The 72,089-nt window shown below is 35.8% G+C and overlaps 6 protein-coding genes across 7 annotated transcripts in view; 5 read left to right on the forward strand and 1 right to left on the reverse strand.

Annotated features, from left to right (window-relative positions):
* Nucleotides 1-646: 646 nt before the first annotated feature.
* On the forward strand, nt 647-20,634 carry LOC132104114 (nudC domain-containing protein 1). Of its 2 annotated transcripts, none has more exons than XM_059509342.1 (10): nt 647-924; nt 1,280-1,434; nt 3,370-3,558; nt 3,698-3,887; nt 4,638-4,826; nt 10,291-10,498; nt 13,980-14,124; nt 14,417-14,542; nt 19,687-19,846; nt 20,043-20,634. In XM_059509342.1, the coding sequence occupies exons 1-10, from the start codon at nt 810-812 to the stop codon at nt 20,327-20,329; spliced, it is 1,764 nt and encodes a 587-aa protein (XP_059365325.1). In that variant the 5' UTR covers nt 647-809; the 3' UTR covers nt 20,330-20,634. The 2 variants fall into 2 exon arrangements, with proteins under 2 accessions (XP_059365325.1, XP_059365326.1); XM_059509343.1 differs by having other exon boundaries at nt 3,698-3,881.
* A 7,420-nt stretch (nt 20,635-28,054) lies between these two features.
* LOC132104664 (thyrotropin-releasing hormone receptor-like) lies at nt 28,055-30,467 on the reverse strand. The gene is made up of 2 exons (XM_059510229.1): nt 29,646-30,467; nt 28,055-28,944 (listed from the first exon to the last, which is right to left on the reverse strand). The coding sequence occupies exons 1-2, from the start codon at nt 30,417-30,419 to the stop codon at nt 28,519-28,521; spliced, it is 1,200 nt and encodes a 399-aa protein (XP_059366212.1). The 5' UTR covers nt 30,420-30,467; the 3' UTR covers nt 28,055-28,518.
* A 6,791-nt stretch (nt 30,468-37,258) lies between these two features.
* Nucleotides 37,259-39,573, forward strand: LOC132104665 (transmembrane protein 74-like). The gene is made up of 2 exons (XM_059510230.1): nt 37,259-37,443; nt 38,249-39,573. Exon 2 carries the CDS (start codon nt 38,299-38,301, stop codon nt 39,157-39,159), a length of 861 nt encoding a protein of 286 aa, XP_059366213.1. The 5' UTR covers nt 37,259-37,443; nt 38,249-38,298; the 3' UTR covers nt 39,160-39,573.
* A 12,658-nt stretch (nt 39,574-52,231) lies between these two features.
* Nucleotides 52,232-61,289, forward strand: LOC132104115 (eukaryotic translation initiation factor 3 subunit E-B-like). The gene is made up of 13 exons (XM_059509344.1): nt 52,232-52,368; nt 53,017-53,134; nt 53,279-53,396; nt 53,516-53,558; nt 53,687-53,791; nt 54,396-54,521; nt 54,931-55,055; nt 55,740-55,866; nt 56,506-56,607; nt 57,699-57,808; nt 58,689-58,791; nt 60,425-60,559; nt 60,959-61,289. The coding sequence occupies exons 1-13, from the start codon at nt 52,279-52,281 to the stop codon at nt 60,995-60,997; spliced, it is 1,341 nt and encodes a 446-aa protein (XP_059365327.1). The 5' UTR covers nt 52,232-52,278; the 3' UTR covers nt 60,998-61,289.
* Nucleotides 61,290-63,402: 2,113 nt separating this feature from the next.
* LOC132104867 (probable serine/threonine-protein kinase irlF) lies at nt 63,403-70,145 on the forward strand. Its single transcript, XM_059510391.1, has 4 exons — nt 63,403-63,778; nt 64,617-64,654; nt 66,397-66,684; nt 70,113-70,145. Exons 1-4 carry the CDS (start codon nt 63,622-63,624, stop codon nt 70,143-70,145), a joined length of 516 nt encoding a protein of 171 aa, XP_059366374.1. The 5' UTR covers nt 63,403-63,621.
* A 387-nt stretch (nt 70,146-70,532) lies between these two features.
* The window catches only part of LOC132104123 (plectin-like), an 85,977-nt gene continuing 84,420 nt past the window's right edge, over nt 70,533-72,089 (forward strand). Inside the window, exon 1 of the mRNA XM_059509355.1 lies at nt 70,533-70,737. Coding sequence (XP_059365338.1) covers nt 70,548-70,737 — 190 coding nt within the window. The 5' untranslated portion in view covers nt 70,533-70,547. The remainder of the gene's footprint in view (nt 70,738-72,089) is intronic.

Genomic DNA, 72,089 nt, shown 5'->3' on the forward strand with positions numbered 1-72,089 from the left:
CAGTTAGCCTGTTCCTATCACTTTAGTTAACAGAGATAGACAGTCACCAAATACCAGCAATAAGTGACTGAAGATGATGTCATTGTTTATGCTTTCTTTTTCTGCAGCAGTTTATTTCTGCTACAAAAGAAGTGATATCACCAACTACTCTTGCATGTTTTGCCTTTACTCACCCAAACTTGTGAATTTGAGTTCTTTAGCAATGGCAATGAGGTCGAAACCAAGTCTTCCAGTGCAAGAAAGCACTTTTTCATTTTACTTAATATGACCCCCCCCCCCCCCCCCAATATTCTCTTATATTATTTGTCTTGTTCTTATTGTAAAAGTTCAATAAACAAATTAAGCAAAATTAATCAATTAAAAAAATACTTAACATTATTTTATTTATCTGTTATACCTAAAAACCTACTGAAGTAGGCCTATGGTTTTCAGGTAGGACTAGGCTATTACACCTCTGGATGAACTTTATTCTATTTTGAACCGATTGAGTAGGCTAACATTTAAAAAAATATATTTTTAGATGTAGGTTATACAAATGAAAGATAAAATGTGGTTCATTAACAAATTATTATAATTCATTATTTTTATCCACATAAAAACGGAACCCGCAGAGACTCGACTTCCCAGAATCCCGTGCGGTCGGTCCGTCTGAAAACTAGTCCGTGTCGACACGTAGGAAACGCGTGCATTAGTTAAAGCTTGTTTCCTGTTACTAGCAACGTTAAATTCGGTTAAAAAAACAACGTTCGGTTTTATTTGATTTCTTAAACTGAATTTACTGTTTCTTTGGAATATACTTTTAATTAAATATGGCTTTACCGAATTGCTCGTTGAAGATAAACAGAGAGCTGCTGGATCCCAGTTTTGAAAGTTACAGGCTTTCACTGGACTCTATTCCTACTTACAATGTAGAACTAGACGCAGGTGAGAAAAGAGCTTTATTTGACCTGTTATTCTCTGATTTGATTACTTATAAACGCGTTTATTTAATCCTCAGCGTGAAAAACTCATAAACAATCCTGTTCAAAACCAAACAGCTGTCGTGAACTAACGTTACACTGTGAACTTCATTGCCAGTATAACAGTCCTACAGTCCTAAAGATGCAGCTCTGCAACATGTGCGTGGCTCTTCATAAACTACCATATGTGTGCATCTCAATTATAATCTTAATGTTTGCCCAAGCCGTCTTTTTGGCACAGGACATCATGCAATCCGTGGTCTGTGATGCCTTCAAGTCTGCTGTCATTAGCCCCATCAGTAATGTGTGTCTTCTTTCAGCTGTGGCTGAGGTTAAACTGAAAGACAATCAGTACACCCTGGATCATGTGAGAGCATTTGGTATGTACAACTACCTCCATATCGACCCCTGGTATGAAGACAGCGTCTACTTTGTGGACAGCAAAGGCAGAGTTCTCAATCTAACTGTCACATTGGTGAGTCTGTGAATTTAATTTCCGAAATTATGGGTTATGGCCAAATCTGGATGAACTAATATTTGCACACCAGAGCACTATTTTTTCTTCTTCTATTTTCCCCCCGTAGTTCTGGGTCATAAATGCATATGCATTCTTCTTACTAAATTTAATAAAAGGATCAGAGAAAATAAAAAAGGGGGCTAAGATGCCTCAAGGTGGCACTGGATGATTTAAATTATATTATACATTTGTATATTCATTGTCAATGTAAACTGAAATTATATTTATTTTTTCTCCTGAATAACTATTATTTTTGTGGAAAAAAAATCAGGGTTTTGAATCCTAAAGATAAAAAAAATAATGTTTTGTTCGTTTTAATATATCAACACTCCCGGTTTCTGTTATTTGTAATTATTTAAAAAACAAGCAACACTGTCATGATTACAGTACAAAAGGACATATTTTAACCATTATGGGGGGTTGTTGAATTAATTTGTTTGGCAATGGGAGGATCCTACGAGTCAAAAAGATTGAGAACCTCTGTCCTACATGACAAGTTTTGGACAAGGATATTATATAAAGTGTTCAGTTTTAGTGTATTTCTCTACCAATAGTTTTTCTCTACCAGCAGAGGGCATTAATGTAGTAGTATCAGGGTAGAAGTTTTCCTATATAAAATAAAAATGTGTTTTAAATAACATTTATTTGCTTATTATGATGATTAATATTTTAATTATCTGTTTTATTAAAACCACATCATGATATGATAATAAAAAGCAATTTACAATTTATATATATATATATATATGTATGTATATATGTATGTATATATATATATATATATATGTATGTGTGTGTGTTTTAGTGTTTACATTTTAATTTATTTAGACAAATTAATAGTATTTTAATATCAGCTTCAATCTGTGCAAAGCAAAATGATAATTTTCTTAATTTCTTTCAGTGTTTTATATGATTTTTTTTGAGGAGGATGATTTAAGATGAATTACCGTATATTCTAAAAGGAATTAAACAAATAAGCATAATAAGCTGTAATTCACAGATCCATATGATGAAATGTAGTTTCTCTTCAGGATGTTTTGTTCTGAGCTAGTTTAAATATTATGTTGATGATTTGTTAGAAATTTTTTGTCGTTCTCGCAACAATGCTGAAATTACTTATGAAATGTGCTAGTTGCGTTATAATTACAGATAACATACTGTAATTATCTCTCTTTGGGGACTGTACTATGCAGGGGACATTTTTCTTCTGAGATAGAAATGAAAACTGAGACTGATCTCTGTTACTGTGTGCATCAAGCTCCATGGCAACCGAAGGCCAATTGCTGTCCAGTCCTTTGGAAAAATTGCTACCTTATGAAGAGTTTAATTGGTGATTATTACATTCATTGTAATCCTTTTCAGATTGCTGGCTTTGAAGTTCAGGATCATGCAGACTTCAAGTCTGAGACTTGGATATGTGGCACTTATTAGTTTTATTTCTAAATTGTCTCATTGGCTGATTTCATTTGTTTCACAGATGTTGTTTTAAAGATCTTTAGCAAGTCGTTGACCCGAAGCCCTTGAAAAGAACATAATAATCATGAGATAGACACACAAAAGGAGTTATTTCACAGGATTCGAGTTGATTTTAACTTGGGATTTGTTGCTTCATTCATTGACTTGCTAGTTTAATTATCTGAACTTCATCTGAACCTGTATTCAGAAAGTATACTCTTTATGGATGGATCCGTGAATGTTCCCTATTATAACAGCATGTATTTCCTTTTGCGTTTTGCACCACTATGAGCCTCCAAAATACATGCACAATTGAATCATGTCTACAAGAAAATGTCCCCTTTATTAGTCTTCTGTTTTGTGATGCTGTAGAGATGGTTGAAGGTTTGATTTTCAGAGACTGAATGATTGAGAGGTCTCCATCTGATGTTTTTCCAGGACACAGCCTTGGGCAAACCTTGTGAGGTGTTCCGTTTCGAATCGGACCCAAGCTCTTGTGAGGGGGAGCAGTTGTGTGCTTCTCTGAGCCTGACCTCCGCGACTTGGGCCGTGCTCTCCGACGGAACAGGAAAGTTGACTCTTTTGCGCACCAGCAAGAGGGGAGAGAGTTCACATAATAAATGGGAGGTAGGGGGAAAATCAACCATTTTCTACGAATCAAATTATTAGTCTATAACTGTTGGGGATTTCAGAAGACACGTTGTATTTCTCAGTTTATATGAGACGCTACATGTTTTGGATGTATACGGTTTTATTTCACTCCCAGCCGGTGTTCAGCGAGCGTCTAGGAGAGCCGTTCATCATCGTTCACAGCCTGGCTCACATGCTCTCTCATGTTCATACCATTGAAGTGCTGCTTCTGAGACTCCAGAAGGATCCTTCTGATGCCAAAGGCAGCGGTTTCTCCGTCTCACTGGAGTGGATCACTGTGGACAACTCTGCTGGCCAGGGTGAGAGTGAGTGTCTCCATGCTGTTCAATTATTTTTTTTTTTTTTTACATTTAACCCTGAACTGCAAATGATGTTTGTTTTTTTCAGTTGCTGCAGTTCTGATGTTTCTCAGTCATTTGTCTGCATAAGTTAACCAAAGTAGTTGACTTATCTTAAGAAGTAGAGTTCACTTGTTTGAATGTTTCAAATTTTCACTCAAATTGTTGATTACATATTGCTGTAAAAGTTATGTTATATACTAAAATTTTAAGTTTAGTGAAAATTTTATTTAAAGCATTTTTAAGGAAAGGATTTTGTAAATCACCGCATATAGTAAATATACAATATCATTCAAAGTGTGGGGTTGATAAGTCTTTAATACTAAGGCGGCATCTATTTAATCAAAAATACATTAAAACAGTAATAATCATTTATATGTTAAATGTAATGTTAAAATGATTTATTCCTGTTAAAAGCTGAATTTTCATTGGACATTCTGCAGTGATTCAAAAATCATTCTTATACTCTATTTTTTTTTTGCTCAAAAACATTTATTATAATTATTAATGTTTTTAACAAATAAAACAACAAACGCAATCGTACTGACCTTACACTTTTGAACATTAATGTGTAATAACAGCATTGTGTTTACTCAACTATACTGTAGGTGTATAAATGAATATTTTAAGTTATTAATGAAGTAATTTTGGTTTTAGATATGGGGTGCAGGAAAAATAAGAAAAAATACAGCTAGTAAAGTGCTTCCTTTCTCACAGATGAGGAGAGGAAGTATGGTGTGAGGAAGAAGAGGATGATGAAGGGCAAGTGTGTCCCACACTACACTGCGGTGGAGCCTCAGGGTAAAGGAATTATAGTAGCCTCAGAAAAACCCTTCGCTTTTACTGAGGTGGACGGACTTCCACTTGAAGAACCACCTGCTGAGGAAATGGAGGTGGAGAACTCGGGTGAGAACCAGTGGCTAGACAAACAGAAGGGCATATTGTAAACACATTTCATTCGGCTAGACAAAACCATGCCCGAAACATTAGCTTTTTGTTGTGTGATTTGAAATAGTCCCGAATATTCATCTGAACTTCATGAAAATAAAATTTAGCTCTAGGTTGCACTTCGACAGAATTCTGAAAGCCTGCAAAAAAAAAAAGACATTTGAAGTAGTCCCCGATCAACCTGGAAACTCTCAAGTGCTGCAGGCTTGAGAAAGCGCACTTCTGAAAAATGATTCAGAGGCTTCTGTATCCATAGAAACATCTGAAAGAATTATTCGAATAGAATTCCTCAAGTAAACTCTGATAAGGATTGGAGATGACCATGCGCTTCTGCACAGCAGCGGTCATCATTTGGGGTCATTTTTTTTATTTTCGGCAAAGAAGTTTCTGTAAAGTAAGTTAGTGTTATGTAAATATGGGTCAGCTGCATGATACATTGGTATGAAATACATTAAGCTGGGTTTCTATGTGACGAAATGAAGCTTCATTAATAGCATGTTTTTCTTGCTAAACATATATTGGATCCTGTCATTGAAAGCATTTTTTTTTTGTCCGTGATGGATCTGGTCTGGCATATTGAATTAATTGGTGCGTCATTTTCATTAGTGTTTGACATTTTCTTTATGTCAGGGAGTGCAAATTGCAAATATTGCCTCATTAGTGGCGCTCAGACTTAGACTTGGGGTCCCTTTCAGTCAAATATTTGTTAATTTCCTCATTTAAATGAGTTTTTTTTAAGTGGAATATTTGCGTTTTTACTTTCTTGCAAACCTAAAGCAGTCAGTGATCGAAATCACCGAACAGTAAGCTTACGAAATCAAAATTCCAAACATATCGACAGGAAATTATTTATATTGAAACTTACGTCTCATCCTCTTTCTCTCATTTCCTGTTTTTCCTCTAACACCTGTATTAGTCATCTGAAAACCGAGAAAGGGAGCTTTTAAAAGGCTATTTGTTTCCTGTGCACCCTTTGAGCTTTTTTTCTGTGATATAAAGGAGTGATCTCAGCTCTTCCTCTTCCTCTTTCTCTCTCCCATTTTTAAGAGGCTGAGAGTCCTGAGAGACTCCAGTGGTAGGCGGATAAAATAGAGGTGCATTAGCGTGTTTCAGAAAGAGAGGTCGACCTTTCTTAGCCACAAAAGACTATCAATGGTCACACGCATGCCAGACATTGATATTCTGTTGATGTTGTGTTGATTTAAGGGTACATGAACAAGCCAAAGCTTATACAGTGAACACTGTAATGAGAGGGATGGGGAAACAATAAAGTGTGAATTACAAGTCTTCCTGGATGATACAGAATCGATATGATTTTATATAAATTATGTAATTCTCACACACACACACACACACACACACACAGTGACAATCATCTTTGTTCTTTATAAAAAAAATATCAGCTTGGATTAAAAATAAATAAAAAAAATCTTGGAATGTCGTTAGGGTGAGTAAATGATGACAGAAATTGTCCATATTTTCACTGTAGTTTATTATTCTTTTCCTGAAATTTTATTTATTAAGTTTTCAATGACTTGAAATTTGACTGAATTATTCCTGTAAATTGGCCATATTTTGGAATTTTGTAGCATTTTTATTTTTCCTGAAGTTCTTTTAATAATCATATTCATTTTCTTCTTTTTTTTGCACCCAAATCAGTCTGGATTTAATTTTCAATGACCATTAATTTTTAGAGTGAATTATTCTTGTAATTTGGCCATATTTAAAATTTTTGTAGCATTGTTTTTTTTCCCTGAAATTATTTTTTGTCAAAAAATTTTTGGACCCAAAAGGGTCATGATTTAGTTTTCTATGTCCAATTATTTTTTGAGTAATTTATTCCTGTAAATGGTCATTTCTGTAACATTACATTTTTTCATGAAGTTCTTTTGCACCCAGAATGGACTTGATTTAGTTTATATGACCGTTTTTACCTTCTCCTTACTTCTTAGAATTAAACATTTAAAACTCTTAAACTGGTCATGTGGTGAAAACGTGTTATAATTTACTCATGGTTGTAATGTCATCCTATAGGCAAATAGTATTTAAACATTTACATTATTTTATATTTATGCTCACTTAATAATGCAATTTTCATCGTTTCTATTCTTTGAGAAATTAAAAGTCTGCTTTTACTACTGTAAATGTAGGCATACATGTGCGCATGCTTTTGGCTGTGATATGACGACTATGAGCATTTCTAAACATTTTCGGTGTCTAATTTCCATGAGTGGTCCGGGTTGACTTGGGAGGAAGTTTTGCATCGTGTCTACATAGTATATCAATTTCTTTTATCTCTTTAGAGCAACATCCTGTTTTTCATGATATATACATAGTCAGAGTGATTTAGCAGTGTCACAGAACATCATTGCCCTTCTCTTTATTTTCATGTTTTGCTCTGCAAGATTTCTATTGGGCCGCGAGTTGACTAGACCTGCAACAAAAGAAGATGAGCGTACTTCTCTCACGCCTCATTGCACTCTAAAGCAGCTTTATGGCTTGAGAAAATTGTTCCAATTTCACTAATAAGGTTTTGCCAGCACATCTAGGACTGAGTGGGTGAAACTCTGACCTTTTTCGCTTGTCTCAGCTCCTTTATTTCCTCATCCGCCTCTCTTTTTACTTTAGCACTTGCTCTATTCGTAGTTCTGTCAGGACCACTGTTGTCAAAGATGATTGACAATTAGCATACAATTTGGATTGGCAGTATGGATCTGTTCTGGGCAAGAACTCCCTGAGCATCCAAACAGCTTAACATGGATAAGAGAAGGGAGAGCTGCGATTACCCACCCCCACCAAGGTTAGACACAACCAACATAAATGTATTGCAGATATCATTAATGTTCATTAATTTGATGTACACATTTTAGAAATTAGTCTGATTCAAAGGGGAATCAGACAGTAGAATCCTGACTGGACGAGAGGAGGAGCTGGGGATGGAGGAGGGTAATTAGCTATTGATTGAGGCGAAAGCTGCTTAAAATACTGAAGGAACTTATAGGTCAACATTGATCAGCTAAGAGTCAGCTGATGCAAGCTAAAATGAGAAGCATGGCTAAAAATCTGTGACAAATGCAATTTGAATAGTGCAATTCTCCGTGTTGCAGGTCTGTTCTAAGTGCTACTCTAAGATGCTGTAGACTAACGTGATCTGACGAACTTTACTGAGACTGTAGGCTACAGCATCAGTCCATCACTGTGAACTAGACACCTGAATCAGCTCTTTAAAATGTTAAGTGTGCTGGACTGCATTTTCTATTGATTACACTGTCATCCAGATAATGTAACAACCATGTCTTTTCAACCACACTGCACTCTAATCACTGACTAAACCACGTTTGTACTGAAAAGAATAAAATTGACTTAATTTAAATAGTACTACCTATTGCAGTGGTTGTTGAATAAGATGATTTTTTTTAACAAAAAAAATGCCACAACTGGTTAGTGAATTCAAATCAAGTTTTTCTATTTTAATATATTTTTAACATTTAAATTGTGATGCAAAACTGCTTTTTCAGCAGTCATTAGTCTTCAGTGTCACATGATTCTTCAGAAATCATTCTAATGTGCTGATTTGGTGCTCAAGAAAAATTCATTATCAATATTGAAAACAGTTGTGCTGCTTAGTATTTTTTTAAAACTTTGATCCAGTTTTCTACAGGATATTTTAATGAATAAAGTTCAAAAGGACAGCATTTATTTGAAATGGAAATCTCTTGTATAATAATAATTGTTTTTACTGACACTTTCTTGAATAAATACATTAAATTCTTTCCAACAGAATCTTACTGACCCCATACTTTTTAACTGTAGTGTTGATCAACACAAAGGCTTGCCACATTGTCCTAAGAATACCTCCTAAATTTGCTCGCAGCCCTACCTACTGTTTAAAACCTTATAAATATGTGTGAATAAATGTAATTTAATTCCTAAAACCACCACCAGATGTGCTATAACCGAACAAATTTACCTTACCCACATGTGTGATTGACCCCTATAATTTAAATTTGAAATTATATCTAAAATCAAATCTAAAATCTAAGTGTCTTATGATGCATTACCTACAGTCCCCCTTGAGAAACCTGCTCAAGCACATGATAGTGATTGCTTAAAGGGTTAGTTCATCGAAAAACCCAAATTATGTCATTAATAACTCACCCTCATGTCGTTCCAAAACCGTGAGACCTCTGTTTATCTTTAATCGTTTTTTAAACGATTCAGTTCGATTTGGTGAACTGGTTCAAAAAGATCTGGTTACATCGAATGATTCGTTCGCAAACCGAATATCACAAACTGCTTTGTTTTGAACTCTCTCATAATAGACACGGAAGAGAAGACAATGCTGAATAAAGTCGTAGTTTTTGCTATTTTTGGACCAAAATGTATTTTCGATGCTTCAAAAAATTCTAACTGACAATCTGATGTCACATGGACTACTTTGTTGATGTTTTTATTACCTTTCTGGACATGGACCGTATACCGTGCACACAGCTTCAATGGAGGGACTGAGAGCTCTCGGACTAAATCGAAAATATCTTAAACTGTGTTCCAAAGATTAACGGAGGTCTTACTGGTTTGGAACTCACGAGGGTGAGTTATTAATAACATAATTTTGGTTTGATGAACTAACCCTTTAAGTCCATGTTGGGGTGTTTGAACCAATAACCATTCAGTTACCAGTTTGTTGCTATAGTATACAATCACTACATCATTGGAACTCAACAGCACAAAGAAAGTTTGTGCTGTTGTACAATCGAGTTTGGCCTTCCATTGCTAAATAAAGCCACACAATTACTAATTGTGTGGCTTTATTTGGCAATGGAAGGCCAAACTCGATTGTGTGGGTTTATTTAACAATGGAAGGCCAAACTCTGTGTACCTATATAAGATATTAGTGAAGTTAAACATTAGTGGAGATAGAATAATTCATAATAATTGTCAATTACACAGGTTGTTGTGCACATACAGGTTTAATTTGTCCTATTTTTCAGAAGTGTCACAGTGATTTAGAATTCTCAGAACTCATCATACTTTCTATTACACACAGTTCAGTGATGGTTGAAGGATGTTACGGAAGGAATTGACAATGGAATTGAACATACAGGGCTGCATAACAAAATATTGCCTAGTCTTCTTATTATTTTTTTGATTTGAAAGAAAACAGTGCATTCTGTGTTGCGGCTGACACAGAGCGTACGCTGCCTGTGAACTGCTCATATTCGCCAAAATGATTATTATTCTTATTATTATTAATTTTACAGTTGTTGTTTTAAAGCTTAGAGGGTTGCTCAGGATATACTCAGAAAATCTTTGCCTGTAGTGTTTCTTACCCGTTCATTAATTTAAGTATAAATCATGTGAAATTAATTTGTAAATGTCTACTATGAATCCGATGTCACTTCTTTCATGGTTCTGATCACAGATCCCATCTACTTCTGGCAGCAGACAGAAGAGGATGTGAGCATGTGTGTGCGTTTACCTGAAGGCACCACTAAAGATGACATCCGCTTCAAGCTCACCGTGGACTGCTTGCGTGTTGGAGTAGGAGATCATGCACCACTGCTGGATGGGCAACTGTTCGCTCCTGTAGATCCTGAGGCCAGCACTTGGACCATTAAAGATGATAAGAGGTATATATAAAAAATAAATATACTGGTGTAAGTTAGAATTAGAATAAAATAGAATTTAAACTAGAATAAGATTTATCAGCATGGAGCAACAACTTGTGTCTACAGGGTTATTTTACCCTAAAATTCCATCCGTCGTAATATTGTTCCAAAACTGTATGACTTTGTAGAACACAAAAATATGTTTTGCATAATGCCCCGATTTGGAGAAGGGTAATTTATAATGTCTAAAATTCCAAAAACTACCCTTAAAATAAACAAAAACAAAGCCCTACAACCTCATGCCCTAAATTGCAAGACTTTGCAAGCCATACAAATGATTTATATGAGGAACAGACAGCAATAGTTTTAGATTAAAGATTATTTAGATTATTATTTATATATTAGTTATTTAATTTATTACAATGTAGTTCTCAAATCTCATCTCCACCGATGTTGGAACTTAGTGAGGAGGCCCACATGACATGCATGAAAATAAAAACCTAGATATTGTGGCAACACACACAATATCTAGTTTATTCATTTCCTTGTTTTAATTAAATTGTGGACACATTTTATTAATCTTTTTCTTGTGTTTGGTAAGTCATGGCATTGTTGTGCTAAATTGTTTCCATGATTTAACAAAAACAAGGGAACAAATGAATTGTAGTCAGAAGAATTCTTAACTTGTTTCCGCAAGCTGGGATTTGCAGGGCTCAGTAATAAATCTTTTTCTAGCAAACATAAAATGACATTTCTAAAAATTAAAGCTTTTTTAAAAACTAAAATCATCATGATTTTGTGATGGAGACCAGTTCACAGAGCAAATGAAAATCTGAACTACTGGTCTGACTAGACAAAATCCTTAATGTCATATAGGGGTGCTCTGATTGAAGGGCTATGGATCGCTATCGGCTATTGGGAAGTTTGATTGGTGGTCTCTGTAAAGGTCAATCTCATAAATGGATCCCAAGCTGATGACGCACCTGCTGTGAAAGGTTTGACATAACTTGCAGCGGCACCATCTCAGTCTCAGTCCGGCGTGGGTAAAATTATAATGCTTTCTGCGTGATGTAATTTCACAACCGGTGTGAGTGAATCACCATGTGCTCTCTCTTACCCTCTGAACATGCGCAAATGGCTTGATATCACCACATCAATAAGCAAGCAGCACTTGAAACATGCTACACAGTTGACACAGGAATTGTCACTTGTACTATCAAAGTAGTGTCGCATCATCACAAAAGTTTATAATTTGCATTTCTTTTTAAGTCTTTCTAGAGTTTAAACCATTCAGCACTTGTGGGTTTTTGTTTTGTTTTTTGAGACGGTGCGCTCATGCACATGCACTCAAAGCATGCACACATGAGGCCGCCTCACATACAGATCACGAAATCAGGCTTGTGTTGGGTGTCAGCTATTGTTATTGCCGCATTGTAAAAACAAAACTGCACTGCATTATTAAACATTTAGGTGAGATAATTATATATTTTTGAAAAAATGCTTAAAAACAAATTCCACTCAAATTAAAAAAAAAACCCTCAACAAGAATCAAGGGGAATTTACAAAATGAAATTCGGACCCTGCATGACTGTCTGTAAAAATTGTGATCAACGATTGGCTCCAAAAATCCTGATCGGATCACCCTTAAAGGGATACTTCACCCCAAAATGAAAATTCATTGTCATTAATCACTTTACTCCCATGTCGTTCCAAACCCGTAAAAGCTTCGTTCATCTTTGGAACACAATACAAGATATTTTGGATCAAAACAGTCAAGCTCCAGAAAAGTATGAAAAGTATTGTCAGAATAGTCCATCTGCCATCAGTGGTTCAACCGTAACGTTATGAAGTGACGACAATACTTTTTGTATGCGAATAAAACAAAAATAACGGCTTTATTCAACAATTTGTCTCCTCTGAGTCACTCCACATCAGTTTAGTGCCATTTTGGCGAATATGAGCAGTTCACAGGCAGCGTACGCTCTTCTGTGTCAGCCGCAACACAGGATGCACTGTTTTCTTTCAAATCAAAGCATAAATATGCATAGAAAACGTATCCTTGTGAAGCGACTGACACAGAAGAGCGTACGCTGCCTGCGTACAGCTCCTATTTGCCAAAATGGCGCTACGCTGATTCGTAAGTATTGTTGTCGCTTCATAACATTACGGTTGAACCACTGATGGCAGATGGACTATTCTGATGATGTCTTTCATACTTTTCTGGACCTTGACAGTGTAATTTACTTGGCAGTCCATGGGACAGTCACAAGCCTCCCTGTTTTCATCCAAAATATCTTAAATTGTGTTCTGAAGACGAACGGAGCTTTAACGGGTTTGGAACGACATGGGGGTAAGTGATTAATGACTATTTTCATTTTTGGGTGGAGTATCCCTTTAATGTCATATGGACCAGTTTATCTGGAGCTACACTTATTTGGATCTGGACAGTTTTGGTCGCTATATGCAAACGAGCAGACTGTAAATTCTGCTAAACATCTTATATTGTGTTCCACTGAAGAAAAAGTCATACAGGTTTGAAACAAGATGAAGGTGAATAAATGATGACCATTTTCTTGCGTTCAACAGTTTTCTAAATGATAATAAAGCTTAGGAACTGTTGATGTTCCACATTATGTCTTGGCAAAGACTAAATATGATGTGTATATGCACAAGAGGGTTTTGGCAAACGCTGAGCCAAAGCAACGCATATGGAGAACAACCGCCCACAGTGTTGTGTGTTCATGAGAGGTGTGAGTTACCACTGTGCCTCCGTACACGTTCATCGCACGTGTCAAGATGCAAGCAGTTATGCGAAGTGGTCATTTCTCAGAAACATGAATAGAGCTTTAGTCGTTCATCTGATTTGAATATCCACGTCCTTCCCTTCATCCGCTGTCCATTTCTCTTTCTAATAAACATCACTTCAAATCTCGTTCACTCACCACCTCCTGAGACGCAAACAACCCCTCTTTCCAGATTGTTCTCTGTCCTCTATTCTGTGTTTCCACATCCTTGATTTTAATAAGAGGCCCCAATCTTGTGCTCTTGAGTGTGTGAGCCGGATTCTGTCCGAGTTCGGATTTGAATGTTTATACGTGTTTGTTTTCTGTCTGTTGTTTTTGCAGTCAATTTAACTGTCATTTGCATTTGTATGGGAACCCAAAGCAGCCCTCATTATGAGGCATATACAATATAATGAAATGTATAAAAGGAATTGTTTTTATCAGATGCAATTGAATAGATAGGAAATGTTCTGACCTCAATGGTAATTGTACACAGAGTTCAAAGGCAAAAAAAACCTGAATTTTGAATATGTCCTTCATTTGTAACAGAACTGTTAATAACAAAAATGTGCTTTTATTCAGTCATCTGTGTGATGGGAAAACTCTTGAACTTCATCTGGAAGTATTGAGGGAGTTTAGATGACTCTATTGTGATAATCTATAGGAACTGTGTTTGATCAGGTTTTTGAGATTTTTATTTAGAGTTTTTATTTGTGTAGTTTGGAGGTCAGTCTACAGAAGCGAAGTGAAGGCCCACTGTGGTCCGAAGTGGTTCTGGGGGACCGGAGAGGAGAATATCTAATGACTGACGAACAAAAATCACAACTTCAACAGAGACTCTCGTATCTCACTGCTGAAGACCTGGTCAGTTTCTTTCACTTTTAGGAGAAAAAAAAACCACCACTAATTTTTTTTAGCTGATGGACTGTGAGGCTTAATTTTTGAAGAATTTAAATCATTTTCACCATAATTTTTTCACATTCTGTTTAGATTATCATAGTTTTAAAAGTGATCATTCATATTTTTTATGAAGAATTTTCATAGTTTTTCATAAAAATTTAGGAAATCAATATTTTTTAATACACGAAAGATATAAAAAAAGGTACTGGGAAAAGTTTCTGAATTGTTAGTATTTGTTTTTTATTTGACTTCAAAGAATCCGAACCCAGAGAAGGACAAGCCCCCTTGCAACGCCCAGGAACTGGAGGACTGTGACATGTTTCCGGAGGACAGCTCTACACTGATGCTCTTTGATGGTGCCACTCTGAAGCCCACCAATGTGGTAAGGCCATAGAAATACAATAGGTTGGAGGATTCAAAGTCCAGATGTTGTCTGTAATTGGTCAGACATATTTCGCGATGCAACGTCATTATTAAGCTTTCATTTTTTCCAGACCATGTATCAACTATTATGATTGCTCTTAACCAGTAAGAGGTATAAAAAGGAAGTAGCATTTGACGTTTAGATTTTTGGTTTCCAAACTTCAGTTTGAAAAGTGTAGCAGTCTGATAAAACTTAATTTATTCCATTTAATGCACGTATTCCATTACCAAGCCTAATTTGAGTATTTGGTAGATCTGTTCATTTATTTTTACCCACCAGAATGTTGATGACCTGAGCAATCACCTATATTTTCTACAGGATGAGTTGGCTTTGGTTGAGAAGAATGGCAAAAAACAAAAACAAAAAAAAAACTTGATCTGATTTAAAATTTCTTTGCTTTCAGATCAGTGTTTAAATTCCTACTGACCTAATAAAGTTCCCTTAAGAGGCTCAGGATCTGTGCTGTTATTCTGAGATGTAATGCATCTTGAAATAAACTGTGCTTTAAGAGAGTGCGAGTGCAGAAGCACTATATTGATTTATCTCTTCTGGCATCTCATGCTGCGAGTAACATTTCTGCACTTGGCGGTTTGGCACAATCATGCGTTGACTGTGTCTTTGACAGGTAATCAAGGGATCAGTCACCTAAAAGTGAAGTGGCTGAAAGCAAAGTTAGTAATATTATGATGATTATTTTAAGCACAGGTGCCAGAAATCTCAGTATTTAATTGCAAGAAATAAAGTCCTCAAATAGTGGCTTCTATTATAGGTGCAGCTGTGCTAATCAAGTCATGTCACTCTATTTTTTATTATGTGGATTAAGTATACAGTACCTATCCATACAAGACAGAATGAATGCCTAATAATTACACCTGGTCATGAATAGTAAGTAAATCATAGCTTTTGAAATGCAAGAGTCTTTAATACTTAAAATAAAAGTTGATTGCGTGATTTATTTTGAGAAACCTGCAAACAGGGTCCAAAATTAACTATTTCACATAATTACGTAAATTAATATTTATTTAAATATTCATTGTGTCTAGTTTCCATTAAAAATTAAAATTCTGTCATGATTATTCACCCTCATGTCATTTCAAACTGTTTTGGTTACCATTGACTTTAAAAAATACAGAGACGGTTATCAAATCATCATCTTTTGTGTTCTTTAGAAGAAAGGAAAGTTACAACATAAGGGTTAAAAATTAACTTGAGAATATAATGACAGAATTTTAAATTTAAGATGAACTATCCCTTTAAATCCATTTAAAACTCATAACTCTTCTAGCATTATTTACTCAGTTGTAATTGTAAAGGCATTAATGCTACTTCTCAGCTGCAATAAATGGTCTGTAAATATTCAAATGTATCTAAATATTTCAAATGCAGCTTCTGAAAAAAAAAAAAAATAATACCATGGTCATTGTAGCCTAGAAGTTTTTGTTTCTATGTTGAATAAAAAATAACCTTATCCGCTGAAACGCCACTCTCTTGTGAATGGGTGTATGACAGCGGATGCTAGAGATAATGGTTTATAAAGTTTTAAATATTGATATTTTTCACATCGATTCACTTCAGATGGCCTTTATTCACCCACTGGAGCTACGTGAAGCACTTTTTATGATGAATGGATGCAGTTTATTTTGCTTCATAATCTTGATAACCATTCACTGCCATTATAAAGCTTGAAAGAGCAAGGACATTTATTTATATATAAATTTGATTGAATTTGTCTAAAAGAAGAAAGTCAGTCATATATACCTAAGATCGCTTGAGGGTGAGTAAATAATTGGGTAAATTAAATTTTTAGACGAACTGTCCCTTTAAATTCAGATTTCTTTGATCGTGGGTCTTCCATTTATAGTAGGTTTATCATTTCTGCTATAACAAAGATAATAAATGGTTGCAAATCTACTTGACGCTTGAATTACACAGGGTAAACGTTCATTACCATTTACATTTATACATATGGCAGAAACTTTAATTCATTGCATTTATTATTATTATTATTATTAATACAACATATTAACAACAACAACAGCCAATCAGTCGTCTCATGACTTTTTATTTGAACTCAAAATAGGTCTTCTCATTCTACATTTCATTTTTGTCTGTACATGCAGTACATTTTTCTTTTGCCATAGTATAAAATTCCACATAGAATCACCCCCCCTATCATTTCCTCTCTTCCTCTCATTTCTAAATCACTTACATTGATGCAGCGAAACACACTGACCTTTTCTGAGTGCACTCACTCACAGATTACAAAGCCACCTCTCTCTTGGCTCTGAGGAGAGCCTTTCCCATGTCGACCTCTTCAGAGATTTCAGATTGTGTGTTTGTGTCCCTCAGCTGGGAGTTGGAGCAGACCAAAGAGAACTTGTATTTCTTTTTGTGTTCCTGTAGAATGGCACCTCTCCATTGAGAGACACTCTTGTCTTTCAACTCGAAGACATGATGGCAACGAATGAAGAAGAGGGTTGACATTTACTGTATATCTGAATGATGTGTATTTCAAGAGCTCCTCACCACTAGAATAATACTGGAGATGCAGTAATGGGTGGTTATTTTAATATTCGTCACCACGTTATCTGTAGTGATGCACTGCACAAAAGCTATATTCATAGTTGACATGGTTAAACGAAAGATTAACCCTTTAACTGTAACTAGAATTCATGGGGCTCAGGGTTTTTTTTATTTTTATTTTTTTATATATAACCTTTATGACTTTCTTTTTTGCCCATACCAATTTTATTATTGTTCTGAAACTAAAACTGTTCAAACATTCCTCATTACTTAAAATAAAATTAATATTAACTGAAATAATGAATAATCTATTGCCAACTTGATGAACTAAAACTGAAAATAAGAAATTATAACTGTGTAGACATCACTTTTTTTTATTAAAAAAACAAAAATTTAAATAAATATCTAACTAAATTAATGAATAACTAAATTAAATTAAAATGGAAAATATAAAAATACAAACTTAAAAAAATTAAATTATAAATATAAATAAATAGTATATAATAATAGTATCTCAATGATATAAAAACATATAAAATTACCATCATAAAATGTATCATCATAAAATGATTTAAATGTTTAGCTGAACCACCCTTGTAAGATTTAGTATGACCATCTTATTTTACCAACCGACTTTTTTAATCAAAGATTTTGTCTTCATTGATGTATTAATCATGTACTGTTGCTAATTCTGCTGATTTAATTTTAAGATTTTTTTTCCTTTGGTAAATATATTGGCATGTCAAGTAAAAATCTGAACTACAGGCCAACAGAAGAAAATTATTTTATTGTTTAGCTCTTCACAACCGCTGCATTCATGTATTAAACTTGAAACTGTGTGATGTTCTTCTGAAGCAGTTCTGGCAAAGCCATCTGGCCATTTGTGTAGAGCAGTAAACATTTCGACCTCTCACAGAGACCAAACAGTACTAAGTGTAACTCTGAACATAATGAAACAAAGGTTGTGTTTCATTATCGGTCCTCCTGTTCTCTTTGTGTGCTGCTGTTGAAGCCAGAAACATGCACAGCAATGGGGTCCATTACATTTGCTCTCATAAATAATACAGGGACACATTTAAAAATCCCCTCAATCCCCTCATAATTATAGTATCTAGAGAAGATGTTTTGTGTGCACATTTTTTTTCAATGTTTTTTTCAGTCGCTTTAGGGGAATTTTTAAGCTCTGTTTGCAAAGGTTGTTCAAAAAGGTACAGTAGTCCGTGTGTTTTTAGTATACGAGTAATAAGGTATGTGGTTAACATTTAAACTTTTCTGATTTAATGGTTTCATATGTACTGGGGACTTCATTTGTTTTTGTTTTTAAAGTACAGTAAACACAGTAGGCTAATATTCTTAATACAATTTTTTGCTATTATCAGTGTACTGCTCAATATTTTTGTGGAAACCATGATACATGGTTTCAGAAATCTTTGATGAATAGAAAGGTCAAAAGAACAGCATTTATTTGAAATACAAATCTTTTGTAACATATAAATGTCAGTCTTTGTCAGTTCATTGCATTCTTGCAGAGTAAAATTATTGATTTCTAAAACTGGTGCAAAACATTTGAATGGTTGTGTGTGTGTGTGTTATATGCATAAATTATATTTTTGGCTATTATATACATTTCTACATGATATTTCGGTTTGGATGTTCTCCAGTTGGCAGATCTGTAAAGAACGGGTTTATAGTGGTAATTTAGTAAATTTTATGTCTAAATGAAAATGGTGAGAATTGTAAGATGCATTTAAGCATGTGAAACTGTCACCAGTTTTGAATAACAGCCGCCGCACACTGATCTGATTTAAATATGCAGTTACCAGTGAGCAGAGCAAGATGAGATTTCGATGTTTGCAGCCAGCATTCAATAAATGGATTTTAGGAAAAGTGTAAAAACCAGAGGTGCAAAGACGTCACTGAGAAGTCATATAACGCTTATCATTTTCTGTACAATGTGGAAATAGTCATGATTCATAACGGGAGACATTTTAATGTGATGTCTGTGATGATGATGGTGACTTGCAGCTGCCACCATCCTGCTTTGCTGTTGTTTACTCTTGATGTTTCAATCCTGCTGTCGTTTCAGATGGACGCCTCATAATTGTCTCTTTTTATGAGAAAATGTATGGAGACTTTCCTTTCTCATTTCATTTTCTGCTAGAGTGATTGCATAATAGACTGACAGTACAATGAAAATTTGACTCAAAAGAATCCATTCATATTCATTCTGCTTGCCAGCCTGCATTTCTACTGAGAAGATATGATGTGAAATCACACACAGAATATATATAAAAACATATATATACACAGCATTTAGCAGACGCTTTTATCCAAAGCGACTTACAGTGCATTCAGGCTATCAATTTTTACCTATCATGTGTTCCCGGGGAATCGAACCCCCAACCTTGCGCTTAATAACGCTACGCTCTACCAGTTGAGCTACAGGATCATATATATATAAGTTGTTATTTTTTTAAAAAAAAAAAAGTCCTACTGAAATGTTCAAATAGGTGTAGATTTCTATATTTATTATAGACCGATCATTTTGATTTATTTACATGCATTTTCTTAAATTTTAGGTGAGTCTTGGAAGCAACCAGTTTCTTTTTTCTGTGTATATTGACCCCGCTGAGATGCCCGCTTTTTGCTTACGACATGATGTTGATGCACTGCTCTGGCAGCCCCGTCCCAACCAGGACAATGATATATGGGAGCACATTTCTACTTTTAACGCACTCGGTAAGGCCACTTGTAAGCCAATTAAATTAAATTATTACATATTAAAGTGTCACTTTAAAACTCTTAAACTTTCTTTTCATAGTGATTTTACAACCTGAGGCAATCTTTTCTTTTATTTTCTATCCCAGTGTAATGTGCAATCAGATATTGAGACAATGTTTTTTCCTACAGAAATCATTTTCTTTTTTTCATTCAGGTTATGTTCAGGCTTCAAAACGCGATAAAAAGTTTGCAACCTGTGCGCCCAACTTCTCCTACTCTGCTCTTTGCGAGTGCCTCAGGCGTGTGTTCATTTACCGTCAGCCCACGCCGGTTGACACAGTGCTCTTCAACCGGAAACAGGGTCGGCAGGTCGGGCAGGTCGCCAAACAACAGGTAGCCAACCTGGACACCAATGACCCTGTACTTGGATTCAGGGCCACTAATGAAAGACTGTTTGTCCTGACTGCCAACAACTTGTTTGTGCTGAAAGTGAACAATTAAGATTCTCCAGTATTTCTGCTGGATGAATTGACACTTCTGCTTCGAGCTGGTCCAAGGCCGTTTGAGTTCCTTGGTGCACATTCAACTTATCAAGAACATGATTGTCATATTTCAAGACCAAGTTAATATGAACTTTTCTTATGTATCTCCATATGTGTTGTGTGTGTGTTAGTAGTTGTCTTAATATGTAAAACATTAAATTTGAAACATGCTCATATGTAAGACATGATCTATAGCAAGAATGTCACATTGCATTCCATTAGAATGTAAAATGGATACATAAAATAAATAAGCATCTATAAAAACCCCTGTCTGTTTTCCACTCTTAGTATTTTTTTTATTATTATTAATTTTGACCACAATCAATGCAGAGGTTACAAAGTATTTTCATTTACCAGTGTTGTTCCGCTCAGACCACGACCCCGCCAGAATAAACTTGCAACAAACTTTTTTTGACAGCAATTATTTCACCAGACATGAGTCCACAGTGAAAGATCAACGGAATGCTTGAAAATGTCACAGTTCCTTGATTTCAAGAAAGCTGTAAACTGAATCGAGCAGCATATTCTAACAGTGTTATTCTTACTCATGTTTTTCTTTGGGTTTGCAATTAATCTCCCTTATGTCTGTTCAGGCTATATTTGCTTGTTTTTTACCCTGTGTTATGGCGCTTTCAGATATAATTTGTCAGGATCCAAAGAGATGTGCCTGGGAGATAGATCCTTACTCAGCTGTTTTGTTTAGTGGGGTGAACCTTATTTGTTCAGGCCTCAGATTAAATCATGTGTTTGTGATTAAATTAGCCTGTGATATTTGGATTCTTTATCTGCACCAGAATCACTGCACAGCTGAGAGGGAGATCTGAATGTTCTTCTAATGCATGTGTTTCTTTCTGCCTTTGGTGGTGTGCATGGACAGTCATCATCAATCAGGTGATGTTCTTACATTACTGAAGGCTGTTTGCAGACAGATGTCTAGCAAGGAATAATTAACAACAAACCGTTTAATCATTCCAAAAAAAAAATTTCATTAATTTATGTATTATAGCTTTTTAAGCAAATATATAGCTTTGTTCATTTATATATATATATATATATATATATATAGATAGATAGATAGATATATTTTATGTTGGCCTACAGCATTTTAGAGCATAATCATGGCAAGTTATAGGCAAGTTAAAGACCATGGTGTTTATTATGGAAGATACTTCAGTGTGTTCAAGGCACTCGTGTTTGAGAAGAGTCTTTATGTGGAAGAGATGAGATCTATCTTCTCTAGTGCCATTTTATATAGTACCCATGAACCTCATGAGACAGACATTTGACTAAGCATGTCCACCAAATAACAAGGGTGTTTCAAAAGTAGAGTCTTGTACTCTTTACCATAAATTAGTCCTTTCAATTCTTTTTCATGAAGAAAACAACCATGGTCATTTAGAAGCAGAATGACGTCACAAGGCATTTGGAAAACAGAAAAGCAGTTAATATATAACCACATTAAATAATATATAAATATTCTCCAGAATCTGTTTTGGAGGTCGGTGTCTAACCAGAAAGCGTCTGCGCGCACTGCACACCAAGATTGGCGTAAACTAAATTTATTAACAACAAAGCGAGTGAGCTTCTCTCAGGTGTTGATTTATTTATTCACCCTGGGAACACAGCATCCATCTTTGAATTTGACACCTGTAGTCTACGCTTTCCATGCGCTTCTCTGTTCTTTTATTATTACTGAACAAACAATCCTTAAGGATTAAACTCAGGAGAGTCGCAAGAGCTGGATGGGTCTCCTGCGGAAAGTGCCTTAGTATTCTAGAACAGCAACAACAACGTTATTAAGAGATATATAGAACCCGTTTAACTTTAAGCTTTTTAGAACCCGTTTAACTTTAAGCTTCCACATCAATTAAACTCTCCAAGTGTCCGAACACAGCCTGAGGGCCAGTCGATAAGAGACTGCTCTGTATTGCATTATGGGGGTTTCTGGGATGCATTAGCTTACCCTTGGGCACAAACACGCTCATTTTGCAAAGCATTTCTGTGTTTTTTGGTTTCACAGAAAAACAGGTGATATGGGTGTGGAATGGCTGCTTGGCTTCACTCTGAATGTGGAGTTTCAAAGGTACTTAAGATGTTAATAAAATCATAACCTCGGTAGGCATTCTACTTTATGGGGAAGTCAACTTGCAGCAGTAAAGCCATATGAATATTATTCAATTCCATATTTCGCTCTCATTTATTTGACAAAACAACAATGCAATAGTTATATCTTTGATATTTTATCAAAATGACAGTTAAAAAAAACTGTAATATTGTAAAATAACTCTTCTGTTTAAATATATTTTGAAATGTTATTATTCCTGTGATGGCAATGCAGCCATTACTCCAATATTAATTTTCCTCCAGAAGTCATTCTAATATGCTGATTTGGTGCACAATTATTGTGTGTACTTATTAATTTACTGTGTTTTTGATCAAATAAATGTGGCCTTGAGAGGCATAAAAGACTTCTTTTCTTTCAAAACGTTCAAAAACCTTAATTATGCTAAATTTTTGGTAAAGTTTAACTGGATGATCATATACATAACACAGGAAAAAGTATTTAACTTGGATTTTTGTCTTTTGTGTCATGACAGTAGCCAGTCTGCTTAAATAATGCACATGAAATTATCGAGAATACATTGTGTAAATATTACAATTTGAGCAATTCCAAGTAGCAACTTAAAATCTTTTGTTTGAGCCATGATTTGTATTAAGCAATTCTTCTTGAGGAAATTTAGAAGTGTTTGTAGAGTAGTTTGTTTAAGCAGACTTGATATTTTATGACCACTTTACTAAGAAATCCAAACCAGACAAAACAATATACATAGTTTTCTGGTCCAGTAGACCTCTGAGTTATTCTAGCACATAAAATAAACACTGTTGTTTTGTACTTTTAGTTGCGGTTGAAAATGAACTAATTAGCTCCATGTTATAGAACTGCATGTCGTGATAAACTGTTATTTTAGATATGACATGCCTTTGGGAAAGGGTGAGGAAAAACTAAATGGATGAGGTATGAAAATGAGCTGTAATGGATGCATTAATCTCAAGAACAACTTATTTTCTGGCCTATTAATTTCAGACTGAATATGCTTTGTAATGAAATAAGGTCTTGTTCTGTGGCAAAAAAAAAAAAAAGCAAGAGAGAGAGAATGCAACTTCATCACAGGTTTTATAGGTGACACCAAAGTCCAGTATTCAACCAGAATTCAATTCAATTCTGTTTCTGCCACGCGAGGTAATTAGGAATTACACAAGCTTCAGTCTCGATCCAGCCCTTAAAAAGATCTGGGATGATGCCAACCCTGAACCAACATACAATCTACCCAATTTTCCTATAAGTTTGATCACAACATATAATAATTTATGTGTGTATGTTAACTGTTTGTTTGAATACACGTCATTAACTAGCTGCATGTATTTTTTTTATTTTTTATTTTTACATATCTGCCACATGGACTTCACCGTGACAATCACCACTGATAAGCTACTCCTACATGTAATGTAGAAACTTTTATTTTCTGTGAAGCTGCTTTACAATGATTTGTATTGTGAAAAACGCTATACAAATAAACGTGAATTTAAACGTACAGTATGGAATTTTTGGCCACCAGGGGTCACTCAATCAAAATAATAACATAAGACGTACTTTGATGACGTCAGGAAAGAGCGTAGGCTCATGGGAGTTGTTGTTCATTGGAACACCCGCTCTGTCGCTCCCCACATTCCTCACTCATTTTAACTGAGTCCGGCGACACACTGGATGCGTGGCGCAAGCGTCTCAGCTGCGTGGCGTGTCAGTTTTTAATTCGGCTCCCATGTTAATAGGTTAGAGCTTGCAGAATGCCTGTGTGAGCCGCGCGGCTCAAGGCGCGTGCTTGCTAGAAATAGAACCAACGCCTATTTTTCACGCGACACACGCGCGTGTTGGAAGCGTTTCCAGGCAAAATATAATAGGAAAATATGTTTATATGTAATTTTGTACACAAATACATATTAATTCATGACATTTTGATGTTTGAAAGTCTATAGGTTGACATGAATTCCGATATAAATGTAATTTAAAAAATAAATAAATAATTATCGATTTTCAAATATTGCACCTGTCAAACATAGTCTATTTTGCCGTCAATACTGTTGACGGTGTCCTTTATCAGTAGGCTTTATATTTATGTTCAACATGAAGGATAGATATTGTTGTCATGAAGACAAGAGCCTGGTCTGTCAGCGGTCTCCCTTTACCTACAGCAGCAGCAGCCTAGTATTTTGACAATCACGTCTTTTTTAACGGAGAGATATATGAAATATCAGACCCCTATCGAATCAATATTCCATCTAGCTAGTAGTAATATGTAAAAAAAAAACACGGTTGCCTTTCGTTAATAATTATAATTACGTTTATACTATGATATCGAACAAGATAGTGAACTGCATTTGAAGCTACTTTATCCAGCTAGATATAGAACACATGTAGATGTACATTATACTCTACATGAGAACTAGTCCGTCTGCGTTTTACACAAGACATCATCGTTTCACAAAATATACGGATGGATACAGTTAGCTGAATGGATGCATACCTGTTTATTAGAATGCAAGCATCTCTCTGTAGTTTCAGCTTGTCACGAAGCTCTCTCTATCTTGGAAATGCAACTCCAATATTTACCCGTGTCTTGTTTGTTCTATCTTGTCCCAAAACCTTCTCAGGTCATTTATTTCACCCGTACGTTTGACTGCGCTTCACAGAAAGTGCAGGCAAAGCATAATCATGATCCATAACTAAGTTATTGATTGAGGTATAAATACGAATATAAACAATATAAATATAAAATATAATACTCTCGATCAAGGCTAGCTGCTACTTTTTCTTCTTCGTCTCGTCTTTGCTTCTGTTCACCTTTGTATTTGGCGGTTTCGCAGGAAGTTAGATAAACTAGAGGGGTCAAAGTTTATATGACGCCATAGATGGGCGACAAAACGGAAATAAAGAAACGTGCCGTGTCTTCTAATTAAACTATAATTTTCTCTGGATTTGAAAGTTCGTGGAAACTTTCGGGATAATGTAAGTACACAACTAAAATATATATATAACATAGATATAGTGATATCTGCTATTTTTAAAGCAGAAAAATTACATATTGCGTCTTTAATTACAGTTTTGGTGTGAAATGTATGCAATAGATTTACGTGTCTCCATATGCAACAAGTGAAGGGATGTGACAAAATTTGACCGCTCCTGTAATGAATGCAGCACAGTGGCAGGAGGTGTGTGGTCTACAGGGCAGATAGATTGTAGCACAGCGATAATCATTTCAATCTGAATGTTTCAAATGATGGCTTTCTCAACAAGCCTGAAAGCTGTTAGAGAGACTATAGTGAGCAATTTGCACAATTGCTTTATATTTAGAGCTACTCTTTAATGAGTGTAATTTTGAGTGTATTTTGAGGCTCATATATGCATTATTGAAGCGTATTTTATATTTCAGTTTGTCCTGATTTTTGCACTGGAATGCAGTTTTATATAATATTTAATTATTACTAATTTTGTGGTAACTGTTGGAATGGAAATCCTGCCTTTCAGGTAAAAATAAAAAAATAAAGTCCCCTTTGAATTGAATTATTTTGTGATCACTGAACTCTAAATATGGTGTCAAATTGAAATTCCTGTCTTTCAGTTTAAGACAATTACCTTTTCCAAAGAGATTTCATTTTATTTATTTATTTTATAGAAAATCCTTTAATATATGTTTTATTGTATGTAAAATATATTATTTGTTTAAACCATACAATATGAATTAACAATATGCAACCCTCCATGTGGTCGTAAATAGAGATGAAGCTAAATTAAACCCTGTTGTCAGGTTTTATTGCTGGTTTGAAATATTGAAACATAAACTTGACAGACTGTGCACTTGTAAGTCAACATAAAAAATAGCTGCCCATGCGTTTCCAGTGTTTCCACCGAGTGAACTGACCTGCCTTAAAGAAACCTTGTCATTATATTACATAACTTTCATATCTTTGGATGGTCACTTTGCTTTCTTTTTATTCTGACTGAAGACAACACAACAGTTTAACTTCAGGCCTTTGCAATTTTTCCACTTATTTCTTTGAAGACCCTTCTTATGTTGTTTTGCAAGATTAAACCATATTAATATTCCATATTTCTTATTGTCTTATTTAAAGGTATAGTCTTTTAAATATCATTTTGTCCTTTCATTCGTTAGCCACAATGTCGAATTGATTAGCTGAGAATTTTGCATGAATGATAGTACTTGGCAGCAGTGGTTTCTGAAAGTTAACTTCATGTGGCAGTAGAAATGTGCTAGGCAGAGAATAATTACAGTTTAAATAGACCAATTAGACATCAGTGCAGCATTATGCAGATCATTATGCAGTTTGAAAATTCATGTGAATCAGAAAAGATTTTCAGAGGCCGCCGCTATCATATGAATAACAATGAATTAAACATAATAATGAGTCTTTCATGAAACAGTACATTTATTTTATTCAGAAAGATGTTTTAAAATAGATGTATATATAACTGTTTTAGTTAATCCCTGGATAATAACACAAATGCAAAATAGCAAATACACTTCAATAGTTGGATAATATATGGATACTAATGTCTACGTTCGTATACGTGGTCAAATAGCATTTACCAAACTGAGACAACAATTACAGCACAATTTAACATACTGAACACTTTATACATTTGTTTTAGGCAGAAAAAAAGCTTTACATTTATGAATATGTCAGTTTATGATATGCATTAACACTTCAGAACACTTGAAATCATCGCAGTGACCAGATTCATACCCATTTGTGTAACTATAGCTTTCTAAAAACCTTGTTTTAAACAGATCTAGGCAATTCACTAAAATAGCATATTCATTGACACAGGACAGCAAACCTGACTAGCCATCGAGACAAAACAGAACAGACCATTTTTCACATCAACAACAGTAAGATATTATTTTTCGAAACCTAAAACACAACATATTAATGTAGAATAACATTATAGAATAACACACAGTCAGATGTGATAAAGATAAAGCCACATTTGATGAGAAGCCATGTACAAGCCCATGTGCTGGGATTTAGCTTAATGGCTAGTATGAAGTTCACAAATACAATCATATGCTGTCTACTCATTTATACAAGAGAGCCAACAATGGTGAAAGATTCATTCATCAGATGTGAAGTAATTTAACACATTTTCTCTTACATTCATTTACTAAAATCTAAATAAGCTAAACTCAAAAGTGTCATAATTATTATATTTAAAGCTGAACAAATGTTAAAATTCTTTGTTCTATCCCAGTTTGATATGCTGAGTAAAGTTGGCCTGAGTAAGGCATAGCACACATTATGGCAGTTTTTTTTTTACTTTCTCTGTAGGTTTGAGCTGCAGGTCATTGGCTCAACCAATAGTGTGAGTTTGGGGCAGGACTATTTGTTTTAAATGACCTATGGCAATCAATGGGGGTGTTTGGGAAATATTCAGTTTTGAGAATGACTAAACTAAACAGATCTTACATAAAGGCTTACATATCTGTCTATCTATCTATCTATCTAACTGAAGAACAAACTTTTCTCTATATTTTGTACGATACAATCGACTACATTTATCCCCCCCCCCCCCCCAAAATTAAGTTTAGATTGAAAGCATTGTGTATTACATAAATGTATATTTCTATACAGTGGTGTGTAAACAAAAGTTAACTCTCACTGAACATTCTTGAAACAACTGCAACTGCATAATAAAGCAGTTTCAGCATTTTTTCCCAGGGGTCTGCAGAGAGAGAAGGCCACTCGTTAATCACAATGGCAAACCCTAAAGATATTTTGAGATCAATATACGTCAGTTTACCCTGCATTATATATGCAATTTTAATTAAGAATCATGACTCCAGCAGATAATGCAGCTGTGCAACTTATGTAATAGTGGTTTCATTTCAGCAGAACACATTCTAAGAGGCTGTTTGGCAAGTGAACAGGAAGATGAATTTGACTGCTGAGACTTTTTAAAAACAAAGATAAAGTGAAACTTTCAAAGTACTGCCCCTGCAGGGCCAATGTGTAGTGTTATGTTAGACAGCTAGTATTCAGAGATTTATGGTGTGTGTAGCTGTTGTGAGTTTATCAGGCCTGAATGAAAGTCTCCTTCCTAAAGTCACAGTCCTCTGGATACAGAAGCTTCTTATGAGGAAACAGCTCGTCTGTTGGTGTCAAATCATCTATCTCTGTTGAAAAATGCCCTGTGCTTTCCACCGTTGACATTTCCTTGGCAACACTGTAAGTAAGTGCCACACTATAGGCTGCCTTGTTCGCCTGGGCATTGCGTCCACAGCGGCAGAGCCTTCTGAAGGCAGCGCGGAACTTTTGAGACATAGCGTTGTAGATTAGAGGGTTAATGGCGCTGTTGAGGTAGACACATGTGCGGCAGAACAGCAGAAACCAGGTATCCAGGTAGACCTCTTGCAGGAAGGAGTTCACTACCACCAGAGTGCGGTACGGCATCCACAGCACAGCGAACAGAACGACAACCACTGCCAGCATTTTTGTAACCTTTCATGAAGAAATCACAGTAACAGTGTTATGAAACCCATATCAGTTCAGTGTAAAACATAACGTTTGTTTAATCTATCTATCTATCTATCTATCTATCTATCTATCTATCTATCTATCTATCTATCTATCTATCTATCTGTCTGTCTGTCTGTCTGTCTGTCTGTCTGTCTGTCTGTCTGTCTGTCTGTCTGTCTGTCTGTCTATCTATCTGTCTGTATGACTCTATCTATCTATCTATCTATCTATCTATCTATCATCTATCTATCTGTCTGTCTGTCTATCTATCTGTCTGTCTGTCTGTCTGTCTGTCTGTCTGTCTGTCTGTCTGTCTATCTGTCTGTCTGTCTGTCTGTCTGTCTGTCTGTCTGTCTGTCTGTTTGTCTGTCTGTATGACTCTATCTATCTGTCTGTATGACTATCTATCTGTCTATCTATCTATCTATCTATCTATCTATCTATCTATCTATCTATCTATCTATCTATCTATCTATCTATCTATCCATCCATCCATCCATCCATCCATCCATCCATCCATCCATCCATCCATCCATCAATCTATCCATCTATCCATCTATCTTTCTGTCTGTCTGTAGAACAAACTTATGTCTCTATATTTTGTATGATACCACTGACTACATTTAGAGCATATTTCGTTTTTTCCAATCTTTAAGTTTTGATACTTAAGATGATCCTCTCACCTGTCTTCTGGATGCTGCAGTCGTGCTGGAGCAGCGGCTGGAATTCTTGATATTGCTCTTTGGGGCTTTGAAGAAGTTGTCTTGCCCGTTCTTGTCTTCCTTGGGGTCCGACGGGAGAGGATTAAGAAACAAGATTCTCGCAATGAGGCCGTACAGGACAGTAGCAAGAGTGAGTGGCAGAACAAAAAATATGCCAAAATCGAAAAAATATATGGGCAGGTAAAAGTTTCTGGAAACTTTGTAAGCGCACGTTATTATAGTGACATCTCTGTAGAGAACCTGTTGGATATCGGATAGGTAAAACCACATTACGCAGTAAAGCGATGTGAAAATCCAAACTCCAAAAATAATCTTCTTCGCGCGTGAGAGCGTGCATAAAAACTGCGCTTTAATTGGGTGACATATGGCGATATATCGCTCTATAGTGAACGCTGTTATGGAGCACGAGGATGCGTTGATTCCTAGATATTGAAAGTATGTGATGCACAAGCACCCCGCGTGCCCAAAAATCCATGAACCGAACAAACTGTCCGCTATGCTCGGCAGACCGGCTGCGATCAACACCATGAGGTCTGCGACAGCCAAACTGACCAGATAGCCATTGGTCGGGGTCCGCATATGTTTGGTGGTGAGGACCACCAGGATGACCATCACGTTTCCAACTATCCCGAGAGCGCATATGAAGAAAACTACGAGGACGCTGATCGCCTTGTATTCGACACTGCGGTCAGTCCAAGTTTCCAGAGTCTCGTTGAATACCGTGAAGTTCTCCATTCTCTAAAAAATCCCCAGCACTTAAAAAAAAAAAAAAAAAAAAAAAAAAAAAAAAATCAGATGAAAAATAATTTTAATTCCGTTGAGTTGGCATAGCTTAATTAAATAAGGTTCATCCCTCTTAGAACTTTGCTTGATTTGTGAGCTCGATTCTTGTTTTGTTTTTGGTCATCAGAGAAAACGAATTTATATAAATTCACAATATTACATTACAATATTACTCTCCAGAGTTGACTCTCCTCTAAATGTAGGCTAATGGAATAGACTGAAGGCAGATGTGCTCTCTGTTGTTGCTGTGGATCAGATGATGGATCTTCTTAACATGCTGCTGAATTTAGTCTCGCTTTTGGATGCGTGATCAGAAAAGGGGGCGTTTTACACACTCATAAATGTAGGCAAATGATTTCGAGTATTATAAATGATCTTATGACCTTGGTCAATTTTCATGAGAGATTTTATGGTGATATTAATATTATGTGTCATTGAAATGCTACACAAGTTTTGATTTGAGTCCTGTCAGAAAATCTTAGGTGTATATCTGATGCTTGAATAAGTCTAAGCTATTTTAAATAAGTAAACAAAATACATTTTTTATTATATATTTAATATTTAAATAACACTTTAATGTGATACTGTTTTGTCGTTTTCTCATTCTATAATAAACGTAATTTCTATGGTTACCTTAACGCAACTTCTGTTCACAGGCGTGATTTGTAGCTATAATAACTTTATCAAAAATTTCATTTCTGAATGTGTTTTAAAAAAGCAACTGTCAAAAAACTAGGTTACAACCTCTGATCTATAATAGAGAACATATATAGATCAGTAATTAAAAAACTTTTTTAATGTAAACGGTCCTACTTTTACATATATACTACATTTACACTGCTTTTCGAAGATTAGACTAAAGCAAATATATACAATTTCAGTCTTTCAAAATTTAAAAAGTTACTTTTCGATTCTTTGTGAAATTAACTTGCAATTTCTGAGTGAAAATTGTTTATACACCATTTTATCCAGTGTAGTTTACTGTAATCAAAGAATTTTCATGTTTTCCATTTAGTTTTGAAAATATGTAATAGGCTAATACATATATCTTAACTTAAATGCTTAAGCTTTTGATTATTGTTTTCTCAGCTTCTATTAGACATTACGAAGTTTAATTAATGTATCCATGAATTGTAAGAGTGAATGGTTAAATTTAATGTGAAAGAACTGAGTAGGCAACTGCCATTATTTTCCACTGATTGTTCACATAAGGCATTCACATAAAATGTAAAAGCTTAATACAACAAAACAGGACATTTTGATCAAAATGTATATTTAAGAGAAATGTTAAATGAAGAACTGTCGAACCCCATTTTCAATTGATTTAATTTTAGGTGCACTCTATAAGAAAAGAAATAGCTCGTCCTGATAATGAACAGCATCTTTTCATCTGGCTCAGGCAAGAACTGTTTCCAAGTGACACATGTATGACAGTGCTAATGCTTGAAACTTCTCTGAGCCACAGGCCCCTGTCTTCAATTTGGCCAGTGAAATTTCATCACATCACTTCTTTGAATTATTACATGTGAGAGTAAATGTCTGCATGGCAAATTAGTAAATTAAATGATAAATTCAGAGGTTGTACATTATATTATTTTCTCATATTCTTTTCACTGTTGTTTTGTTGTGTCGAATTATCTCAAAGAACAAATATAGTAAAAAAACAACAACAAAATTAGCTTATATAACATATCGCGACATGCCTGACAATTCTTTTTTTCCCCTCTTTTTTATTTATTTTTTTACTTAGTAACTTTTGGCAGCTATTTTAGCAGCCATGCAAGGTTTATTTCATTCTTTGTAAGAGTAATTGACTCATGTGGGACAGCACAGTTGCTCCATTATGAACATGAGAAAAGCTCTCCTCCTCACCAACTGTGGATATGGCATACAGACAGAATAGACCTTGTCGTGCCAAGCCACTTAAGCATTTATTTAGGGGTCTGTATCCAAGGGAAACTGAGAGAGGAGTTCACAACCCAATTAGCTGGTGGAGTGGCACCACTGGGACAATGCCATTGATCCGTATTCTTAGATATTTTAAATAGAATCTTTTAAAATGATCTTTACCATAATCGACTGACATGCTAGGTGGTTTGAAACGATGTCCTTCTTGTAGAATGTGTGAAATGAAGACTATTTAAAATGCAAATAATGTTTAATGTCTGGCAAAGCAGCATAATTCACATAGAAATTCACTCCACTTTTGTGCTTTGCTTCCACCTTGTGTCAAAGAAAGGAACTGCCCAGACTGGCATGCATTGTACACGCTTTTAATTCACACTTCATGCATCCATATCATCATTGTCATTAATTATTATTTTTTTTTTTGTAATTTGTAATTTTTAAATTCTTTGATTAGAGCAGATATTTCAATTTCTGTCATGTCCCTGGGTGTCATGCATATCTAATCTCTAACATGATAAAACTGCAGTTTAGAAAAATAAATTATAGGATTTTTTATTTTAGTTTTTTCATTTTGCTCGGCATGTTTACATTTAAATGTATTCATTTAGAAAATACTGATAGCCTAGCATAGTTCTTGCATTCTTATTTAGTCCTTATTTGCCGACATTAGGTCTATTTTTTTTTTGTTTGCTGAGCATATTTTCTGTTCTTTGTTTCCTTACCTTCCCAGAGATGATCTCAAATTGATGATCTAATTTTTAGATTACTGTTGATGTAATGTTAAAGCTCCAGACAAAAAATTAATCCATTTTGTTTAAAAATATATATATATAAATAAATGACAAAATAATAATAATAATAATCATCTTGCTGTAGTACAAAATATTGAACATCAAATCTCATTATCATTAGAACGGAGAGCACTTGTTCCAAATTCATATTCTCATTACATTGTTGCTTTCACATCCATAGCTGACTATGTTACTGTTCCTGTAATTCAGCAGCTGTTGGCTGGGTTGCAAAACAGGCCAAAGTGTATAAAGTGGGTTTTGGAGTTAAAGGCTCTTTTAAGGGCCATTTCCAGCAGAAATAAGTGAAGGCTAAAACAGAGACCCAGTGGCTGTATGGTCTTGCAGAGTCCCTCCAGAGTCTTGACTTTGAGTCTTGAAGGTTCTCTGACTCTCTGGTTCGACCCTTCTCCTTTCCTGGAGGAAGCCCTGTGAGCTTGTAAAGTAAAAAAATTAATAAAATAAAGAATTGTTATGCAGCCTCATAATGAAACCTTTGCCCAAGCTAGAGCAACAAAAGATGCATTTGATGCCTAGCTTATTGGTCATCTACTAAAGCTGATATTATTAAACTGGGAATGCACACAATGAACAAATGTATAGCTTGAGTAGATTATAGTTCACATGTATTTGTTTGTAAAACCCTGCGCACTAACGCACATCAAAAATGTATATATAATATTGCTGAATATTTGTACTCCAAGTTATTCATGGCATGGTTATTTATGTTATACTGAATGTGCCTAACCAGTCTCAAATGTGTCATAACTCATTACACCAAATATTTCCCAGAAAGAAGAAAATTCAGGGCATATTAATATGGGCATATATTTCTGAAAACCTGCAGTTTGTATCTTCCCATAGTGAGAAACACATACAGAGAGAATGTATCTGGTTATGTCATACTTTCCAGAGACTAAAGGTCGCTTTTTTGTGTCTGTCCTTTCTGAAAAGAAGGGCTGGAGTCTTAAATGTCTTATGCTGGCTCCTCCAAAGCTATTCTTATCTGTGCTCTTACAGTTCCTATTACAGAAAACATCCATCAGCAGACATGCCACATCAGACACCAGCAGATAAACAAAACACATAACGCAGTGGGAAATAAGGTGTCACATCTTACTCTTTCAAGTCCCAAACAATCTTTAAGTTTATGCTCTCAAATAGGGTGTAACTGACAGTAGTTTCTGGATATAAAATTCTCTGTCTGGTTGAAAAGTGTCAAGCATATGATAAATTTCATATTCTGAAAGACAATCCCACATTTCATACTGTGCGCAGATGGCAAACGTTTTTGTCAATGTTCTGTAAAATGATTATTCTTAGATCAAAAAAAAAATTGAAAAATAACCCAAAAAAGTTTTCTAAGATGGCAACACAATTAATGCATCTCGATGCTGCTTTTCTTTTATGAACAATCAAAATTTACACAATGTTGTAATTCAGCCCCATTGGCCATCTTCCTAGTATGCACTGGGACATTAATAATTAATATGGTTGCATTGTTTGCCAGTTTTATTTACACCCTTGTTGATTTTGTTGTTAATGTTCACTGATTTTCTTGTAATCTCAGGATATTTCTTAAAGTGACTGGTTAGATTGTGACCCTTATTGTGTTACATATACCAAGTCAGGAATAGTTCACCCCAAAATTAAAATGTTCTCAACCTAACACCATTCAAAATGTAGATGAGTAAGTTTATTCACTGGAACAGATTTGGTTTACAGTAGCATTACATCACTTGCTCACCAATGGATCATCTGCAGTGAATGGTTGCCGTCAGAATGAGAGTCCAAACAGCTGATAAAAACATCACAATAAGCGAGTAATCCACACTACTCCAGTCCATTAATAAATTTCTTCTGAAGTGAAAAGCTGTGTGTTTGTAATACACAAATCCATCAGTAAGACGTTTTTTTTTTTTGTTTTTTTTTCAAACTGTTGCTTCTATTCAATATGAATCCATAATACTTCTGTTTGGACTCGCATTCTGACGGCACCCATTCACTGCATAGGAATCCACTGGGGAGCAAGTGATGTAATGCTAAATTTCTCTGATTATTTTTAAGGTAGTTTTAAGGTTGTTAATTTAGTTTTTTGTCTCAGGGTGTTCGTGTGATCATGTCAGAAATGTAAAACAAGCACTTTTTGCAATATGCACATTATGCCAAAAACATGAGAAAAATCACTGTTAGAAATGTTCTATGATGTTTGCGTTTCTCAACTAAACTGTGAGCATTACAGCTCCCAAGGTTGATTTTGAATAGAGGCCATCTCAGCTGTCATTTATGGAGACCTCTATGTGTGCTTGCAGCTCATTTCTCAAGTCACCATAATGCAATGTGTAGCCCCTGGTAGAGACAGACCGTAAGATCTGAACACACATGGGGCAAATTCTCATAAATGTCAATTTCCTAGTTTACGCTCTAGTAATGTTCCAGCCTCTGGAGCATAGCAATGTCATTCATGTGTTTTAACCAGCTGATGTCACCAGTCTTTAATTCAGTGCACTAGCAGAATGATGCATGAGTACACATTGAGCTTTCACAGAAAAATCAGTGAGGCACACTCTAAATATGACCTATGGCCTCCTAAACATACACTATGCTGCAAGAGGGCCGTCTCATGGAACATTAAGTCACATGCTTGTTCAGAAAAAAATACACGATTTATGACAATTCAACTGTTGTCATTCTGCTGAATTGTCATAATATATAGGGATAAATATATTTGTAAAATGTATAGGCATGCATATAAAATATAGGAGTATTTTAATTTTCATATAAATATCAAATTAGGGCTATTGTTAAATACACTGATTTATATAATTTAGCCAATACATTTTATAGAATAATGTTTATTGACCAAAAGTTTTTATTTTATTTATTTTTTTGTTTGTTTTATTACTTTTGTATGTTCCATTTTTTCTCCATGAATTACTTTGTGTTTTGTAATATGCTGTAAAAAGTAGTTAACTGCAATTGTAACCTTAAAGAGCTATTTCTATAACTGATTTAACCCATGAAAAATAGTTTTGTTGTCAAATAATATTTTTGAAAACCAGTTAGATGTCATATTTTTTTTCAGTGTAGTTGTACTGTTCAAATTAAAAAATCTGTTATGAACTGGTTGCATTGTGACAAATTACCCCATATAGTGTGACAACATGCCCCACTATACAGTACATCAAAGTGGTTTAAATGAACTCCCGGGCAACAATATTAGAAACCACTTTTTGAAGTCAGGTTTGTGTGTGTACAGAAAGTGAGTTAAAAAAAAAAACCCTAAGCGATGGTTAGCTATGCTTCTACTAGTGGTCTGCCTTATACATATATTGCATATCAATATCTTAAGATATAGACCTTATGAAAACTTCCCTGTGACAAGTAGTCCTAATCTGAGTTTGATAGTTATATGTTTGTATAATAAGCAGGTTATATTGTGACAACTTACCCCACTATATGGGTTAATAATATGTGTTAAAGAACTGTATATTTTTCACTTGTTAATAACAATAAGAACAGTGTTTTTGAAGCCAAGACTTTAAGGTTTGTGTCAGACACTGTCTTTCAAAAGATTCAGTATAAAAGTGTGACTAGGCCTGGTCTTACATAAACATATACATATATTGCATATAGACTCAAAATAAAGACCCTGTTCTCCACTATGCAAACATATTTACAATTATATTTTAGGTATTGATTGCCCACCCCTGGCAATAACTTTTCTGATTATATGAACATAGAAACAACTCTTTTGAAGCCAAGACATTAAGGCTTGTGTCTATACAGAAACCGACTTTCAAAAATAAAACAAAATTATTCAGTATAACATTTTTCATGGTGTATTGTGACATTGTATTGTGAAAAAGCAATCAAAGATACATTTTAGTGGATAGGCATCTTCGGATGTTTTCTAAATTGTATTTTCAAGAATGTTTTAATGATGTTAATTTCTAGGATAATTAATTTGGGACACAGCTTGGGCATGCATTCTGTATAGGGTGCGTCATAGACATAAATCTCACGAGGAGAACAGCATGAAAGTGTTTGATCAGACTTCATTTTCCCCGCACGACACTAGTAAACCTCCCTCCCTTCCCCCTCACATCCCCTCCTCTCCTCTCCTCTCCTCTCTTCTTCTCGTCTATGCAGCTTGTCATAGAGGCTGACGGAGCATTGAGGCGAGCTGAGCGCGGCGCGCGGGTCGAACAGGAAGAGCTTCCCTTAATTAACGGAGCGCGAGCCCTACAGGAATGCCAGCGAGACGCTGTTTAGAGAAGGTAGGCGATACCTTTATTTTTTATTATTTTAAGATGACAAATAACATATAAGACCTAAGACATGCAACATCTTTTCCGAGTGCTTGTCATGCTGACTACTTTTTTTGAGCCTGAATACCAGGAAACGCTTTACTATTCTGTTCGTTGCTGTTGTTCACGCTTCGTTTAGCTCTTCAGATGAAATATTACAAGTATTTCTGATTGGATAAAACGCACTTTTAGAAATATTTCGGTGGTTAAAACGATTAATGAACCTAAATACTATTTATAAACATCAAAAGTAAGTACTCGTAATTTAACTGAAAATATTTTTGTTACTTTAATTGTGAAAATCGATGATCGACTTTGCGATAAGACTTGTAGGATAGACAATAGAAATCTTGAAATAACGTGCTGTAGTTACCAGGTTGAGTTATGCTTAAAAGTTATGCTTAAAACGTGACAGACAGTGTGTGTTAATTACTTTTACAATTATCAGTTGTGCTAAATATAACCTATACATGGTCTCATCTTTGTGGTCCAATATAATTCCACTGAAATGTATTGCAACCCCTTCCCATCTGGTCAGGCATTACATTTCTCTCTCTCTCTCTCTTTCATGGATGTTAAAAAACCTGCTATTTCTGTAGATTCCAGTTTTGCCATCAACATTTTGACAAATTACACTAAACCATACATTCAATTATGTTCTCTTCCCTCAAAATATTTGTGTTAATAAAAATATTTCTATACTATTTTCTGTTGTATTTGAAATGAAACGTTTTATTGCCTGATATAAATTGTTGTCTTCATCTTCATACCGCAGGGATGCTATAGCCAACATGCTAGGAGATGAACAAATGAATAGAAGTTGAAATGGCTGATCTTAAAGTTTTCTTTTGTGGTCAAGACGCTGTCCAAACTGATCACCTTGACTGGTCCCTAAAACACCAACAAATTCATCACTCAGTGTGTGCAGATGAAAGCGCCCTTTCCAATGAAGAGTGCTACCAGGCGTATCTAGAGGAGAATGTTAATGAGGTGAACAGGCTTTCAGAACCAAGGACAGCGCCTCTGTCAATTGGACGACTCTGCAAACTCAATGAATGGGGATTTGATGAAGAAGTTGAGGTATGTTACGATGAGCAGTTTGAAACAGCTTTTCCTGGTGTGCCTGCCTTTACTGACCATAAAGACAATCAGTTGTTAGCAGAGGAGACCAACTATGACAACTTCAGTTGGAATTCATCCAAAGATCTCCAAGAAGGCGCCCCAGAATACTCCCTGTTGTCAGCTGATGATTTCATGGTGGATTCATCAGAAAAGTCTGTGGATTATGGATTTATAGGTGCCGTTACATTTTTAGTTACTGGGATCTCCTTGGTTGTCATATCTTACACAGTCCCACGTGACGTTAAAGTGAATCCCGATACCGTTTCTGCCCGGGAGATGGAGCAGTTGGAGAGGGAGAATGCCCAGGTGGGTGCTCACCTGGACAGATGTGTGATTGCAGGGCTGTGTCTCCTCACACTCGGTGGTGTGGTACTGTCAACCCTGTTGATGATTTCCATGTATAAAGGGGAGATGATCAGGAGACAAGCATTTGCTTACTCCAAGCACCAAGCCAGACTCTATGGCTCTATGAATTTTAGAAGTGGCGCGAGCCCAACTGGTGCTCCTTCGCTTTTGTCCCTTGATGAAGATGAAGGTCCTGTTGAAGTCTTAAGTTTAAGCTGACTCAGCTTCTTGACTTGTTATATCCATACTAAAACATGATCAAAACAGCTTTGTAATACTGAGGACCCACTGTAAAACACATTTTGTCATAAAAAAGAAAAAAAAAAACAATATTGTTCATGTCATACTATCTAAACTTATTTTAAACTACTAAATTACTACTAAATTTGAGTCAAATAAACTTGACTACAAAGGTGTCATACAACAAAGGTAATTTTAAGGGTCCAATCAGGTTAAAATACTACACTTTTTACATTGTACTTAATGGACAAAATTAAATGTTACATCTATGAAAATGTAACATACCAACATGGACATGGCCCTGTTTATGTGAAAAATATTTTTGTGTGAGTCTGTGTATTTTTCCAAAGCATATGTTAATGTAAAGAGTGCTTTACAAGTGCAGTGATATAAGCCTCAGTTTCTTTCAGTATGAAGCTTTTAACTATCATAGGACCACTCAGCTAAATTGCCAAATGTACATTTGTGTCATATTTAGCCAGTTTTCACAATGGAAAAGAAAAAATACTTTTCCCTTTTTTTTCAGGCTTGGCAGTCTGTGTCTGACAGCTGACTTAATCATCAGTCATTGTATGAAAACCTCTCTCCAATCAGGAGGGACAGAGAGATTTATTCCAATGCTTCTGAAGCCAGTTAAATCTATATATTTGCATTTGCATTTGTGTAAAAAAAACACAATAAACAGCTTTGCAACAGTACAGGGAACATTAATGCACACCAGGGAGGTTTGAAATAATTTTTGTGAGATTTATTTAGAGAATATCTGTGCTTTTAATGCTCATAAAATGAGGGAAATGTGTGAGCAGATGTATCTCTTTCTCTCTCATCAGTGTGCGTGTGTACAAGAAGAATCTCATGGGAAATGACTGCTTTCTGAAGTTTCTCCTTCCCAATAGAAACTAACCCTCGTTAGAGTCACACATCATAACATGTAATGGCCTGAAAGAACCAAATCCAGAATGCAAAAGGCACGTAAATCCATTGTGTAGGCTCTCATTCCCCAAAGCACAAGCTGTTAGAAACAAGTAAAGAGAATTAACCTGAAACAGGCTAATATCAAACCAACTACACAAGGTAAAAATCTAATTGATAAAGGATTAGTTCACTAAAAGTAATAACTAAAGATAATTTACTGGTCCTCACACTGTTTCAAACATTTGTGACTATTCCTTGTGCAAAATAATATTTTGAAGAACTGTTTCTGTGCATACAATGGAAGTCAAACGGGTACAAAACTACAACATGGAAATATGAAATAATAAATAGAAATTCCTACATTTTTTTCTTCTTCTTTTATGTTTTTATGATTTATTATTAGCAATCATGGAAACTTTTCATACCACAAAAGGTTCTTTATAGTGGACAAATAATCTTTGAAGATCTAAAAGATTCTCTGTGCAACTAAAAAAGGTTCCCCCAAAAACCGTTTTTAAGAATAAAGAATACAGGTTTGGAAAACTAAGGGTGACTATAGACTAACATAGCAAAATTTAGGCATATAAGCCTCAGGTTGCAGTTCAAGAGAAAAAAAAATGACCAATGATGTGCCAATGATGCTTTGATGAAGGCTTCTGCTGAGGAGTACAGTCCATATAAGAAACGCTTACTGAGGACCGGATCAGATTATCCCTCCCTATACACCAGCATTGCAGCAAAGATTCCTGACACCAGTGTTCTTTTCATCCCATTTCTACTTGACAGCACATACATGAGTGTTTTAATAGCCCCCTGTGTGTCTGTTTGCATGAGAATACTCAAGGGTATCGTTAGACGTTTAAACAAACGCTTGTAGAAAATTGCAGCTATTAAATCTACATGTTACTTCCATCACCTGTGGTTTTAATAAAGCTTAATAGTTCACAGTGAAACAGACTCAGAATTATGCTTCTGATATGGGTGAAGACTGATGGGTTGTGGTGGGGGGATGTGGAGAGAAAGTTGCGCATATTTTAATGTCATGTATTTTTAGGTTGCACACATAGGTGTGGATAGCATTTAATGAAATGTCAACAATGCCATACCAAAAAAAAAAAAAAAAAAACTGTTTTAAATGTCATTTCTCATTCTCTGGCTGTCTCTAGCTCTCTTTTGTTGCTTTTTTAGCCTGTCTAATACACTCTAACCAGCACTCTGTATAATAACTCAATCACCTGGGGCCACTGGCATCAGGAAATGGGGCTAAATTGATTAAAGGGTCAGTATGGGTCAGGGAGTGGGTGTGGACATCATCTCAAGGGACAAAGATATGGTCATGTGCACGTACACACAATACAACTAATAGCTGTGCCATATAATAAATCTGTGGTGCAGTGACATGCTAACATATCATCTCGCTCATTCTTCCGATAAGAAACCGGACCAAGCCAGTCTGAGTGGAAAGAAGTCATTAAAATGAAGTCCAGTCCAGACTGTATGTGAGATTGAGATGGAGTTGTCAGTTATATGTCATGTGAGTGACCTGTCAGCCAGTTCATCCGTTCTTCTGTTCTCTTGACCATTTGTGCGGTTTAATAGCCTGTTCGACAAAATGATTTTTGTTACCTAGAGTTTGTTGCATTGCAACAGTAAAGATAAGATGTAAAAAGTCAGCAACCATGAAGTATCTTGGTGAAAAGGCACTAGTTCATCATTCATCGCTTTGATTCGGAAGCTCGTTGTGTATCATTGAGACCAAAGAATGAAGTCAGCAGCCTTAGTCACAAGGCTACAGGAAACAGAAAGTCGGGTCGCTGCATAATAATGTAGCAACCATGCTTATTTCAATGGGATCTGAATTTATGACACAGCAACGTCAGAGGCAGTTTCTCAAATTAGGTGGTGGAAATAAAGGCACCTAGGGGCAAAAAACCACTTTGCTCTATAGATAATTTCTGGGACCCTCATTGTGCCTTGTTGATGATGTATTACTGTGACCTACTGTACTGTAGTGAAGAGTTTTTCAGAAGTTCAACATTATAATAACAAAGCCTGTTAGTGAGCCTGAAAAGAGACAGTCATCATTTGATTAAATATACATGATGGCATTTTCAAATTAGATTTTTACACTTTTGGAAGATGAAAAACAGCCTTTTCAGTAAAGTTTCAACACAGCTTTTCTTTACCAGATTGAATTATGCTTAGCTAATAGGCTGTTAGCTTGCCAACTAAATGAAAAGCGTAGACACACAGAATGGGGAATGTTTCATTTCACCATGTTTGTATGGTAATATAACATGATATATTATTTAAAGAACTTTAATATGCAAATTTAATTATAAACACAGCATAAAGCGATTTTTTGTTATTTTGAATTCAGAACAGAATAGAATACCCATAACAAAAGCCAATGCAAGGTTTCTAAAGTTTTGAGCAACCTGATCTCATAGGAAAGTGTAACTACTTTACACTGTGATGATTGAAAATGAATTTATCTGATTGAATCGTATAAAAATGTTTTTTTTTTTTTTTTTTTTTTGAAAAAACTAACAAACATGAAGGTCCAATTCTAAACATAACCATCTCTGGGACATGTGCAGATCATATGGAAACATACAAATGTAATCGTAAACTCATATGAATTAGCCACCAATTCACAAAAACTTAATATAGTTACAAATAGCTATGAGATTTTGCTTGTTTTGAGGCTGTTCTTACCTGTAGTAAATGATATACAATTTTGAAACTGGAAGCGTGATATGTGAGGTGCTTTAATTATAACTCCATAACGATGGATCATGAGTCAATAAAAATTTTGTATTTCCTTTCAGTTCTGCAATTACTGTTTTCATACTTAGATGGTGAAGATGTTGGGGTTGCTGAGAAACCTTTTCACCAATTTCTAGCATCATTTCTTTACCTGTTTTCTTCGGGTAATAAATCCCATGAGAGATGTGGCACCTTTCACATGCCAGCAGAGAAAAAGTGGAGTTGGGGGTGTCAGGTGATGCTTAAACAAGAGAAAGATACCTTACAAAAGACATCAACAATACAAAAAGTAAAGCCACATCACTTTCTTTTTGTGAAAAGAAAAAAGTACTTTTCAGCCATTAAAATTCAAGTTGAACTTCGCATCAGTCATAGTAAAAATCCTTCAAGGATTCGTGTGTCTGTTTCACCAACAGTGAATGCCTTACCTTGTTGCCTTCTTGTGCCTGTCATTACGCAGTATATGGATCTGCAATGATTGGTTGGTGAGTTAATGAGAGCCAGCTGGGATCACGTTTGCATCGCCCACACAGCAGTGTCCCTTTCTCTCTCTTTTCTGTCCTGTAAGGGCACATATCCATAGAAACCAAGTTTCCCTTGTTGCTAAGGAAAGAACCCTGCTTCAACCCAGTTTGAATTTGTGTAACATAAATTTTGAAGGTAATACTGCTGAGGTTTGCTGCTGAGTTAACTTTGTGTTTCTAATTTAAAGCCTCAAAGAAAACAAGTTCTGGTTGCTATTTTTCATCCATTACACAACAGAGCTAGTGGCGTAAATGATGTTTTCCCACTGAAACTGCTTCTACAGTTTACCAGAAAGTTTGCTTTAGAGAGCTCATTAATGTGCATGTAGACTCTAGACAGTGATGCATGGCACACAATATTGGAGGCAGTGATGTCTTTTCAGGTTTTTATGAACAGGCCAGGTAAACTGTTAGACAATTTGTGCAAATCAGTCCCTTATATGTGGTGAATGAAAAGAGCTGACTCATGAAATTATCATGTGGTGAGTTTCAAAAGTGTAGCCTATAGAAAGGGGAACTTCATAACCTGCACCCCATAATTCTGTGAGATGCATAATTTAGCACTGAGAGCAAAGTTAGATTAATCTCACTGTGGGAAAGCTTTAGTTACATTCTTTTGATTTATGCTGCTATTATGCTTCATGCTAGGTTTCTCTCAGGCTTTGTCAATAAAGCTGGAGGCAAGAAGATGAGAAGTTTCCATTCTGTATTGATCTCATTTTTTAAGTGCACAGAGCACAGGTACTGAAATTCTTAAACACCAGAGTGTTTATGACCTCTTTTTCCTGACACATTGCTGGGTTTCACAATACTTAATAGGGTGACGTCCTCTTCTCACTGGACATATCCTCTTTTTGGACCTAAAAAAAGTGTCCGGCCGGGATTTCTTAATCGCCCAAAATGTCCGGGATTTGGTTGTTTTTTTTATTCTCACGGTCTCGCTGTATTACTGTCCATTGCCGCCTGCTCCCACAAAGTGTTTTGCTCCCGCGATTTTTGTGCCTACTATAATTTTGGCGCATTTGGGACCCAATCACACGCACTCTGTGTAAAGGAAGCACATCTTACAAGATCAGATATTTGTCATCGGATATTTGTTATCAGATGTTGAGTTCGGGATGTGTTGAGCAGCAGATACTCCAGAATGGTCTTGTCAGTCATCTCTCCTTATTCTTGACCTGTGATTAGTCAGATCTGACTCCCGCAGCTCTTGTTGGATGAAGGGTTGCCAAGTCTTTGGACTCAACTAGTGGTCTGTTATGTCAAAAAGTGCAAGATAGACGCTCTGGCTGCATCTAGTGTATGTGTGGTTTTGATAACTTACAGAGAGGCAGATATGAGCTGTGTGTCATCTGAAGGTCCAGATCCAGTCACTGTCCTTTACCACAGCTACTCCAGACAGATTTGTGATCTGTGTGCGACTCAGATGCTCGGCTCTTTACTGAGGTATAAAAGCTGCCATCGGTTAATTAGGATTTGACAGATGAAATCAACCCTCACTTGAACTATTGTCTTGAACTATGTCTCCTCCTTTGATATTTTTACTTTAGTCACTGTCACTATGGTTACAGGTGATAGTCATAATAGAATACTGGCTTGACTTCAGTTGAACATTCATACAGAGTATTTAAGCCTCTATTACAAGCTGCTTTGTAAACAGGATATTTTGAGACTCACCTATGAGTAAAGACGGTTGTAAGTCCCAAACACTGACAGTGTGAATGTAACCTTAACTGCAGGCTTTCTACAGACAGAAAAACCAGCGCAGACTCCACTGATGCCATTTTAATGATGTTATCTGATGATTTGAAATTACTGGTGCATTTAGTTGTCTGGAGCCCTGAAACATAAACACTGCTGTTACAACACAGAGAATGTTTTGTGTATGTTTTCATTTTGGACCTGGTTTTCTTTTCTTTTTTTTCTTTTTTTTTTTATAGCTTTTCGCAGCCATGGATAAATGAATATGTGAATGAAAGAGTCTGATATCAAGGGGTTACTGAGATTAAGGTCAGTAGTATGCGACTGAAGGGAATTTCTACACTTTCAACGGTGTATAAATACAGTTATGTATTTTTATTTGAGTCTACATGACCAGCACAAGACAGATGCAAGGGGTCAGTAAACAGTTTTTGTTGCAGAGATCTCTGCTTTTTCTCCAGGGCAAGACTAAATCAAATTCAGCTTCCTTTCTGTTTTATTGCAATATCAAATAAAAAATGTCATCCAGTATCCTTTGATTTAGATAAAAACACTGCACTGCTACAGAGTCAGCACTTTTGAAAGATCCCATATCTGCGCTCACATGACCCACTAGGCTTTTAAGATTTTCCTCAAGGAGTCATTTCACTCTAGCAACCAAATGCATGGATGGATTATATATTTGTCCCTTAAGGATGAGTAAAACCCATCAAGCACACAGAAAGTCCCGGAGGACACAATCTTATGCCTACATCTCCTGGGCAAGTAGCACCCTCTCCATTGTTTGGTTTCCATGGAGCACCTTCAACCTGCTCCTGAAGCTGTCCAGAGTAAATTAAGCCATCTGTCAAACTTGTGCTTTTATGAGGCATAGTGGAAAGTGCTATGGAAAAGCAGTGATAAAATCACCATTGTAAAAAATACCCACAATGGAGTTGAAACAGAAGTGACATTAATGAGGTGGAACAGCACTGAGACTATTATGGCTCAATTACAGGTTAGTTAAACCTGACCTCCTTTGTAAGGCATTCTCTCGTTTTCTCTCTGCTAAACAAGCCCTTAATAGCTGTATCATTTGTGAATACTGAATTAACTGCTCCTTCATGCTTTTCATGCTGCACGATTAAAAGTGAGTGTTTTGTTGTTATCAAGGCTATGGATGATCTGTCACATTTATAAAAAAAAACATCTGACAAATTAACTGAGAAATGATGATATGTCCATCATAAGTAGAGTCACACACTTCTTGAGAGTCAGATCACTTGATCTGTTTCTTCCTTTATTAAATAGTTACTTTTACATTAAGATATAACCTTTGTAAAATTACCAAGGAAACCTGACCGTCCAGTTAGGTCCTTCCTGCAATGCATTTATTATTGCAATGCAATGCAATCATTAACATATACTGGATAAAAGAATAGATATCTAAATCATATTAGTTAATTTATTTGAAGTTGCAAATTTTGCCATGTTAGTGCATGAACCCCTTTATCTTCTGTCACAGAAAGTGTTGGAGGACAAAATCTTCTGCCCAAAGTGCAAGCCGCCCCACCGCAATCTTTTTGGAAAGGAAAAAACAGGTCACCTTATTTTTGCTTATCTCTCAGGAAATTTGTTTTTTGGGCATTTTTACAGAAAAGGTTACTTAATTTGCAGAAAGATCTCAAAACACTCACCCTCAATTAAAGCGAATTCTCAATGCTTACTTTATTTCCATCCTATTATGTGTAACTGTTCTCTTATCCTCTTTGCGTTGTGTTGTGTCAATAAAGCTCTTGTTCAATAAATCGTCTCACATTCATCGATTTATTCACTGAGAAAACACAGTAGCCTAACTCAGAGTGATATTCAACACTCCTCCTGCTGGCACTATAATACAACAAATATTTTTCACACTCTTCACCAACATACAACACTTTTCTCGATATTGAATATATATATACGTTGTTGCTCTTAATGTACCACACATTTCATTAACAGACAATTACAGCCATAATTACAGAACTATCAATCACACTACTTACCGCTGGCCTTACAAAATTGAACCAGACAGCCAATAGGAAGCCCTTAACCCTTATTATGTCCAGTCATCCTCCAGTGAGATTATGTAACATTCTTAGCAGGTGGAGACACACAATACAGTTGCATCTCAATGAATTAGAATGTAGTAGAAAAGTTCATTTCAGTAATTCAACTCAAATTGTGAAACTTGTGTATTCAATAAATTCAATGCACACAGACTGAAGTAGTCTAAGTCTTTGGTTCTTTTAATTGTAATGATCTTGGCTTACATTTAACAAAAACCCACTAATTCATCTCAACGAATTAGAATACTTCATAAGACATAAAATACTTCATATTTTAGGGAATTGTTGGCCTTCTGGAAAGTATGTTCATATACTGTACATGTATTCAATACTTTGTAGGGGCTCCTTTTGCTTTAATTACTGCCTCAAATTCGGCGTGGCATGGAGGTGATCAGTTTGTGGCACTCCTGAGGTGGTATGGAAGCTCAGGTTTCTTTGACAGTGGCCTTCAGCTCATCTGCATTTTTTGGTCTCTTGTTTCTCATTTTCCTCTTGACAGTACCTCATCGATTCTCTATGGGGTTCAGGTCTGGTGAGTTTCCTTGCCAGTCAAGCACACCAACACCATGGTCATTTAACCAACTTTTGGTGCTTTTGGCAGTGTGGGTAGGTGCACTGTAAAACATTTCATGTTGGTTAAACTTATAAACGAAAGTTCACCTGCTGCCTTAATGCGAGTTAACTCAACTTACAGATACTCATTGTTTCAACTCAAGAAGTTAAGTTTTACAATTTATTAAACTAATGGTCATTTGTTGTTTCAACTTGATGCTCTGAGTTAAAACAACTTACTATGTTACATTATCGGTTCATGAAAACTCAAATCAGCTCATAATAAATAGACTTGTAACTGGTCTGCTCAATGTAAAAAATTTATTGAAATAAATTTAAGTAATGTACAAGCTTTAACATTGGTTTAAAAATACAAATTCTTGTAGGAAAACAGGTTTTAAAAAGCCATTTAAGAACACAAGTGCTTAAACATCCATTTCATCAAAGTTTCTCTAATAATATACAGAACTAGAAGAAAGATAGATGAGGTATAGAAGATGTAACTGAGGGGGAAAGAAAAAGGCATGAATTAGGGAAAAATGAGGAGTGGCAAAATAACAGCTCAATCACTTTAAAGGTTGTAAGTGTTCTCTACATAAACAAGTACATGTAGCTTTCAGACCTTTGAATGATTTGCACAATACATGGTGATTGACTGTGTCGAACAATACTCATGTAGTAAACTCTCACTAAAAGCAATAAGAACACTAATGTGAAATTGGTCTATTTACAGATAATTAGGTTACGGTCTATTAGGTTTTTCCTTATAGTAAACACTTGACCAACATTCAGTATTTGAGATTCCAGATAAAGCAAAAAAAAAAAAAAAAAAAAAAAAAAAACCACCTTTAATATTTTGTTATATTTGTACATTATATTATTGATGACATGTTTAGGCACGATATATAGTATAGTACTTAGATTAACTGACAGTCAAAAAAAGCATTTTAGCATAAATTATTACTGATTCTGGGATAAAATAATAATAATAAATATAATGTAATAGTTAAGCTGATTTTCCTTTCCCTACACATACTGCTCTACAATGAATTCAGTATCATCAGTACATTCACAAGATTTTAATATATTTTCTTACATCACACATCTTGATTATCTCAGAAGTCTCCTCTGGAAGGAAGCGCAGAAGTCCAAGTAAGGCAGCTTTTCTTCTGTTCCAATTTGTGTCCTACATACAATCATAAACAAGACTGAGTGACTCCAATATATTATATATATATATATATATATATATACACATACACACACACACACACACATTAGAACACTTATATTAGTGCAAACTGATCAAATTGAGTTCATTTTTATTCATACCTCCTTATCAAGGCACTGTATAACTGCTAAGGCTCAAGCTCCTGCTTGATGATACAGATGCTTTGTACAGCTCTAAAAGACACCAAGGCATCTAGTCCATCCAAGAATGACTGCAGACGATCGATGGTGAACTCTGTGCTCATCTGAAACGGACATAAGACAGGAGGAAAAATGGAGCCAAAGAGATTAATAGTGGGCAGCAAGTACAGATGAAAAATAATCACATGTAAATCACATGCCATCTTATAACAAATGATTAAAGAGGTTATATATAGAGGTCATGTCACAAGTAATAAAATCAAGAATAAAGAATGATTTAAAAATAAGCAAGTTCACAATTACCTTATTGTAAAATGAACATCCTTCACACAGCTTCTTGAAAGCTTTGTAGGGTGACACTTTATATCTTGAGGTGACAATAACTTTGAAGAGGAATCAACAGCTGTAATGGTGCAGAAAAGCAGTAGCATATCAGTAGAAGCAATATAGACCAAGCATATTAAATTGTACAAAAAGAATTGCATGGTCTGCATTAAATAGGTTGTGTGACTGCATTAGGCCTGCAACAAATATACAAGTAAAACAGCAAAAAATTTTAATATCAGCAAGGATGTGTTAACTGAACCTCATTGTAACATGAATGTCCTTAAAATCAGCTTCTTGAAAACTCTGCAGGATGACAACCTTATATCTTGAGCTGACAATAACTTTGAAGAGGAAGAGCTGTAATGGAGTGAAAAAGCAGTAGCATATCAGTAGAAGCAATATAAGCGAAGCATAAGAAATTGTGCTATACAAAAATTATTAGACAAACAGCTGTCAGAAACGTTTAAAAGTGACTAAAATATAAGTACTGAAAACCGAATGAAATGTTAAGCTGTTTTAGCATTTGAGGCTCTAGGAAACTGTAAAATTTGCGAGGGAAAACACCGTGTCCTTATATTGCCCCAGTCAAGTGCGTCTTCATCTGTGTAACGTTACACCCGGTCAAGCAGCCGCTGCCTGGATTTGAACATGTCTATTTTTTAATTACAGTACAAAAGCATGGCGTGACCAAAAAGCAGAGAAAGACGCTTTATCGCGACACTTTAATTCCACAAAAAGACGTGCAGCAGAACGCGGGCGGCGACAGCTTGACCGGGTGTTCACAGACGGCGGCTCAACTGACCACGGTCACTCGCGGAGCACGGTCAATGCAATAAATAATAATACCTACAGACTTCAGGCCGAAGACCAACTAAAATATAAGCACTGTGAACCAAATTGATATAAATGTTTTAGCGTTCGAGGCTCTGGAAAACAGTGAATTAACGAGGGAAAAACTTGCGTTGTCATATTACATTCGCGAAGCACAGTCAAATTGTCCTAACATGCAATACATCGCATCATTATTCATTTATCATTACAAATAAAAAAAAACAAAAACTCACCTTCCTCGCATTCTTTGTGTTTCCCGACATGAAATCGTGTAAGGTCTCCAGGCAGCTGCATTAACTCAAAATGGCGATGGCTTCTCTCTGTATTTCGCGCTCTCCGTGTATCGCCCCTCCCCCAACATATAACTTACAGACACGAGTTAAATTAACTTTTACAAGCCAGACAAAACGCAGAAGAAGTCAAGACAACACATTACTTTACGTTTAAATTTTCAATAACTAATAAACTTAAGTTCAGTATCCAAAACTTAAAATGAGAATTTAATTTAAAGAGGAAAAGTAAGTTCATATTACTTATTTGGGCTATGATGTTTTACAGTGTGCCAAATCCTGCTGGAAAATGAAATCAGCATCTTCAAAAAGCTGGTCAGCAGAAGGAAGCATGAAGTGATCCAAAATGTATTGGTAAACGTGTGCAGTGACTTTGGTTTTCAAAAAACACAATAGACCAACACCAGCAGATGACATTGCACCCCAAATCATCACAGACTGGACACTGGACTTCAAGCAACTTGTGCTATGAGCTTCTCCACCCTTCCTTCAGACTCTAGGACATTGGTTTCCAAATGAAATTCAAAACTTGCTCTCATCTAAAAAAAAAGAGGACTTTGAACCACTGGGCAACAGTCCAGTTCTTCTCCTTAGCCCAGGGAAGATGCCTCTGACATTGTTTTTGGTTCAGCAAATTCCTTGACACGTCTGTGTGTAGTGGCTCTGTATGTCTTGACCCCAGCCTCAGTCCATTCCTTGTGAAGTTCACTCAAATTCTTAAATCCATTTTGCTTGACAATCCTCATAAGGCTGCGGTTCTCTCTGTTGGTTTTGCATCTTTTTCTTCCACACTTTTTCCTTCTACTCAATTTTCTGTTAACATGCTTGGATACAGCACTCTGTGAACAGCCAGCTTCTTTGGCAATGAATGTTTGTGGCTTACCCTCATTGTGAAGGGTGTCAATGATTGTCTTCTGGAGAACTGTCAGATCAGCAGTCTTCCCCATGATTGTGTAGCCTAGTGAACCGAATTGAGAGACCATTTTGAAGGCTCAGGAAACCTTTGCAGGTGTTTTGAGTTGATTAGCTGATTGGGTCCAGGTATCGTTCGTTCATTTGTTTTTGCTTGACCTGATTGGCATGTCACCATATTCTAATTTGTTGAGATAGTGAATTGATGGGTTTTTGTTAAATGTGAGCCAAAATCATCACAGTTAAAATAACCAAAGACTTAAACTATTTCAGTCTGTGTGCATTGCATTTTTTTAATACATGAGTTTCACAAATTGAGTTGAATTAATGAGATGAACTTTTCCACGACATTCTAATTCATTGAGATGCACCTGTATATTGTAGGCTATATGTACAACTCTGTCACATATGCATCATGCTAAACTTTCTACTATGTAAATAATCAGGTTATAAGTATGTGTCAGAGGTTCACCATTTCTTTGAATCTGGTATACTGCTTTGTAAAAATATTTAAATGGCTAAAATGTATAATAATTTACTGCATAAAATGATTGACCCAGCATTCAGTTAATTATACCATGGTCATTAAAACAAGAAATTAAAATGCCACAAAGATGAAGGCAGATCCCATATGAATTTGCTATAGTTTTGCAGAAACAATAACCAGTACCAAACTATCAACTAAGAGGAAGTTAAATTTTCCAACCAGTCTTGTCTGGCTAACAGTGCTTGTGGGGTGCGGACAAAAACAGGGTGCAGCAGGTCACTGTTCTTATTACTGTTTAAATAAAGTTTTTAAAGGCTCTTTTTATTTCCAAAATGGCGGAGTACGATTTGACCACCAAGATTGCACATTTTTTAGACCGGCATTTGGTCTTTCCGCTGCTGGAATTTCTCTCTGTCAAGGAGGTAATTTATAAATTACAGTAGTGTAAAGTATATGCTTTGATCTTCGGTTTTATTGAATTGCTATAGTCGTCGCTAAATGGTCTGCGCCACGTGTGTCGAATAGCCAGATGATCTGGAAAAAGTGTTTTTTTTTTTGTATCTGATATCAAACAGAAATGACACATTTGCAATAAATACGTATTTCTTTTTATTGTTGACATAACAACTTTAAATTCGTATTCTGTAGCTCTGAACTCTTTGTGTTTCTACACTTGGTCAAACTGTTATTGTGTTCTAATACCATGGCGTTCTTTAAAGAACCATACTACAATAAATACGTAAACAAGGTCATTATTAATTATTGTGTTATGTGTAAAATACTATATTACTGTAGGGGACCATCACTTGGTACAACGACAGTACTAAATGTTACTTTATGACAATATAAATGTAATCGGTAGCACTTTATTTTACTGTCCTGTTCCTCATGTACATACTATGTAACGTTACTTATTATAGTAATTACATTAACTATTTAATTACTAGGTACTAAACCTGAACCTACCCCTAAACCTAACCCGGTAGCACTTTAATGTAAAAATCATGTTTTTTTTTGCTGTAGAGTTCTTCTATTTGATCTATTAAATCTATTGTTTATTGTCTTCTCAGATCTACAATGAGAAAGAACTTCTCCAAGGGAAGCTGGATCTTCTCAGCGAAACTAACATGGTGGACTTTGCCATGGATGTATACAAGAACCTCAATTCTGACAAAGAAATTCCACACTGTAAGTGTTTTTCCCTTTCTGCCTAAATATACACCGGTTATAGAATTAAATAAAATTATATCCAGATCTATAGTGAAGATTTTCACGTCAAATAGAGTGCAGTACTATACACTGCATGCATATTGCATTAATTGTATTCTGCAGCATTAAGGGAGAAAAGAACCACAGTGGTGGCCCAGCTGAAGCAGCTCCAGTCTGAAACTGAGCCTATTGTTAAGATGTTTGAAGATCCAGAAACTCAGAGACAGATGCAGTCCACCAGGTTTTCTGTCATCATTACTGCTTTGTGAAATATCATTTCTGTTTGATTTTTATTGGCTATTATGTAAGCATCTTAACATATGCAGTCACCACTACCATGCAATTTTTTCTTTTTCTTAGAGATGGGAGGATGCTGTTTGAATATTTAGCAGACAAACATGGTGTAAGTTTCACAACTATAACCAGTTATCCTTATCCAATTTTTATTTTCAGGGAAGCTAATCAACAGATTATTGCATCGTTGAATATTTAATTCCATAAGTGATGAGCTCCATCTGTTTATTCCCTCAGTTTCGTCAGGAATATTTGGATACGCTTTACCGTTATGCTAAGTTCCAGTATGAGTGTGGCAACTACTCAGGGGCCGCAGAGTATCTTTACTTCTTCCGTGTGCTTGTAAGTGGTATTGTTTGTGTTGGTTCATTTGATTTGTAAAGTCAATTGGAAACAAACAATTGGAAATAGTACCTTTGGATGTTTATAAAGGTCATTAAGCGAACATAAGCAAAAGTATTATGCATTGTAAATGTTTTAAAAATAGCTTTGTTGATACTAGGGTACGTCTGACTTTTTTATTATTATAAATAAAAATATATTTATTTTTAAAAGTTTAGAGTATTAATTTTCACAAGGAATTAATACTTTTATTCAGCTAGGATATATTATATTGATTCATTTCAAATAAAAGCTGATCATTTGAATGATTTATTCATCAAGGAATCCAGAAAAATAAATGAAACATTAATTGTAATAACAAATGTTTCTTGAGCACCTAATCAGCATATTAGAATGATTTCTAAAGATTTATGTGAAACTGAAGATTCACGAGTATGACTGCTGAATATTCAGAGATGTAGGTTTAATATTGTGTCGTAAACCAGTAGAGAAATGACAATTCATTTAACATCAATGCTAAAGCAACAATATATCAGAGAGAAATTTCACTGTGAAAAATAACAGAGAAATTGATACTGATCAAATGTCTCATTGTCATGACCAGGTTCCCTCCACGGACAGGAACGCTCTGAGCTCTCTGTGGGGCAAACTGGCGTCCGAGATCCTCATGCAGAACTGGGAGGCAGCCATGGAGGACCTGACACGATTACGAGAGACCATCGACAACAATGTATGTCTGTCTGGCATCCTTTAAACCTCTGTCTCCCTGTATAATAGAAGCTTTTGCGGCTGTATTTCATCAGCTGGAGAAATCCAATATCCTTCCCACATGGTCATTTGCTGGACCACCCATGTTCCTTTGAGCTCAGATAAAACAGTCCTTTAGCAGACGTCGGGCATTAGATCAACTATACACAAAAATTGACCTGGGTGACATTTACATTGCATCAGCTCCTAGAAGTAAATGCTCGGCATTTTCTTTTTGCAGTGAAGTCAAAGATGGATGCCAGTGGGTTTACTGCAGCCTTGTTTGCTTTGCTAGTCTTTGCTTGTAGCTTCAACAGTATGACATAAGTAAGACTGAAGCAGTGTAGACATTTTTTAATTAAATCATGTTTTTCTTTCCTGCCTCTGTTCAGTCTGTGAGTTCTCCTCTTCAGTCGCTACAGCAGAGGACGTGGCTCATACACTGGTCTTTGTTTGTCTTCTTTAACCACCCCAAAGGCAGAGACAACATCATCGAGCTGTTCCTCTATCAGCCCCAGTGAGTACGATTACAGAAATCCCCTTTTCCGCTATAACAAGCACTCTCAAATTGCTCATTAAAGAATGGAGATGTGAATTGTACCAGCGGAATCCCACCAAAAACATGTATTTTACCCCACCGGAATGTGATTTTTGATGGGGGTTTTGAGTAGCAATTGGGAAGGTTTTGTTGTGAAAACCTGGCAACCCTGATGGAGCATCAAGAGCTTGTGGTTGTGGGAATTTTTACCATTATAGGCTAGTTGTTTTCACACACTGCGGCAACTCAACTGTGTTCAAATAAACCTTATAAAAGTGATTTTTGCATTCTATGACACCTTCAACCCAAGAAGTGTGAGTTGTTTTTGTAACAATTACTTCAGAGAGGGTAGCTGGAAAATTCGCAGTTAATGAGATTTGCTCTTGAACATGTTAACTTTTTTAGGGGGGAGCAGTGCTTGTTTGCATGACCATGTAATGTACGCCGCTCGGTCTGAGCACTTTGACGATTTATCGTGAAGCCCTAATATATATTATTTATTTTGTCGTTTTTTTTTCTTTAATGATTACAGAAAAGTTCAAAGAACAACAATTATTTATTAGACACAATTATAACAATTATATTAATATAAATCTTTTGTACCGACCCCAAGTCTTTGAACACTACTTTCTAAAGTATTTTATAAAACCGTCTGTTTTTCAGGTACCTGAATGCTATTCAGACCATGTGTCCTCACATTCTGCGCTACCTGACCACGGCCGTAATCACCAACAAAGATGTGAGAAAGCGACGACAGGTCCTCAAAGATCTGGTCAAGGTCATCCAACAGGTCAGCAGGATGACTGCAAATTTAACTAGACAGTGGATTGCCTAAATGACTAGTGGGTATATATTTACTCGGGTTAAGGGTCATGCCAGCCAAACACTAACCAGATATGATACGATAATGTTTGTTAGGCATATATGAACAAATTGTATAATGTGATTTCACAAATGTTTCAATGTTGAATGTAGATTTCGCTGCATTTATTGATTGTCAAATCGTGTGGACCACACTACTGTATGATGCTTTCAGATTTTTCAGAAGTAGATAAACTAGCTGGTTAACCATCCCTTGATCACGCATGCTAATATGCACACAACAGCAGTGTTTTTATGACAGGAGCATCTGAGTTGAAAGAGTTTATTTCAGTTTGGGTTGTTGTGAGATCCTCTTTATGGTTCGGCTGAATGAGCTTACAGAATCTCTTTTGAGGTTCCTAGCTCGACAAGCGCCGTTGCATTCCATTACATTCATACTAGATGTGCTTCCTTTTAAGTATTGATTCAGAGTGAATTAGTGTCTCTTTTAAATGTAGTCCTCAGAGTGCTTCTTGGGGCGCTGCCACATTTTATACCCATGACTTTAGCACTTGCTGTCAAATTAACACGAGATTAATGTTTCCTTCTCTTTTTGCTCTCTCAACAGGAATCATACACTTACAAGGATCCTATCACGGAGTTTGTGGAGTGCCTCTACGTTAACTTTGATTTCGACAGCGCTCAGAAAAAACTGAGAGAGTGTGAGTCGGTAAGGTTCATCCTCCACTGTGTGTGTATAACACTGTTATCAGGGCTGTCATCCTTGTTATTCCCTCTGTACACTGCTTCCCTCTGTTAGAATCAGTAGGAGATGAGCATTGATGGGTGCTTTGCTTGGAGCCACTGGTCCATTCATTCACTGAAAATCCCTGTCTACTGTAATTTACTGCTATTTCCTACTAGGCTTTTCAAGGCGTTTCTGCTGTCAGTTTTCAGACCTACAGCTATGAGTCAGCTCCTCTCTTAGACGTGGCCTAGTTGGGCCAGAGGGAGCGTTCAGCATTCAGACCTGTAAAAAAAAAAAATCTCCTCTGCCTTTCACCAGTTTCAGTTTATGTCTAGGAATTTGTTTATAAATGCTGATCTAGGTTCAGCAAAAGTAAAGAGTGTTTTTATTTAATTTGTTATTTTTTACTAGAAGAAAAAAAGATCTATTGGGGGTAAATTCAATTATTTATATATGTATATATATGTATATATGTATGTATATATATATATATATATATATATATATATATATATATATATATATTATTATATATTTTTTTATATATATTTTTTTATTATTATTAGTTTTTTGAGCATCTGCATAACAGAATGATATCAGCCTATTAGAATGATTGTTGAAGGATCATGTGACACTGAAGGCTGAAGGAATTGCTGCTGAAAATTTAGCTTTTTCATCAAAGGAGTAGTTTACAATATGATAAAATAGAAAACAGATTTTAAATTGTACTGATACTTCACAGTATTACTGTTTTAATGTATTTTTGATCTAATAAATGTAGCCTTGGTGTTTTTTTTAAGTTTTTTTTTTTCGAAGCAGTTTTTTTTTCTGTTTGTGTGGAGAAATTACCAGCTTCATTGGTAAAGTTTAGTAAATGTAAAGTCTTAATTTACTCTTAAATGCCATTTATACTTTATATATATATATATATATAATATCAAATTCAGTTTATTTATAATTTTAAACATACTTTTTAAAAATACATAATTCACTCAAGGCCTTTCAGTGGAACATCAATAACGCTTATACAACTTTCAAAGCAGATCATTTGAATGGATTTTATTCTTTTCAAGGTGCTGGTGAACGATTTCTTCTTGGTGGCCTGCTTGGAGGATTTCATTGAAAATGCACGACTGTTCATCTTCGAGACATTCTGCCGGATCCATCAGTGCATCAGCATCAGGTAGTGCCGCCTCCCAGGAGGAATCCTGATAGACCAACCAGTGTGCGCTTATCCTCTTAGCGCTGTGAAAAGAGCGTAGCGCCCTGCGAAGATTCACCACGCAGCCAGGATCAATGGACACCCACCAAATCTGACAAAAGCTGAGCGACTTCACAATAGTGTACATTCTAAAGATTGTGATAGATGTACTCAGGCAGCAGTGGGTTTACAGATCAGTGTTATTTTAGGATCATTAAAGGGTTAGTTCACCCAAAAATTAAAATTGAGAGCTCTGAGAGCTGAGAGCTCTCGGACTTGAGAGACTGAGAGCTCTCGGACTAAATCTGAAATATCTTAAACTGTGTTCCAAAGATAAACGGAGGTCTTACTGGTTTGGAACAACATGAGGGTAAGTTATTAATGACATAATTTTCATTTTTGGGTGAACTAACCCTTTAATGGTTTAGTTTTATTTTTTCTATCTTCGGTTTCATTGTAATTTTAATTTTTTACTTGTTAATACAGATTTTATATATATATATATATTTTTTTTTTATTATTTTTTTTTTAGTTATTTTAGTACATAAAGATACAAAGATATATTTATATCAGTTAATATTTCAAGTAACAAATGTTTTATGGTTCTAGTTAACTGTTATAACTTTGTTACAGATGTTATTTTGATGTTTGTTAACATTTCCTTTGAACATCGCTGTTTGTGCCGTGAGTCCTGTTATTTTCACGTAGAGATGGTGGTGCGACTTAATTCCTCATCAGCTTTTGTTCATCAAACCGATTGATTTTTATCATGACGAGAGCTACAGCTTGTTGTGGACCTCAGGCGATGTCTGCATTTCTCATTTTGTCCCTCTCACCCATCGCTCTTCATGTCTCTGGGCAGCATGTTGGCAGATAAGCTGAATATGACCCCAGAGGAGGCCGAGAGATGGATCGTAAACCTGATCCGCAATGCCAGACTGGATGCCAAAATTGACTCCAAACTGGTGAGCGAGCTCTTCGGTGCAGAACACATGTCCGAACACAAAGACCCTTAGATTGAGATGCAATAGACTCCTTCCGACAGTGAAAGTGGGCTGTTTGTTTGTTCATTGTTTAACTAAGGTGCACATAGCCTAGAGCAGGGATCAGCAACCTTTTCGGCATGACGTGCCATTTTTTATTTTTATGGTTAACCACTGTGCCAACACAGCCCCCCCCCACACACACCCCGATATAATTTTGTATTTAAACGTTACATACACAATTTTTTATTTCATTGTTTTTTTAACGTTTAATCAACGTTAATGCACTGCTTTAATTGATGAACGTGCACACACAGACACACACACACACACACACAACACACACCACTCGCACACAGAGATCTGAGATCGTGCTGTGCAAAAAGTAGCATTCAGAGTGTTGTCACGCTACTTTTATTAATCGATACTGAATCGCTACATTATATTTCTCAACAACAAAGGGGCAAAATCGCTTCATTGTCTGCAGAGAGAGACAATTTACCCCCCCCCCCACTTTCTTTCTCTCAAAATGGCCATATTTCAGAAAATTTTTCATCACTGGATATAGCTTTAGGTCATTTAACATTTCTATGGTAAAACGTATTATTAAAAGTTGACTAATGTTAATTGATTTGCAGCTTCATCTTACCTCACTCTCTTTAACGTTAAACTGACGCTTCGCGCTCTGCTTCTGTGAACAGTAAACCCCGCCTACTTTGATCTGATTGGCCATCTCAGTCATTTTGACATTGACGAGTGCTGTTAGACCGAGGCTTTGATCTGAAGCACCTAGTATGTGCAGTGTTTGCACGTGCATCCATGCAAGTTAATTCTCACACTTTAATAGTATTTGTAGCTCCTAACAGGCTGTGTGACTATGAGAAGTTATTACATCAAACTGTACGTCATTATACAGTTTTCCTTATTGCTTGCGTGCCAGCGATTATCCCTCTGCGTGCCACTGTTGGCACGCGTGCCGTAGGTTGCCAACCCCTGGCCTAGAGCAATTTTACTTTTATGAAATAAGTCTTACATTTGAAAGGTATTTGTCATTTCTTTTTTAGATTCACAAGATGAATATAATCCCTTAAAGTGATAGTTCACCCAAAAGTTACTCGCCCTCTGGTTTTTGGTAACATTTTACAATAGGGTCCTGATTGATAATATTAGTTAACTAGAGTAGTTAACATGAACTAATAAACAATACATCTACAGCATTTATTAATCTTGAATAACATTAATCTTAACTAGGGCTGGGACAACGCGTCGAAGTCATCGATGACGTAGACGCAAAAAATACGTCGACGCAAAATATGCGCATCGATTCGTCGACCTGTTTTTATTTCTCTAAAAAAAATTGTGTTTAAAAGGACATGCCTAGTTTTAGTTTTCTTGCCTTTTGTTTGTGTGTTTGTTAATGTTGCCTAAGATTGATGTAAGCTAGCATAGGAGCTGTAATTCAGAAAAACCCAAAGTGATGCTGAATCCCTAAAACCTCTAAAGGCTTTACTTTTTCATTGTAATACTCGGAAATGTTCTTTAATAATTTATGCGGGTGTTCTTTTAAAGTCTAAAACGGTTCACTGCTCCTCCCTGATGAGTGTTTTCTGCTCAGGGTCACGTGGTGATGGGCAACAACGCTGTGTCGCCGTATCAGCAGGTGATCGAGAAGACCAAGAGCCTGTCGTTCCGCAGTCAGATGCTGGCCATGAACATCGAGAAGAAGATCAGCCACAGCAGCAGGAACGAGGTACTGGACTCACAGGGTGCTCAGGCGGACCCTTTTTCCTTCAGCCATGCCTCATTGGAATCATTAGCATCATAAAATGAGTGTGCTTTGAAACGTTGAAGCATTTGTCTCTTAACTGAACATTAGCTAATGTACATTTCCCCAGAATATCATGCACACGCCTGAATCAAAGCCCAGGCTGTGTAATTTCTGAATAATCAGATTTTAAATCAGTGAAGTAATTCAAGTCATATATCTCGTCCTGCATTTTGCTCGATATTCACTTTGGAGACATTGCTTGAGTCTGAAGATTTTGGCCACTTAAAATATGTCAAACCCTTAATAGAAGAAAATCGAGCAAACTTCTGCTGTATATGCTGCATCTTTGATGTCACTAATGATCCTCCATTTCCTTCCTAGACACCGAACTGGGGGGCTCAAGACACTGGCTTCTATTAGACTTCAAACAGCGGATCAACTTACTCCTCAACCTCATCTTAGTATTTAACTAACCATCTTTTATTTAGTCACATTTTATATTAGGAGCATTTTCCAAAAGACTGATGGAGACATTTCCAGCATGACAAGAGCTCCGGAGTTCTGGGATGTTTCCGTGAATTTTCTATATTCTGCATGAAGGAAGTAATTTACCAGGCAAGACTTTATTAATTATTCCAGTTCAGTGTAATTTCAAAGGACATTTTTCTTTTCCCTAATGCGAGTCATTGTCTTGAACATCATAACATGACAATGAACACATTTTCAAGGATCTTACGAAACACTTTTGGAATCTTTAATGGTTAAAGGTGAAGCGTGTCATTATCAGGAGCAAATAATAAGGATTGTTTCCAAAAAGGTTCTACTATTGTTACATCTTTAAAGACATTGTTCATTTAAGGCGATGTTTGTCATGTGAGACCACTTAAACTCACAGGAAAAAAATGTTTAGTAAGTATTTTAACAGTCTTTCTGTTTTATTTATTTTTAACACTCATGCTTTTTATTTGACACTCAGGGTTCCTGCAGTCCTGAAAATATTAGAGAATTTGATAAGTTACTTTCAGGCCTGAAAAGAGAATGGAAATTAAACATCTGAAAAGGTCCTGGAAGTTTCTGTTGCTAAAAGTTCAAAAGTTCAGGGTCCGTAAGAAATTTCTTGCACTCACCAAGTGAAATCAGCAATATTGTGAAATATTGCTATTTAAAACAAATGTTTTCTATTTATATATATTTGGTTATAATGTGTTTTATTCATTTAATGCTGAATTTTCAGTATCATTACTCCAGTCTTCAGTCTCACATGATCCTTCAGAAATCATTCTAATATGCTGATTTTGTTCTCAGTAAACATTTCTTATTATTCTCAGTGTTGAAAACAGTTGTGCATGGAAAAATAAAAACCTTTATTTGAAAAACATTTTGGAACAATCTAAGTTATTTTTCCAACAAACAAAAAACAAGAAGAACAAGTCTTACTTCCTGCAAACTTTAGAACTGTTAATAGAAAACCATTCAACAGCATTTCTTTGTTTAGACACTACTTCTTCTAAGAGCAATCTTCTAAAAATGTAATCAAAGTGAAGTATACAGTCAACAGAAATGAATGAAAAAGGGTTTGAAATTCATAGGTCACAAAGTGTGGAAGTCCTGTATCAAGACTGGTGATAAGTAATGGCAAGGATATGCAGAAGCAATGTCTCAGCTCATGTTTCATCCACTAGGTGGCAGCAGTGACTAACTTTTCCAACATTGTCTGGCTGCTCACCAAAGACTGCCACAAACCAGTCAGTGCCTGACTGATCATCATCTCTTTAAAGGCGCCTTGATTTTCCAGTGTGTTTACAAGCCAAAACCTAAGGATGTTGGGCATCTGTGTTTGATTTTGGGGGACCAGGTAATTTTGGGCCAGAGGTTGAAAAAACAGGGTGTGTGGTGTCAAAGCAGTTAACCAAGATGGAAAGATCCTGTTGTGACTCATAAATGACCAGCTTCCTCTGAATGACAGATTTTCCTTTGGTTATTTTTATATTTTATCCAAAGTCCGGACAAAATGCTTACTGTGTGCATGTTTCCTGGAAGCTGATCAATTTGTTCTTTTCATAAAAGAAAATAGAGACTGTAATGGATCCACACTACCGTTCAAAACATTGGAATTTCATTTTTTTTTAATTAATTTATTTTCCTATGCTCACCCAGACTGCATTTATTTGATAAAAAATACAGTAAAATTTGCAATATTGTGAAAAATTATGATAATTTAAAAGAACTATTAGATTAATACTATATTTTATAATGGCTTTAATGACAAAATATAATTTTTAGCTGTCATAATCCTTCAGAAGTCATTCTGATATGCTGATTTGGTTCTCAATTTTTAACAAATAATAATGTTTCTTATATAAATTGTTAATGCTGCTTTTTTTTTTTTAAGTGAATCTTAAAATGTTAATTTAATTTTTTTTAAGAGAATCTTAGTGTTTAAACATGGAAGTCACACAAATGTGAAAATGGTTCTAGAGAACTTCTCAGAACTAACTTCACTTTTCTCAGCCATTTTAGCAATGACTAATCCTACTGTCTTTTTTTTTTTAACTGGATGTACGTAATCAGTTCCCATCAAGATCTCTTTTGTGTGACTAAAGTGTGACTAAAGTGTCCAAATACATTTTAAGGGCACTGTTTACATTATCTTCCTGTTCTCAGTGTTTATATGTGCACACCTAGTAAGTGAACTTCGTTGTCGCTTTAAAGTGCCTCAGGTGCATTTTTTTGCCACTATACCTACCATTAACCAACAGGTCTCGGAGCCGGGTGAAACGAAGGTGTGTGTGTGTGTGTGTGTGTGTGTGTGTGTGTGAGAGAAATGTTTTGCTCTGGGAGTGGCTGCTGGATATTCCAGGCAGGGTTGTGAGTGCTGCTTGGCTCAGTGAAGAAAACACACACACTTGTATACGCACTCCTCCAGAGCTGACGTGGGTTGTGGCCTTGCACGGTTGCTGTCCATCTGCCACTGAGAAGCAGCCACTGGAGCTAGAAGAGAAGAAAGTAGACAGAGAGGGGAAAAAAAGGAAAAGTGGCTAAGTATGGATGCGCTGCAAGATTGGGCCCTGGTGTACCCATCTCCGGCCCGGGTGCTCTGGGTGATTGTGTTGATATTGGCCACCGTCCTGGTTTGGAGCTTGTTCTTCTGCTGCTGGGGAAGCCATAGCTCCTCCTCCCCTCTGGAGAGATACCTCTCAGGTAATACAGCTGCTTTTATTCTCACTCAGCTGTCTGGAATCAGTTCTTAAGCTCTTTCCAGATCAGTAGTACTTTTAGAGAGTTTGAGGAAGAAAAAAATAAATTGTTTTTACAGTGGAAACAACTGGTTTTCCATGACTGGCTGCTTTTAGTGCGCACAGGATGGAAAACTGGTCGAGTTGTGTGTTCACTGTCATGTATTCTTATTCGACGTCATCTGAAGGAGTGTGCTGAATCCTCTAATCACAGTTTACTATTTGTCAAGCAGTATCCCTTAATTAAATGTTCCCTGGGATGTTACGCAATAGCAGTCTTTTCAAACCAAGATCTGAATTGCTTTAAAAAGACCCAATTGAGAAAGTTGTTTCGAGACCACAAAGTGATGGTTGTGAAATTGGATGAAACACATAAATGAAACACATTCTCATAGGTTTCCACAAATGTGGCAGCCATGTGTTTAAAAGAAACATTGGAGGGTCTGAAAGAGTGGAACAGCAGTTCGCATAACAAGACTAGTTTCTTATGAGATCCAGGGTCAAAGTTTAAAGCAGGCTCAGGCTTGCTGTTAGAATGATTACTGTGACAGGTTTGGACAGTTCTACACCATTTTAACCTACATACTACATACCAGCACATTTATATATATATTTACATCCAAAAAAAACAAAACAAATACACAATCCTCCTTGTGAATGTTTCAATTAATATCATGACACACAGTTGAGAAGTTTTTGCTGTTGTTCATTTATATTTAGTATTTGGGGTGGGCAGATCTCATAATTTAATATCCTCCACTTGCACTTCCTTTGCCTAATTTAATACTCTGTTTCTGTTCCAGCCATGGAGAAACAGTCAAAGACAAAACACCAGAGCCAGGTACGTCATCACTCTATTATCAAGATAATGATGCTGATATGATATTCGTATACAGCGCACTCATATAACCCAAATTTTGTCCATTTCCCAGCAGAAATGTGTAGTGTAAATTCTCAGTTATGCTCAGAATGGAATAAAAGCATACTCTATACTACATCAAAAACACTACATACTATAATTTTACCATGTTTACTATGTATCTGAAGCAGTATGTAATGGTAAAGGTTTAAATCTGTAGCATGTTACAAGGATTCCCTCCAAAACATTAAGTAGCACAACTGATTTCAACGTTGACAATAACAAGACATGTTTCTTGAGCACCAAATCAGCATATTAGATTATTTCTGAAGGGTCATGTGACCCACAAGACTGTAGTTATAAGTGATGTAAACTTTGTAAGCTTTGCAATAACCGGAATAAACTACAATTTAAAAATAGATTCAAATTGAAAACGGTTTTAAATTGTTAAAATTTGGAATATTTCTCAAAATTACTGTTTTGTAGTATTTTTAATCGATTAATGTAGCTTTGGTGAGTATAAGAGACTTCTTTCAAGTACATAATAAAAAAAACGCAGTATTAGCATGCTGGCATGCCATTCCGAATATATGCCTGGCTTCTGAATATGTTTTTTTTTTTAATCCAGCAGTCTCTAGAGGCCAGTATTGTTTAGAAAAGCCATTTGTCGACACTTTATAGAGGGTTTGTTTTCAGCAACTTTTCCAGTGATCCGAAAACCTTTTTTTATATTGTAGGAAAATGCTTTGCTATAACTGATTTTAGTAATGTGTAATAATTAAGTACTGAAGGTAAATTATTTTATATGAAGGTAAAAATACAATCTTACAGTTTACTCTGTATATGAAGGCACAGTAAAACAGTGGTGTACATGCACTATTCCTTATGATCAATAACTGATGAACTGATTGTAATTGCTTTATAAGACATAGATTATTGAGTCTATATGTCAGGTGTCAGTGCAGACTTGCTGTGTTCATGCTAGTATGATGCACTGCCGGACAGAGATGGCCTGTGTAGCTCTGTCTGCATGAATGCTTTTTTGTCTCTGCACACTGTTATAGGACAACAAAAGGCTGTTTCCTCCCCTGTCCTCCAAGTGGACAGAGAAAAAAACCCCCGATCCAAATGACATTATCTTACAGCCTGAGAGAAAAGGCAGATCAAGTTTAAGAATTAGATTTGTTTGTGTAAACAAAATGATGATGGTGGCCATAATCATTTATTCTGGGTACTGTGATAACCCAGTTTAAAGAAAAAAAAAAGAAGAAAAAAAAACCTTTTCCAAAATTTTCTTGCAGTTCTTTTTTGGATTTAAGTACTATGTTAAAACCCTACAATCTCATTTGGTAATGGCCATTAGATTATTACAATGCTCTGATTCAGGCATTTAAATAAAAAGCCAGCATGAATTATGTTCTTGTACATACTTTCTATTTTAAAAACGTATTTGTCTAATAGAAATTGCCTTCTAATTGTGCATCTGACAGATTCAATCACAGTCACAGGCTGTCGCATAAGGACTCCTTTGTGTGATCCAGGCAGTGGGCGTCAGATATAGCCGAACAGTCTCTAAACTCACTGATAACCCTTTTGTGGCCTTTTCAGAATTGTCATTGATCCAGCTTAAATTATTCAAACCTGCATATGTTTGAAAGGTGGTTCTTTTTGCAGGTTTTAATTACAGTGCTCAAATGAATACGCTGATTTCACTGTTTTTTCAGCGGAAGAAGAAGCCAAAGGACAAGAAGAGTGTATCTGCGGCACTGCTTAATGAGGGGATCGCAGGGGTGATCAAACTGGCAACCCCTCTGTCTCAAGAGAAACAGAAGACGAAAGAAAAGGAAAAACATGAGAAAAAGACAGAGGATGTGGAAGAAAAGAAGGTGGGAAAAGATGAGAAGGAGGAAGTGAAAGAAGAGAAGCCCTCTACAACAGTGAGGAAGAGAAACAGACGGAACCTGAAAGTCACCATCGCACCTGGTACTGGGACTTCTGCATCTGCTGAGCAGGTGAGAATCTGTTTGTTTCAAAATTCATGAACATTTCATACAAATCAGTTTAGACACCTTTTATTATTTAGACACCTTATTGTATTATTTACTGTTGCTTGAAGAGTGCAGTTTTATTTAAATTTATTGGTTCATCTTTTTTATTTTTATTTTTATTTCCAGTAGTATTTAATTTAATATGTTGCTATGAACCATGATTTGTTATTTGCTGTTACTAATTGGTGGCAGTTGGACATTTTCATTCAGTGTTTGATTGGACAAAAATTTTAAATGGCTCTGTCTCTGATATGATTTCTGATTTTTTATTTTTGACATCTTAAAAAGATGTCTATAATAGTAACTATAGCATCCACACAAACGCACAATGACATTCTGTTTATTATAAGCATGCTGCAGTTATGTAGCCTGCAGCTTTAAATGCTCGAGCTCATTAAAGCAGGATAGATTATTATGGGCTGTGAATGTATTCTTGGTTCATCAACCTGAAGAAACAAATGATTATTAATTATTAGAATGATTATTAATACTTTATATTTATCATTATATTTATCCACCTTGGTTTGAACAACCATGCACTAGGCTGAAGCTGGCACTGAGACTGGTGCTTTGTTAAATAGTAGCCCCTCCCTTAACCGGCCCATGCCAATGGCCACAACTATCCCTTTTTCTGTCCAGCCATTGAGCAGTATAAAAGCTTCTGTTATGTAAGATGTTGTCAAGCCTGAGCCATGTTAACTACATTTGCTTGCAAAATGTGACAACTGTGCTACTATAAAGTCAGTACCTTTAATGATGATGCATATAAATGTATTTGATTACAGAGACATACTGTTTGATCAACAAGTAATTTGACTTTTAATGTAATGTGACAAACATTTAAGGACCTATAGATTCCAAAGAGACATTTTTGGACAGATTTTTTTTCAGGCCTAATCAACTAATAATCCCCCCCACTAATATTAATATTAAACTTTACTTTATTTCAGACACACATGTCCATATCAATAAATGCATATAATCATATATTTAGAAGTCATAAATGTATAATTAAAATGCATTCTACAAATAATTTATCAATTCATAATTATTGATTACCCTTATTTGGTAACACACAAATTACAAACTGGACTAACATTGAAAAATACTTTAAAAGCATTTATTAATCTAAGTTAGTGTTAGTTTAAAAAAATACTGTAACAAATGTCTTGTTCATTGTAAGTTAATGTTAGTTTACTACCACACACTCTCTCTATTCTATAATATATTCAACATATAATAATAAAACAGAATAAAAAATAATTAAAAAATGACAGCTTTTACTTTCAGTTTCTTTTATAAAAAATGTTTTTAAATAGTTTTTTAATTGTTCATTATAAGCTTGACAGGTGCTTTTAAAAGCACCTGGTAATATAGATTTTGTGTTTTCTTTGGGAGTCAAACCCAGGACCTTGGCGTTGCTAGTGGGATGCTTTACATGCTTCATTTTTATATTGGAACTCATTTTGTGAACAATAAGTCGATATTTACTTTTTTTTTTCTTGTTTATTTTGCTTATTGTCTATTAAGCAATATCTAGTTAGCTACATTTTTGTTGACATTATTACTGATTTTAGATTCAAATGTTTCAGTCACTACTAAGGGGGTAGTTGGGGGTGCATTACTTTGGGTCACAACTGTATAGTTTATTAAACAGAGAAGCATTTGTTCATGTGGAGGCAATAAACTCTCCCCCACAAAATAAATCAGATCTATCATTGCATTGTGCAAAACACGCAGTGACATTCCACCACTATGTGGAACTGAAGCTGTACAGGGGCAACACAGAGTTGGATCAGATCAGATCAGACCACCTTTCCCCTGTTTAGCTGTGATCATTCATAGCATTTTGCACCGTCATCTCCATGGGCAAACAGCACCAGAGCATCCAGCAGTATAATCACTTGACTTTCATAACTAGGGCGCGCTCGTGTTGGATTCCTCCCCGGTAAGTTCCACTGCAGGTACATTTCTTCATATAGCTGCATCTTGCAGTCGGGCTGCCTTTCTGAATATGTATTATTCGCAGACAGGACGCTGTAAGTTTGGCATCGTTTTAGCGACGCGTTAAATGCGGGGTGGCGACACTGTCATTGGCTTGTTGACAGATCAGAAGGGAGGGTGAACAGATGCTGGGTATGGGCTGTAAACAGAGTCGCGGTACCGATATGGAGCAGTTGTGAAAGGATGCTTGCTGTGTTTGCCGCATTGTTGAAACTGCTGAGCAATGATGACGAGAATCCAACTCAGAAAAATGGTTGAATTTACAGCGCACGAGAAACATAGGCTACGCAACAGCTGCAGTTTTCTGTCAGTCTGCTGAAGTGGTTTAAAGTCGTTATTGCGTTCATTCCGCTATTGACTAACATGTAACCTGACAGTGTCCGTGTTACCATGGTGAATGACAGTGGTCTGTGAAGTATTATGTAACAGCTTAGCGTAGGTAAAAAAAAAAATTCAGTTGGCTAACATTTTTTTAAATGTTAAAAAAGTCTCTTACGCTCACCAAGGATGCATTTATTTGATCAAGAAAAACAGTAATATGTGAAAGAATATTACAAAGTCTTTTTTCTGTTCTAATGTTCTTTTATTTTTTTTCTGTGAATTTTCAGCATTACTCCAGACTTTAAAAAGCTTTCTAATATGTTGATACAGTGCTCATAAATCATTTCTTATCATTATTGTTGAAAGCAGTCGTGCTGCGTAATATAGGCTGATTGTAGAAACCATGTTGCATTTTTTTTCAGGAATCTTTGGTGAACAAAGTTCAAAAGAACATCATTTATTTTAAATATATATCTTTACTTTAATTAGTCTTTACTGTCATTATTTTTTAATTTAAGGTGTACTAGCTGAACGATTATTCATTTTGAATATATGTATATATATATTTTATACAATTCTTTATAAAGAATTACCAAAATGTTTGAATGGTAGGACATAATAAAAGTTTATTTAGACATTATATTTTAGGCATTTAAGCAAAGGATTTTAATATGGCAAAGAACATAAATTAATCTAGTGTGTCTATATATGGACTGGTAGACTGCATTAAACTGCCATGCATTTTTGTAATGCATGCAAAAGAAGAGTGTTATTGAAAAATATTTTGCAACTGAGAAGGAATGTAGGTCCAGTCTTTTCACATTCATCACAGGTCAGCAGAGGTCACAGAAGTTGTGTTGGCTGACTTTGTAATCTCTCTAAATCACCTCCCTGAATTTTACTCCTGTCTGAAGTCTCTTTGGATCCACTAACAATAATGACGTTCATTTTCTTCCTTTGGGGCCACTGAAACATGCTCTTTACAACACTTTCACGTTGTCTTAGTAACTTGTAAGTAGTTCATTACCTTCAAATCAGTCTTAGACAAGGTTTTCTGCCCTCTTCAGGAAAGGCAGCATGCTTTCGAGAAGAAACGTTAAGGATCTGCTAATTAATTAACACTGATTATATGCACGGAAGACAAGCTACTGCTAAGTTTAAATACCGCTCCACACTTTCAATAGAAATATACATATTGATGTATTTATTTTGATTGTACTTAAGTGATACAGTCTCTTAATGTTTTATTTATAAATAATATTCTTGCTCATTTGTTGAATTCCAGTTATTCTAGTACATATCTTTGGTTCCTAATATGCCATAGACATGAGGGATTTTGATATGTAGGCTTATATTTTATAATCTTTCTCAAAAATGACAATAAAGTCGATAATATCTACAGTTGTGTGAATTTTGTAGTGTCTTCTAGTGACTCTAAACACTTTGGACAGCTGTACTAATGTTGAATGATCTCTAACACTCCATGTCACCATTCCCAGGTCATGTCAGGGGGTCGCCGGCGGATACTTGAACGGTCTGCATCAGAGGAAAGTGCAAGTGACCTGAGCTCTTCACCTTTTCCTGGAGACACCTTACCATGGAACCTCCCCAAACACCAGCGCATCAAACGCTCCAAATCTGCCTCCGGAGATGTCCTGGACCCTGCAGAGAGAGCCATCATTCGCATTGCAGGTCAGAGGAATCATAAAGGAATACTGCAATTAAAAACACAATTAAAATTATCAATTAAAATTCTTTATTGGCATCTGGGGTTCCATGAGGAACCTTTAACATTCATGGAACCTTTCAATTCCTCAAAAGTTTCTTTAGGCCCAAATAAATAAAAAGAGGCAGTTGATACACAAGGTGTCCAGTGTGTAAAACGATCACTGCCAATAGAAAATAATTTAAAAAAGGTGCCTCTCACTGCAAAAACCATTTTGTCTGATCGAGCCCAAGACCATACTTTACTGATCGAGCCTAATCGGGATTAGATTTTTTAAAATGTTCTTCACACTTTTTTTTTGAACTGTTAATTGAAAGGTTCTTGTAAATGGTTCTTCTGTGGCATAGCTGGAAAAGGCCCCTTTTGGAACGATGTAGTTGTTTTATTTTTATTTTTTTAAGCTAAAAAACTTGAAGGAACAATGTGAGAATTAGTTTTAAGGTGTTTTTAGATGCAGCAAACAATTTTCACTTCCAAGTATAATATAATATAATGAAACATTCATGATGTGCGGTTTCCAAAACATTTATTCAAGGCACAGTATCATGAGCATACATTCAGTGAAATCTTGTGGGCAAAAAAGTCCTTTTGTCTTTTGTCAAAATGACAGCGACGTATGTAACACGTGGGGGAAAATTTTGCCCACCAGTGAAAGACCTAATAGTGTAGATTCAAATTGAAACTAGAGTTTGCCCTTGAAATTTTGCCAAAAAACAGTAAATGTGACTTCACCTTTAGTCAGAATACATGGCAACTTTTTGAATGGCAGTCAATGATGAAAGATACTTTTTGAAGCAAGGTCTTCAAAAATGCTTAGAGTCCACTATGTACAAGGAGTATTACTTGCTTGGCAAGTGTCTGATGTGCCTTTGAAGTTCTGCTTAAAACAGACTTGCTTTTTTGGCTTCTTATGTTTGCGAAGTATAATATACTATATATGTATACATATATTAGATAGAAAGTGTATTTTGGCTTAGGAGGAAAAAAAGCAACCCCTGGCTTTCTGGATGTATTGTACTTGCAGGTTTTAAAAGCATGTAGAACATTTATTACAGAAAAGCACATTCAGAAGCATGTTACAGACTACTTTTTTATATTTAATTAAAATATATATATATATTATATGTGTAGATATTTATATCTAGTAACCTGCAGTAAGTCTGTTCCTTGTGTGACCCTGCCATGTTGCAAAGGACTAACACAGCAGTTTGTTTATGTGTGTGTGTGTGTGTGTGTGTGAGTGAGTGCATAACAAACCATACCCACTCACACAATATTAGGCAAGGGTGAAGTCACAGGACTGCAGTGCTCTTATCTC

Source organism: Carassius carassius, chromosome 25, assembly GCF_963082965.1.
Source record: "Carassius carassius chromosome 25, fCarCar2.1, whole genome shotgun sequence".
Taxonomy (NCBI): domain Eukaryota; kingdom Metazoa; phylum Chordata; class Actinopteri; order Cypriniformes; family Cyprinidae; genus Carassius; species Carassius carassius.

What these genes read in the sequence shown, in the direction of transcription:
- LOC132104114 (XM_059509342.1), top strand. Translation starts at nt 810, where the DNA reads ATGGCTTTACCGAATTGCTCGTTGAAGATAAACAGAGAGCTGCTGGAT. An exon ending in GTTCACATAATAAATGGGAG is followed by an intron (nt 3,559 to 3,697) that starts GTAGGGGGAAAA and finishes TTTCACTCCCAG; the next exon opens with CCGGTGTTCAGCGAGCGTCT. An exon ending in AATGGAGGTGGAGAACTCGG is followed by an intron (nt 4,827 to 10,290) that starts GTGAGAACCAGT and finishes TTCTGATCACAG; the next exon opens with ATCCCATCTACTTCTGGCAG.
- LOC132104664 (XM_059510229.1), bottom strand. Translation starts at nt 30,419, where the DNA reads ATGGAGAACTTCACGGTATTCAACGAGACTCTGGAAACTTGGACTGAC. An exon ending in CTGCAGCATCCAGAAGACAG is followed by an intron (nt 28,945 to 29,645) that starts GTGAGAGGATCA and finishes TCTTCATGAAAG; the next exon opens with GTTACAAAAATGCTGGCAGT.
- LOC132104665 (XM_059510230.1), top strand. Translation starts at nt 38,299, where the DNA reads ATGGCTGATCTTAAAGTTTTCTTTTGTGGTCAAGACGCTGTCCAAACT.
- LOC132104115 (XM_059509344.1), top strand. Translation starts at nt 52,279, where the DNA reads ATGGCGGAGTACGATTTGACCACCAAGATTGCACATTTTTTAGACCGG. An exon ending in AATTTCTCTCTGTCAAGGAG is followed by an intron (nt 52,369 to 53,016) that starts GTAATTTATAAA and finishes TTGTCTTCTCAG; the next exon opens with ATCTACAATGAGAAAGAACT. An exon ending in ATTTAGCAGACAAACATGGT is followed by an intron (nt 53,559 to 53,686) that starts GTAAGTTTCACA and finishes TTATTCCCTCAG; the next exon opens with TTTCGTCAGGAATATTTGGA.
- LOC132104867 (XM_059510391.1), top strand. Translation starts at nt 63,622, where the DNA reads ATGGATGCGCTGCAAGATTGGGCCCTGGTGTACCCATCTCCGGCCCGG. An exon ending in TCTGGAGAGATACCTCTCAG is followed by an intron (nt 63,779 to 64,616) that starts GTAATACAGCTG and finishes TTTCTGTTCCAG; the next exon opens with CCATGGAGAAACAGTCAAAG. An exon ending in AGACAAAACACCAGAGCCAG is followed by an intron (nt 64,655 to 66,396) that starts GTACGTCATCAC and finishes CTGTTTTTTCAG; the next exon opens with CGGAAGAAGAAGCCAAAGGA.